Below are 72089 nucleotides of genomic sequence, written 5' to 3'. Positions count from 1 at the left end.
ATGATGAGGAGACAGTGAGACGAGAGTTTAATTTAATTCTGCCACCTCATCTGTGTTCTGAGGCGCCGTGGAAAGGTCTCACTGTGAAACAAAAGACATTGATGCACAATATATAATATCACACCCTATAAGCTAGATGTACTTTCTTAGCACTTATATTCACACTCATATGTGATAAAGGAATAATTGGAAGTGGTTCTTCTTATTACTGAATCTGCTGTATGTATTTTGAGTGTCAGGGTTATTTTCTATGCATTGTGCAAAAAAAAAAAAAAAAATCCAGCTTTTTTCATTAATTTTTTTCTTAATGAAGTGTTGTGAACAGAACAGTCAAACTCAAATATTGTGAACACTATAGTGTTGTGGAGCAATTAATTAACAGCAATTCTGATGATTATTGATCTCAGTGTAGTGTGAACGCAATTTAGCCACTGTATCTGGATTCACAGGTAGACGTCACACAAAACTCCACTCACTATCATTATGCCCCCCTCTCTCCAAGGGCTTCAGAAAATGGAAAATGAAACGCTCAGCCCTTCATTTGCAGAAGGTTTTTAATTGATACTCTAGCATTTCACATGAAGAGAAAGAAAACTTTCTTTACAATCACTGAAGCTGTCACTCACTTCAATGTTTTAAATATGAACTTCTGAATAAAGAAATGATGAACTGAACCATTCATTAGACAGATTAATTCAAAAACGCAGATTTATTCAGTAACGAAATGCTGCTGTGAGATGCAAAATGGTTCTTTTGTGGCTTCTGTTTGGAACTATTTTCATTGGTGAAATAGAGCAAAAACAGACAATATGGTCTGTAAAATGTGACTTAATATTAGAATATTGTTTATTGAACTTGTATAAAATCAATATCACATTTGCAATCATGCTTCTGATATTCAGGAAAAAAACAGTACTCTTGCTTATGCGATAAAAAAAAAAACAAGAACTCATACAGGGGAATTTATCACCCCATTTCCTGAATTTTATGGGCATTTTTATTAATTTTGGTGGTGTTTTTGACCCATTCATTTCTGACCTTGGTGTGTGCTCAGCAGGGGGGCAGGGCTCTTTTTCGAACAGAAGCACAGGGCGAATTCCAATCGGAAGTGAGCATCCCTATGCCCTACTCATTTCAAAGGGCAGAACCTTTGAAGTGGGGATTTTGAAGGGAGCATGTCATAATGTAGCTGATCGGAACGCACTTGGTGAAGGGAGCATTGAAAGACAATGTAATTTCCCCATTATCTTCACCTGTAATGTTACCATGACAATGATAAATTACTTGAAGTGACACGTGGAAGGACCCATCATGAAGGGGTTCAGGTGTTCACTTTTGTTTGGAACCCCCTACAAATTGCGTCCCCTTCCCAAAGTGGAATGCTGTTTGGAATTTGCCCAAAGTTCTCGCCTTTTATGGGAAACAGGTGAAACACTGCATTTCAAATTACATTCAAATAACTTTTTTTTTTTTTTTTTTTTCAAAAATGTTATGTGTATTATTTGCTTGGAGGAAATTCACAGTTAAAAAAAGCACAGCACTTTCAAATTCGAATTACAATTCCATGTCCTGTTTCTACTCCATTTTACATTCTGCTCAAATTCAAGAACTGAACTTAATTCAATTCTGAATGCCGTACAGCCCTGGACATTTCAAGTATCACCAAATATAAAATGTTGATTTGTTTAGTGACCTTCTAGGCATTCCCTTTCTAACAGTCACTGACACACAATCTCCTTGCAGTCATTTTGACTCCCTTCTGCCCCACCTCGACATTTGATTTACATATGATCTTTAAGCAGGCCATGGCTATTAGGTTATCATTCAAATTATTCACTATTCACGTCACATTTTCAGATAGGTCATTCCCTCACACAAGCCTTAAAGACATGCAACAGGAAGGAGGAATAAGAGAGAAAGAGAGAGAGAGAAATAATAGGAAGGGGCAGAGAAAGAGGGATGAATGCATAAGTAATGAAATAAATTGATTAAGGGCTCCAAAATCAATTGCTTTCCTGCCTGCAATGGAAATCTATAGCTTAATTTAGCATGGTGCTGCAAGCCTGTAGTTCAGCAGTAAATAGGAGGAAAGGGAAATGGAATTTAATTGCCATTAGATGAAGTACAGTAATAAACAGTAAGTACATAAATAAATAAATAAATAATGAAAAAATAAATAAAATAAATAAAATAAAAAAGGAGGAAGATTTTTTTATTATCATTTCTAAGACAGAAAATAATAGAATAGAAGAAGAGAACAGAATGCCTTTATTGTCACTGCACATTTGATGTGCAACAAAATTTGTTGTGCAGCTCTTAAAAAGATACATTTAATAATTTACCCACATATACCCATACACACACATATACATAAAATAACAACAATAATAATAACAATAATAATAATAACAATAATAATTGTCCCCAATGCACAGGACAATAGTGGCAACAGAATAGAAATATTCATGATTCTGCTTAGCTGAAAATACAGAATTATGTGAGACACATAGGCCTTGTCACATGCGGTTGCAAATAATGATGAGGAGAAAGTGGATCTAAATGCAGCAGATAACGTTTTATTAAAACAAAGACACAACCAAAACAACTTAACTAAAATGATGAGAACAGACAATGAAATGAAAGATACACAGGATTCTAATGGACAGACCAAACTAATCACATAATAAACGACAGGTGCAAACACTAATCAAACCATGAGTAACCATAGAAACTAACTGAAACACTTGAAACTGGGACACAGAACTGAAACACAAGACAAAACCCACACAAACATAAACAGAACACCAAGAATCTTTTACAGGCCTATATACTGTATGTTCTGCCACAGATTACACACATTTAAAAGTTTTAAATATGGAACATTTTTTAAAAGTATTGTCCCTAAAATATTTTAAAAATGCATGTTTAATGGCAGTCATTTGATTAACCATATGGGCAATTGAATGAGTACTCAGGGGCACCAAGACTCCAGTGGGACCAATTTAACCCAGGCCTGGTTCTACGGGGTGCTAGAGGCTGTTAAGCACCCTCAAATGAAAGCAAGAGCATTCTCAGTTGAAACTGTAATAATAGCTTATTGGCTAATGTTCCAATGGCAAATCATTTGCACTTTGGAGAACGTCAAAGGTTTCTATTTACAATATTTTGCAGCATTGAGCAAAGTAGCCAATGACAGACATGTTGATTTCTTAAATGCAATGACCAATCAGAAGTGTTTAAGTTTCACTCTAAGAATCCACTCATCGCTCAAAATGCCAGTTTTTGTTTAGTGCTTAGTTCTGCATGCTCGCGAATCCTCTCATTATAACAAACACGATGTAAGTAAGAGATTCATTGTGCAATAGACGGCTTCATTGATTATAACTGAACTTTGTGTAATCACTATGAACTAAGATGAGTAACAGCTTTTTAGTGCTCGTTGCGCATTTACTGGGCTATATATAATCCAGCTTCAATAAAAGTTTTTGTTTTTCCTGCAAAGTGTATGTGGACCAACGGCCATGTACACTCTGCAAAGTTCTGGAAGTGCCATCCACATTTAAATACTGTATTCACTCTCAGACTTGCAGTGATTGAAATAGTGATATTGATGGGACAAAAAATATGTCAAATTATATGTGCATTAAGCAACATAAATCCCGGAACACACCAAGCTGACAGTCGGTTTCCTCAGTGTGTTCCGCACCGTCGGCTGAGGTTGGTCCTCGTCTGCTTTTTTTTTTCGGCCGATTCGACATGTTCGTAAGTCCCTATGGTCGTAAGTCTCATTGAACTCTATTGGTAATGACGGAACTTGCGACCATAGCTCGCTTTGTGAAACGCACCCCAGTATAGCAAAAAAGTCATTTCACGAGAATATAAGCAAAAGTTATGAAAGCCATCTTCCTGAGAAAGCCAAGAAGTCATCTTACCTGAGCACTCGAATCCACGAATATTTTTATAATAACATGAGTGGAGTGGAATAAAGAATGTGATCAGCATGATTAATATTCAAAATGGTAAGCAAGCACTGCTTTGTTTGTGGTTTATACATGCAGTCTTAGTTTCGCTTTGCCTTTTTGAGTGATGAATATAGACAAATATATCTGCTTAAATAGACAGTTATCTCCTTTATACGCAGGCACAGACACAGACAGTCGGCTGAAGTTCTCTCGGTGTGTTCAAGCACATATTTTTTCCCCGACGCAGCTGACGTGAGGCGACAACACCGTCGGCTTTCCTTGGCGCTAGTCCTGCCCTTAAGGCTACGTTCACATTGTCAGTTTTTTGGACTGACAACCGCATTTACTTACAGGTGTGAGTCTCTAAATGTCTCGTTCACACATCAACTTACAGCAGCATCTGCAATACTGTCTGTTTGAACGTGCAATGAGAGTCAAGCCCATGTTGATGTCGGGATTCGGCAGTCGCAAGTGTCTAGTTCATTTTCACAGAGAACGCGTTTTTGCATTCCACTGTGCTGTTTTCCCATTGTTTTTCCATACGGTTTGACTGTTGCGCTCATGTTTTTTTGCAGCATCTTGTGCATGATGCAATTTTATAAGCTCAAGTTAAAATAAGTTCTTCAACTTTTAAAAAACATCTGTCAAGGCATCTGTGCCTTTGTTCATATGGACATCTGACTGCTAAGTAGGGTTTGTGTTTTTCAGCAATAGTGTGCACCCTTACTTTACTGAGAAAAGAAGGTCAGGAAAAAATCTGTACATGAAAAATCTCCACATAAATGCCTTTTGTGCATTTGCAAATGTGTTTTTTTTTTTTCTTTTTCTACTTGTTATTTTGCTCTTTTCGTAAGCAAATGTTTATTATTTATTCAACATTATTATTATTTTTTGACACTTCAGTTCCAGTAGTTATCATGACAGGTCTAGTTAAACTTTAAATCTTGTAAGTAAATCTTGTAAATCTCTCACTGTACATTGCTATTCTTCTTATGATGGTGCTTTGCAGCTGTTGCTTACACATTACATCTGCACTTTAGAGCACCCTCACTAATTTCAGAAGCACCTTCAGTTATTTGAGTCAGGAACAGGGCCTGACTTAACCACTGATATAAAATTCAAATACTATACATTTATGTGAGCACTAGTTCTTTAAAATTTGTATCACACATCTGCGCTGAGTGGGCGTACAACAGTTAAAATGGTCAATTATCATATGGCTCTGATGTGATTCTTGGGCAATTAACATCTACTGATGACAAAAATATTTGATAACAGAGACTTTTATTATCTATTCGTGTTCTATTCGACAAAGACTATAAAGTGGCATATTGACTTTGGCAGTTTCATTAAACTGATAAGAATGGACATTCTGGCATGACCAATTTTAGCACAACACATGTCCCACCAGAGACAGTAACATAGCCTACTGCTTGAAAAAAAGATGTCTAGACAGGGTGATAAAAACTCGCAGAAGTGGCACTACATGAATTTCTTATGATGAAAGCCTGCAAAAGTTAATGCCAAAGCCACATTATTTCAATGCTGCATTGCCTTTGTCATATTTGTCACACCTATTCAGTCATGTTCATTCTTAGTTTCATTTTTATGGACTTTGTTTGTTTTCATTCGTCATGTTTTCCTTTGCTTGTATTTTCCCACCACTCATCAGTAACCATGGACATTCATTCATCACAGATGTTCATCACTTAGTTCATCACCACCATGTATTTAGTTCGTCCCTGTTCATTCTGTGGTTTTATGGTCTCATTTACATCTGTACTATCTGTTAGATTGTTATTAAACTCTGCATTGACATTTTATGTCTGATCATCTTCTTCCTTGTACCTTGCTGACAATTCGTAACTCAAAATAAAATGTTAATTTATTAAAAATCTCCATTTCTGATAATCACAGGTTTGTTTTTTTAATCCAGTGGTCAACTGATTTTAAATCAATTTAAGAGGGAATTATGGAGAATTATTTACTTCTATTGTGTGAATAACATGTAATCATGTAATCCATAGAAATGAAATGTAATCTGATTATGAGCATTTCAATATGCAATATCTGTAATTTATTACAAGTAATTAATTTTTGGAATTCCAGATTACATACAATCAGTTGCTCCCACCATTGAGCACAACCACTAATAATGATAATAATAATAAAAATACTATTACTATTACTTATAATAAGAAGTAGTATGTGAGAAAATAATAGTGATAATTTGCCCCACAAGCATCACTAATAATGAGCATGTGAGGCAATAATAAGTTTAAACAGAATAACAATATGCTAACATAATTCCTGTCTAATACATTCTTTGCAAGAGTATCTGATTACTGCCAGTGACACAGACTGCAATCTTATTGTATTCACCCCAATCTTCTCACTTTCATTTTCTCTGTTCGGCCCCTGTCTAGATTGGGGGCCACATCAGAGTTAAATGCCTATTGGGTTAGAGGCAAATATATTGCACCATGTTTCCTTTTTATTTTTTACACCTTTACCTGCAAGCACCAACACACACATTGAAAGACACATATACATACACACATATTCACAGACACAGCATTTTCGTCCAATCTCAGAACTGACATCGTCAATACAGCAGAAGACTGACCAAAATGGAGTGATGGCTTATCTCTATGGAATGGACAAAAAGCAGCAGTTGCACACAACTACCGGTTGATCCAAAGTGCTGTACAATCCAGGTAGAATAAAACGAATAAGAGACAACAAAACATTGAAACACAGCATAACAATACAGTTTACATGGCTAGATAAAAGCTATTGACAGAAGATGATTTTTAAGGCAAAGAGGGCGCAGCTCTAATAGAAGCTGGTAAATTATTCCATAGACTAGGACCAGCAACAGCGAAGGCTCGACCACCTCTGCAATGGAACCTAGATCTAGGAACAGAGAGGAAACCAAGATTACTGGATCTTAGGGCCCTATTTGGTTTATAAGTAGAAATTGCCTTGGAGAGATATGATGGGGCTTGATTGTGCAGAGATTTGAAAACAAAAGTTAAAATTTTAAAAATAATTCTGAATTTGACTGGTAACCAGTTTAGTGAAATGGGCAAGATGTGGTCGAACCTTCGTCTGCCTGTAATCAATCTTGCAGCAGCATTTTGGACCATCTGTAAACGCACTATAGAAGACTGACTTATAACATAGTATAGTGAATTACAGTAATCTAAACGAGATGCAAGTGAATAATCTGTTCAAACTGTTTTACAGAGAGTAAAGATTTGATTTTTGATAAACGCCGTAAGTGGAAAAAACATGATTTGACCACTGCACTAATCACTTTCTCTCTTAAACTTGATTTATTTAAAGCCGATCAGCTGTTTGTTAGCTTTGGTAGTGAGGAAGTTGCAAATTGGAATTTATCAAATAAATTGGTAGCTTTTCAATAGCTATTAAATATTGTGGTGTGATATGTAAAGTTCCCATAACGTCAGATAATGATGCAGCTTCAAGTAAACCTATGAATGGGAACATCTCGGGTTAACTGGGCAAGCTTTCCCTTTTCGTAGAAATCATTACTTTTACCTTTATTGTCAAAGCACATACAAAATAAACAAATACAAAATGCCACAATACCTAAATATTAAACATATTACAATAACAATAACCTAAAATGTAAGTTTTCCTAGATTTAAAATGAGCAGAGAAATAGCACACGGAACAATTTAAATTTTAAATCTATTTGTTTTTGCTAAAGGGACTCTATACAGAGATCTACTCGAGCATGTCTCGGTTAATGGTCTGAAGATGGTGTGAGCATGCCCTTATTAGGCACTGGCTATGTGTCGCCTTGAAGGGCGGTGCTAAGCACCGTCAGCCAAAGAACTGGTATGATTTAATAAGGGTTTCAGACAATTGCCAAATCTGACAGCGTTCCCATAGCTTCAGCTACTGACACAGGCTTACATACTGAGACATTTTCAAGGATGAGGGCATATCAGTAGCTTGTCCATGTTGGTATCTGCCTAATTTGGCTAGTTTCTAAGAACATAAATACCATAGTTTTATTGAACACACAATCTGACAACAATTAGGGGACATTTTCTGCTCCCTTCTAAAAGCTGGTCTATTAAAATGAGAAAATCATGTTCCCTGTAGCTACTCTGATGTTCATGTAAGCCAGATCTGCACTGAACATGTTGCTCTAATTGGTTGATATTTACATCATGTATCAGTATTTTCAGTGAATTTGGCTTACATGACCTTGAATTTGACATAAATCCTACATTATAAAACTAGCAGGTGTTAACTTTAAACCCCTATATGGTTAGCGGCATTTTATTATTAGCATGTATCTGCTATCTTTTTCTAGCTTCATTTTCCAAAACCTTTTAATAGGAGGAAATACAATACTATAGCCCTGTAACCATAATGAAAAAAATAATGTGAATACTACTTATTATCATTATCTGCACAGTGCAAAAATACATTCACCTTCAAAAATTCTGAAGATCATATGGCTCTATCTCAAAGCGACACTCGCACATCAAATTGAATAAGGGAAACTGTGCAGCAGAGAAAAGAAGCAGGGAAAAGACACGGCACTCTTTAAGAGACCTGTCATGATAATGAAAACAAATAGCTCTCTGGTCGCAGGAGATGCAACTGAGGAGGAGGACTTCATTTGCGAGCCATCTTGACCAGAATTTTTCACCACTTCAGTAAGTTTAGGGTTGTTAGTGAGTGACACAAGGGAGAGAGTATATGTGAGTCCAAAGAAAAATGGGTGCAGTGATTGTAATAATTGTTCAGGGTCAGTTATTCCCATGTCGATGCAATCACTCTGATGTACCTTATAGCTGACTATCGGAGAGCCACTGAGCCACAAGTTGGCAGAAATACTGCACATCATCTGTAGAATTTGTTTGCAAAAGCCAACTATTTTAGTACTGCACATTTACGTTGATAACAGGAAGCCTAATTTGGTTTCTTACAAGGGCTTCTAGGAATCTAGAATAATACTCTGCATTTTGAAGAGCCCATTTTAACAATATTGTGCTCATTACTGCAATATACTGTGACAGTGATACTGTTACATTGGCACAGTGTCTTCAAATTACAGCACTCACAAAATAGTAAAATTAAACCTATAACATATAGCCTACGATGCAGCAACTGCCATTACAAGAAGCGTATGTCTTGTCAAAATTCATTACTTAAATACTAGGGCTGGGTAAAAAAAATATTGATTTTTTGATTTTAATAGATTCTCATTTTTACGAACCGATATCGATTCTTAAATCCCAAGAATCGATTAGTCTAGTCTGTTTTCAGTTGATGAATGAACAGAACACGTAGCGTGCCTCTTACTAATAAATCGCAATAATCTTTGTGCTTTGTTACTTTTGATATGAAGCAAAGTCTCAGATTTCAAATCAGATTGTCCATCTTATTATGAGATTCAAAAAATAAATACCATTTTGCTGCTCTTTAATGTGGCGTGACAGATCGCTGTAGCGCCCCTGTTAAAGAGAAGCAACAGCACGGAGCGCGTGTGAACATCCTCTCTCCTCCGCTTTAATACCAGTTACAGCGCGAAATAAACATGAATAAACATCTGAAGGTATGTTAAAATATACAGTACATCAGTTATGACAGCCACAATTTAAATGTTTATATTAAAAAAAAAAAAAAGAATTGGAGTAGAAATATGATTATGTAATTCTAAACTTTATTATAAAAAAACATCATTGAGTGTAATTTAAGTGTTTGTATATAAATAAGTTAATTTTAACCTTCAATATTATAGTAATGTAGTACCAACTGACTCCCATGTGTAGTTTACAGCATTAGTTGAAAGATTTTTTTCCTCTAGAAAATTTGCCATGTACTGTATCTGATATACTACATCCAAAATAATGGATATCAAATCGAATAGAAATCAGAATCGAATCGAAAGCATGTGAAAAGAAATCGAATCGAATCATGAAAATTGTGTCAATACCCAGCCCTATTGAATACCCCTATCTTGCTCTTATCTTGATCTTTTTTATTTTTCCTCTTCTCTGCACTAGATTGATAGTGGTGCCTCTCCATTTTCAAACACAAGTAAACTTTATCAAATTTATTATTACCAAGTGTTACTGTCTGAACCCCTGGCATGGGGTCCCATGATAACCCTATGCACCCGCTTATGTGGCTCATTAGGTAGGGCCTCTCAGGAATTTCAGGAGATTTCTTAGAAATCTCACAGGTATCACATGCGGGAAACATCATGATGTACTCACATTCTCAAGTTCAAGGTAACAGCCCAAAACAGTGAATCTAAAACCACTAGTATACAGTTCACAGGGGCAGTCGTAGCCTAATGGTTAGAGAGTCAGACTGGGAACCTGAAGGTTGCAGCCTTGATTCTCAATACCGGCAGGAAATGACTAAGGTGCCCAAGGCACCTAACCCCCAATCGCTTCCCGGGCACCAAAATGGCTGCCCTCTGCTTTGGGTGTGTGTGTCCATGGTTTGCAGTGTGTTCACTGCTCACTACTCTTAATGTGCGTGCACTAACTTGGATAGGTTAAATGCAGAGGACAAAATCCTAGTATGGGTTATCATACTTGGCCTTCACATGTCACTTCAAGAAGTGGTGTCATTGAGTTTGAATTTAGGTGTTTGAAAAAAGTGCAAACAGAACAAGAAAGGGTGATCTATATCATTGTATTTCATATGAAGCACTTCCCTATCGGACACCCCCAGCACTAAGGTGGCGGCGTATGCTGTAGCTCCATCTGAGGTGCCGGTGTTTGCTCCCAAACTCTCTGTCACAGCCACGGAGGCCATCCCTGCCTCTTCTACTATGGAGGCCATCCCTGAGCTCCCTGCCTATTTTATCACAGAGGCAATCCCTGAGTTACCTGTGCTCTCTGCCTGTACTGTCACGGCCAGGAGTGCTGGCTTTGTGCCGCAGGGTCCCCTGTCACAGCCACGTAAGCCATCCCTGAGTTCTCTGCTTTCTTTGCCTGTAGTGTCATGGCCATGGAGATCATCTCTGCCTGTTCTTTCATGGTCACAGAGGCCATTCCTGCATGTTCTATCACAGCCACAGAGGTCATCTCCGAATTTCCTGTTTTTCATATATGTACTGTCACGTCCAAGAGTGCCATCTCAGAGCTCCCTGTGTTTCTTGTCTGGACTCTTCTGGCTCTCCAGAGGTCTCCTATTCTGCAGGCTCTCCAGGGTTCTACTGTTCTGCCAGCTCTCCAGAGGTCTCCAGCTCTACAGGCTCTCCAGGGGTCTCCTGTTCTGCCTTCTCTCTGAGGTCTCCTACTCTACAATCTCTCCAGGAGTGTCCCACTCTGCCGGCTCTCCAGTGTTCTTCTACTCTGCTGGATCTGTCTGTTCTGCCCTGGTTCTTGATCCCCCAGATCTGCCCTGGTCTTCTCTGCTGGCTCCATTATAGTCATTTGCTGTGCTGGCTTCGCAGTGGTCTTATGCTCTACCGGCTCCACCATGGTCTTCAGTACCACCATGGTTGCCTCCATCTCTGCTGGTGTTCCCATGGTGGTCTCTTGCTCTGCTGATGCCTCCCTGGTTTTCTCCCGCTCCACCTGTACCCTCCTGGTGGTCTCCTGCTCCATCTGCACCGCCCTGGTGGTCTCCTACATGTTTTACCAGCGCGCAATTATTTTTGTAGTTGTGTCCATGCACAATTTTGTGGTGTCATCCGACAATCTGTATTGTCAGGAAAGTTTTCCTGTGTCTCTAGATTCATTGTTCATATGGCACTTATGTTTAGTTGATTGGCTCAAAAAACTTTACTGTAGAGCTATGTGCCACCATGAACTAAGATGGCAGATATTTGATCATGGACTTCCAGGTGGTCCTGTGGCAATCAAACAACTGCCATTAAGATGTAATGTTAATGCATAACAAAGTAAACCCCATTGGTAAAAGGAGTAGTGGTGTGGACAGTAACGATGGTGGATTTAGCTTTTGATGTGACCGACGTGAGTTCGAATCAGCCATTTTCCGATCCCATTCTTCTCCCTTTTCTCATCACATATCAGCTCAGAGAGACATTAATTTTAAATACAAAACTGAAGAAAATACTTGAAAAGTGGAAATAAAATGTCTAACGGGTACTTAATAGTGCAAATTCGGTGTTTAATGGGTATTTAATAGGCCTATAATTGAAATTGGATGTGGTATCCTCACGTTAATCAGACAGCACGTCAGCACATCTACCATGACGCATGTAGTACATTTTGTTACCACGCTCACAGTCATGGCTTCCTTCTCAAACCTTCGAGGACACCTTTAATGATCAGCAGATCCAATATTGTTAGGATTAGTGGTAGGGTGTAGTGGTGGGCATTAAGAATAGAGACAATTATGGTCCCAATTAGGCAGTAAACATGATTTTAATAATATATAATACATACAGATAATGTATATGTTGTTGTCATGTTGCTGATATTATTGCATGCTGTTTTATAATGTACTACAATACACTGAGGTGACAGTGGTATCTGGAACAATTTGTACTAGGTATAAATAGCATCTAACATTATTTACACCACTAAACACTTCACATTCTAACCATGAACATGGTTGAAACACATTCCTGGCTCTGTTAACAGACTTTTATTTTGAAGTCTTGTTCCTGTTTCCTATTCCACGTTCCATGTTTGTAGTCCTTTTTCGTGTTGATTCGTTCCAGGTGTTTTGTTTTTGTTTTTGTTTTTTTACATTGAATGTGCATGTAACTTTATTGGATGTGTCTTGAATTTTCTTGTTTTCTGTATTTCCATGTTCTCTTGGTTTTATTGTTATTGTTTTTTTTTTTTGGTCATTAAATCACCCTTTTCACTTAGATCCTTGTCTCTGCCTGTCATCCCTCTGCCCCACGCAATGGCAAACATTTAAATCAAAAACAAGGTATATGTATAATCAAAGATAAAAATATTTTGGGAAAAATGTAAATTGCTCAACAAAATGAACACTATAGAAATGAACATTGTTGTAACTTGCTACACTAAATAAACACAACCTTCAACAACATGTCAAATTAATTGTGAAAGTTTGCCATATTTTTATTCCATGTATCTTTATTTGAGCTGTCCTCCAATTTACTTTATTGCCAAAACAAAAGCAACAGGATGTAAAGAAAGTCCAGTGATAGAAATAGAGGGAATTGAACTATTATCCTGCTGTGGCAAAATAAGAAGATACACATTCCCATAGCACCTTTTTTTTTAATTCCAATCCATTCTTCAGCTCTCTGCAGACGCTCTCATCTCCTTCAACCCCCCAGCAATTCTTGCGACTAACAGCTTCCTTTTCTTATCTCTTTCCCTCCCACCATCTCTCTCTCTTCCTCTCTCTACCACCCTCCTTTTCTGACTTTCACTTCATCCTTCAAGTGCAGCAAGCCCATCTTCCCCATCAAGACGTACAGCACATCTGCATTTGCGTCACGTGCCCACCAAAGGTTACATGGTCCACTTTCTTATCAGCAGCAGGCATTCTGGGATATCAGGGTGCTCGGGAGCTTGAGAGCTATCTCTACCCCCCTTCTCCCCTCTCTACCTGCATTCTGTTGACTGCTGGAAAAACGACCTCCGCTGACCTTGTTCTTTATTTATAGCCCCCACCAATACTCACCCACCCCCTCTCTCTACCTCAGAAGCTTCGAAGTGATCTCTCAGTGCATAGAAACGAGAGAAAAAGAGGATGATGGGGGAAAGGAGGAAAGGAAGCAGGAGGTAAGGTGAAATCACATGAGAGGCAACGTTGATAAGACTGGGCAAGAGTGAGTCATGAAGGAAAAGTGCCATCAGCTTTATTCCCACCGCTTGCCTGATACACCAGACAACAGATCAATACCTCGCTGTTATCCCCACACCCACCCACTCACTAGCAATGCACAATCCACCTACATGCCCTATTGCTTGAGAAGGATGAGAGTATGAGTTGAGGGGGAGTGGGGGATACGTTTGACAGAGCCATCATGAACTAATTCATTTTGGATCAAGCCAACCACTCCATTATGGCATAACATGCTCAAGGTTACATGTAGACAGGGCAGGGTTTTAAATCATGGTCTTAGACTACACCATGGCTGCACATTTTGGATGTCTTGCTTATTACCACACCTGATGTATATCATCAGGGTAGTTGAGAAATATTAAATGATAAATCAAATGGTTCCAGTATAAACATTGCCATTGATTGTAATGTTATATATTTTATATTTATTGTATATCTTTTTAACAGCTTTTAATATAGATTTTTTTTTTAACACTATAAGGCTCAAAAATAAGAGAAAGAAAATAATAAAATATGCCTTTTATTTGTAAAATATTTACTTCACTTGATTATCAAAAATATACATTACTACATAAAGGATTAGTTCACTTCTGAATGAAAATTTCCTGATAATGTACTCACCCCCATGTCATCCAAGATGTTCATGTCTTTCTTTCTTTAGTCAAAAAGAAATTAAGGTTTTTGAGGAAAACATTCCAGGATTTTTCTCCATATAGTGGACTTCAGTGGGGTTCATCGGGTTGAAGGTCCAAATTGCAGTTTCAGTGCAGCTTCAAAGGGCTCTATGCGATCCCAAACGGGGAATAAGGGTCTTATCTAGCTAAACGATCAGTCATTTTCTACAAAAAAATATGTATATATATACTTTTTACACACACCCATAAATGCTTGTCTTGCACTAGCTCTGCGATCGCACGCATACGTGATGTAGGTGGAAGTACCGATCCAGTGTCTACAAAGCAAACGTGCAAAGATTAAGCCAAACACCCTTTACAAACAAAAGGTAAAATAACGATATCGGACAATTTTGAAGTTTGCCTACATCACACGTGACCTTTCAATGTAATGCGTGGCATATCGCAGAGCAGTGCAAGACAAGCATTTGTGGTTAAAAAGTGTATAAATTTTTATTTTTTTTAAATGTCTGATCGTTTCGTTAGGCAAGAGCCTTATTCCTCGTCTGGGATCATGTCGAGTGTTTTGAAGCTGCACTGAAACTGCAATTTGGAACTTCAACCTGGTGAACCCTACTGAAGTCCATTATATGGAGAAAAATCCTGGAACCTTAATTTTTCAATTTCAATTCTTCAAATCAATTCTTCATGGCATAGTTTCAACAAGGTGCTGGAAACATTCCTCAGAGATTTTGACATTGGTTGACATGATAGCATCACGCAGTTTCTGCAGACTGTCGGCTGCACATCCATGATGCAAATCTCCCAAACCACCATTTCAAATGTGCTCTATTGGATTGAGATCTGGTGACTGTGGAGGCCATTTGAGTATAGTGAACTCATTGTCATGTTCAAGAAACCAGTTTGAGATGATTTGTAACATGCCGCATTATCCTGTTGGATGTTGCCATAAGAAGATGGGTACACTGTGGTCATAAAGGGATGGACATGATCAGCAACAATACTCAGGTGCTCAGTTGGTACTAAGGGGCCAAAAGTGTGCCAAGAAAATATCCCCTACATAATTACACCACCACCAGCAGCCTGAACCATTGATACAAGTCAGGATGGATCCATGCTTTCATGTTGAATTCTGACCCTACCATCTGAATGTCGCAGCAGAAATCAATACTCATCAGACCAAGCAACGTTTTTCCAATCTTCTGTTGTCCAATTTTGGTGAGCCCATGTAAATTGTAGCCTAAGTTTCCTGTTCTTAGCTGACAGGAGTGGCACCAGTTGTGGTCTTCTGTTGCTGTAGCCCATCTGCTTCAAGGTTCGATGTGTTGTGAGTTCAGAGATGTTCTTCTGCATACCTCAGTTGTAAGGAGTGGTTATTTGAGTTACTGTTGCCTTTCTATCAGCTCAAACCAGCCTGGCCATTCTCCTCTGACCTCTGGCATCACAGAACTGCAGGTAACTGGATATTTTCTTTTTTTTCCCCAGACCATTCTCTGTAAACTGTAGAGATGGTTGTGCATGAACATAGATCAGCTGTTTCTGAAATACTCAGACCAGCTCACCTGGCACCAACAACCATGCCATGTTAAAAGTCACTTAATACAACTTTCTTGATATGATTGATATAATGAGTTATGCAGGTACTGGACTACTCCGCAGCGGTTGTCGCCCCACCGGGTCTAAAATAGTCTGAATATAAACACTTATTCTGTGTGTACCATAGTGTTTCAGGATAAGACAAAAATACAATTTGGAAGATGAATTTATGATGTATTCGCTTATTATAAAAAATCTGAACAAAAAAAAGTTACATAGTGTACCTTCAATGAGCAGTTAAACCGTTGTACCTAAGAAAGTGGCTGGTGAGTGTATATTGCTCTCTGGTGAATCGAGTGAATGGAGGTGATTAGAGAAAAAAAAATGTCTGTGTGCACACAAAGATACTACAACAATTTACATATTTCCTTGAACCGACTAGTCGCTAGATGTGCAAGAGACCAGTCGTTAAATGTGCACACTGTGTAAGGGAGCAAGCATCAGAGCCACAGGAAGAGACCAGCGTCATGAGTGTTGGTGGAGCTACAGTATGTCTTTAGCTGAGTATAAGGCGAGTGCTTGAAACATATTGCAATAATCACCCCAATTCCACCTCATCCTTTAACACACACAAACAGCAATTTGAAATAAAGATTAACTACAAATACAGACTCCACCCTCCCTCTGAGCCTCTCTCTCCACTTTTATTGAGAGAGGTGGGATGAATAGTACCTTTGGGAGTCTCTGGACAATTTTTATATAGGATTAGAAAACAAAAATCAATATTTAATTATCTGTGAACCTTTTGTGTCACTGCATCAAGCTGCGGTGGTTGCTCCTGTTTGGTAACTGAGAGAGTGGTTAAAAAGCCAGTATCTTATTAAGGGTCTCTTATTGCACTGTAATAAAATGCAGCTTGTGAGGTCAAAATGGTTGTGCTTGTGTGTGTGTGTAGCTTAACAGTAATAAAAATGCAAATATGCCTTCAAATATGGTTTCATAGAGTTATCTTTCTTTCTTTCTTTCTTTCTTTCTTTCTTTCTTTCTCTTTTTTTTCTAGATGCTGAGTAAAAATTGGGTTGAAAAAAGAGTTTGTTTAGTTTAACCCTTAAACGCATACCTCAGGTCTTTAGTGACCTGGGACGTCATTCACTACCCTCCTCCTCATTCATTTTTAAAGTTAAACATCAACCTTCTTAGTATTCTTAGTATTCTCAATAAATTATAAACAATATAACAAGAACAAATATAATACAATTATAAAAGAATGCCTATTTTCCCTTTCATTTTTTGTAAAAATCGTATAGGGTCGCTAACCACCCTAGGTGTGTAACAGTGTAAGTATATTTTTTCTGCACAACAATAATTGAATGTTTGATGACTGAATAAGTTCTTAACCTTTCTTAACCTTTTCTTAAAACCTTTATTCCACAAGGTGGCAATGTCTGATACACAATGATGAAGAGACGTTTCACTCATAGGTACCGCAGGCCGAAACCAAAAGAATACGAAGTATCATCAGCAAAACTTGAAATGGCTCAGCGATTTACTGCAACCCTTCCAAACTCCAAAAGGTAACAAAATATGATTTATTTTATTCTTCTGTAATTGTTACTCTAATATCAGAAGAGTTTTATATTATCACAACAGGTAGAGATTCATCTGTGTTAGATATAGATCCAGGCCTAAATATGTAGTGAAGTTATTAGCATAATTTTGGGTGAAGTACACCCATCTAATCATGTAATTGATAACAAGGTATAAATTCAGCCTCTTAGCACTTCCCGTTGTTAGCTCTTTCGGCATCCTTCCTCCTCCCCTTCTCCTCCTTTTTGTATATTTTTGCCTATGTAATCGGGGGGCAGTCGGAGCTTGAGTAGTATATCCTCTCTGAGCTCCTCTATAGCAGACAGCAAGCCACATCTGTTTACCACTGCCAGCAGCCATATCACCCTGTAGCCGAAGACTGGTTGCCCACTGAAGCTAAGCAGGGCTGAGCCTGGTTAGTACCTGGATGGGAGACCTTCTGGGAAAACTAGGTTGCTGCTGGAAGAGGTCTGTGTGGGTCCTAACACCCCAGTATAGTGATGGGGACACTATACTGTCAAAAAGCACTGTCCTTTGGATGAGACGTTAAACCGAGGTCCTGACTCTCTGTGGTCGTTAAAAATCCCAGGATGTTCCTCGAAAAGAGTAGGGGTGTTACCCCGACATCCTGGCCAAATTTGCCCATTGGCCTCTGTCCATCATGGCCTCCTAATCCTCCCCATATACTGATTGGCTTCATCACTCTGTCTCCTCTCCACCAATAAGCTGGTGTGTGGTGGGATTTCTGGCGCAATATGGCTGCCGTCGCATCATCCAGGTGGATGCTGCACATTGGTGGTGGTTGAGGAGATTCCCCCTTCCAAATGTAAAGTGCTTTGAGTACCCAGAAAAGTGCCATATAAATGTAAGGAATTATTATTATTATTATTAAATATTACAACTTACGCTAAGATTATGTGGGCACATGAACTTGTGAAATAATGATTGGCAAAACATTAATGTATTTAAGGGTCAATTAGGCATATTCCAATCTTTTTATTAATAATAATAATAATAATATAAAATAAAATCATATTTAATGACCCTAACTAACCCTAACATTTTACCTTTTTTGTTAATAGGACATATTAAATGTGCATTATGTTTTATTAAATTGTTAAATTATATGAATATATCCTAGTATGAATATATCATTATAATAATTATATATCTAATGTTATATTTAAACAATGAAACATTTTGCAGATGTATTTTAATTATACACTCAATAAAATTATCATTTTTTAATGATGATTACTGTATTTAATGATACTCTCTCATTTTCTTCAAGCTTGTACATTACTTTCCTTCCTATCTATCTCTGTTTCTCTTTCACCTTCTCTGACTCTCTTTCTTGCCACATCAGTTGTGAGGCAACTGATGTGTACATCAGCAAGTTTGGCCTCTCCCCTTCATTACTTCCTTCTACTTGTCACTCCGGTCACAGCCATCATACATGGAGCCTTCTATGTGGCAGACAAAGAAAAAAAAAAAGGTGTTTTTGGGACTGGATAGACTGACAATAGGGAAGACGCTACTATAGGGCACCAAGTGTAACCTGCCTAATTTTACAAGAAATACAATAGATCATGATATTTATTTCACTTTAAATTAATTTCATGATCATTTGTTTGTACTGTTGTTGTTAAAGGGTTAGTTCACCCAAAAATGAAAATTCTGTCATTTATTACTCACCCTCATGCCGTTCCACACCCGTAAGACCTTTGTCTCACCTTCGAATCAGTGGTTCGGAGCGCCAAAGTCACGTGATTTCAGCAGTTTGGCGGTTTGACACGCGATCCGAATCATGATTCGATACGCTGATTCATAACGCTCCGAAGATTACTGAAGCAGTGTTTTGAAATCGGCCATCACTATATAAGTCGTTTTTTTTTTTTTTTTTTGGCGCACCAAAAATATTCTCATTGCTTTATAATATTAATATTGAACCACTCTACTCACATGAACTGATTTAAATATGATTTTAGTACCTTTATGGATCTTGAGAGAGGAAATGTCATTGCTGGCTATGCAGGCCTCACGGACCCATCGGATTTCAACAAAAATATCTCAATTTGCGTTCCGAAGATCACCGAAGGTCTTACAGGTGTGGAACGGCATGAGGGTGAGTAATAAATGACAGATTTTTCATTTCTGGGTGAACTAACCCTTTAAGTCACAAACTAAACTCTCAAAAATAAGTTGGTAGTCCCCCTCTCTACAATTCAAATTTATATAACCTTTTTCTTATTTATATTTAGTACCTCACAGTTAATATGGGAGCAGTTATAGTGGACATAATTTTGTGTCTGTATTTACTAGCTACCTACCTTCATCCCTCTACTTTGCACAACATTCACTTTTGAGGGTTTGAAACATCAAGTCCTGTTAGCTCTATATAAAGGTAAACAGTTCCCCGGTTTCACAGACAAGGCTAAAGCTAGTCCTAGACTAAAATGCATGTTTGAGTTGTTTTAACTGAAAGCAACTTGCACTGACATATCTTAAAATAAGTCAGTGCCATTGTTTTGTCTCAAGATGCACACCAGTAATGTTTTTTTTTTTTTCTGGTGTACTTTTAAAAAAAGCTACTTAAATATCCTAATTGAACTAAGGCCTAATCCTGGCTTAGGCTAAGCCCTGTCTGTGAAACTGGCCCAGTATGTTATGAAATAGTTTATTGGCTTTGAAAACAAGTCTTATCAAGTCTAGAGTCACTTTATACAGTAGATGGAAATACAGTTAATGCAAGATGTGCAGTGTCAATCTGTCATTTACATAACATGATAATAATAACATTAGTATAATAGAGGGGCGATTTCCCAGACAGAGTTTAAATTAAGCCAGGAGTAGGTCTAAATCCAGAATGGTGAATCATGTCTTAAAAAATGGCTTTCTGAAACCCAGATTAAGTACAGATTAATAACACCATTATTGTCATCCCATTATTGAAGATAAACTGCACACATCCGCTGTGGAATCCAAAAAGAAAAAAAAAAAAAGATTTGTAAAGCATTCAATGAAGATGAGCACACATCTAAAAGAACAATAAAACAACTTCAGGTAAGAATTGTTAGCTTAATTACCTTACTGTTGTTGTTGTTGTTTTGAAATCACGGTCATTGCAGTAGTTATTTTATATATACAGGGGTTGTGGAAGAATTAAAAATGAACTTCAAAATATATTATATGAAATAATATATATATGAACTTGTTTTGTTTCAAGGAGAAAGTCATATGGACAGAACTGAAGAGTTGCAAGGCAGTTTACCCTCCACATCCTTAGAAGCAAGGTCAGCAATGTCTGCCAGTACTGGTCACCCTAAGAACTGTCCATGAAAGGCTGGCTATTGAATTCCATGAACATAAGTTGAAGTATCTTAAGGAGGAGCATGAAATGAAGATGAAGATACTGCAAGTAGAACTGGAGATGTAGATGAAGATGAAGGAGAGAGAGGTGCAGCAGTCTCAAATGTCACATTAGTACATAAATCTGTGAAATAAACATTGTTTTATTAAGTCAAGTTGGATGTTATTGCTGTTTCTGTAACATACCGGACAAAATATCCATTTTATTCTTAAAATACTCTTCCAAACACCAAACATGCGCTCTACTAGACCCCTAGTGCGCATATGAGCCTGGTTGTAGCGCCATTGTTCAGCTGTTGTTGGGTGCAAGTATAGTGAAAAACGTCTCGGGTTACGTCTGTAACCCTGGTTCCCTGAATAGGGAACGAGACGCTGCGTCGAACGCATTGGGATCACAATGCGTTCGACGCAGCGTCGATATTCCCATGAAAGGGAACTTCTGAGCATAACCACTGTCACCAAGCAATATTCCATGATCTCCTCTTTCAAATTGAATGTACAGAGATGAGTTGAGGAAAATCCGGGAATCATGAGTTGCACCTCTCCAACGTGCAACAATGTTTGAAAACTACATTTGGGGAGTGCATACACCTTGGACATTTATGGAAAACCAATTATTTCGGCTCCTGTATTCCTCAGCATCTGGAGTAGAGGGACATTTTATGGGAATATGGGTTCCATCTATGTAACCTGTGACTCCTGGGAAGTTCCCATATTCATAGAATTGTACCTTGTGGTTAGCCTGGGTTGAAGCTTCAGGGAAGTTTATGTAATGTATTCTTAATTCACAAATGGCCCTGCATACTCTGCGAATGACTTTACATACTGTTGATTCACTGACACCACATAAATCCCCAGTTTCTCAGTGAAAGGTGCCACATGCCAAAAACCTTAAAGTTATGAGCACCTGCAGACAAACTGGAACAGGCTGTCCTCTTTGAGTCAAAGATGTAAGCCTGGGTTCTAAAAGTGAAATCATTTCCATTGCATTTACTTTATGCATTCGAAAACGATTTCAAAAACGTATTTCATCAAAATGTTGCAATGGGTCACTTCTGTCTACAAGAATGTGTCTAGCTGGTGGCAAACGTCGATCATCATTGACATAGTCCAAGAAATCCATGCGTCTTCTTTGACAAACGACTATAATCTGAAGTTAAATTTGCCTCCTGGTAGGTTTCATTTATGCCTCAATTTAGTCCTGGAGTAGCTCTAATCTTCCTCCAGGAAATCAGCTTATTAAACTCTAGACTAAACGAAGTCTAGGACTATTTAAAACCATGACCGGGAAGGCAGATTTCTGTTAATCTGGATTAAAGAGTCATTTTAGTACAGGGCTAGGCTTAATCTCTGTCCAGGAAACCGCTCCATTATGTTGTGAATTTAACCATTTTCATTTTCTCTTTCCGTTAGATTTTTGTGCTTCAGCAACCAACTTGAGTGGATCTTGTTTCCTTGTGATAAGTGTGTATACTATGTCATCACTTTATAAAGAGCAAAGACAAGTAAGTGTGTGAAGTGCCTTGGTAATTCTCAGGCTTGAGCAGCACTCAGTGGTATTTCTGTTTGTATGCACTATGAAAATTTTCAAGTTAAAGTGTTTCACTCCCAGTTTTTGTGGAAAAAAGGGAGATCAGTCACCCCTCCATCCCTCTGTTTCTGAGGTTGTCGAGGGGACTCATGAAACAGATCCCTGGGGATCCGATGTCGATCCTGAGGTGATGGAGAGTAAGCTGACGGAATACCCTTTATCTCTCTCTCTCACCTTATCTTGTCAACCATATTTCTCTAGTTGAATTCGCGCATGATGAGCTGTGTACCAGCCTGAAAGCATCCGTGCAGTCTCTTTTGGGTTTGAGGAAATTCTTTTTACCATTGCATCAGACTCTGAAGAGTTTGGCGATTGTTTGTTCAATGCTTTTCCAGTGGTCAGGAGGTACGGCCTTCTCTCACCCTCTCACCCCTCACTCAGAAAGCTTACTGAGGTGGTTTCATGTGTTGTAGACAGGCTTTGAAGAAAGGAGCCACAGAGGAAGTGTCTCCTTATCAAATGGAGTCTGGCATTTACAACTGCCTTGACGACTGGCTGATTCTAGTGCAGCCCGAGGACTTGATGTGTCAGCATCGAGACTCTGCTCTCAATCATTTGTGAGGTCTGAGCCTGAGGATGAATCCCCGGAAGAATGTTCTACTGTTTCTGTCTTGGACAGTGGTGCACATCCCAGGTGCAGCACATCTGGCCACAAATATTCTCTCAAGGCATGGTCTAAGGCCTTTAGAGCTGAGGTTGTTTGCTAAGATTGTAATTCTGATTTGGAAGCAATTTGGCAGAGTAGAGGTATATTTGCTTCTAGCAAACAGTTCAGTGTTCTCTTAGGTTCTCTCTGTCATCTTGAGCACTTCTGTGAGTAGATACTCTAACTCATGTGTGGCCGTGGGCACTTTGTATGCCTTCCCGCTGGTCAAGCTGGTCAAGCTGGTCAAGCTGATTCCATTGGTGCTTCCATTCCATGAGGGTGTGTGAAGAGAGTCCAACTTCCTCAGGTATCACCGTGATGGCCATCCCATGTTTGATTCTCTGATCTGGTTTATCTCCGGAAGGGACCTACATTGGCGATTCCGATCAGAGCCTACCTCTTATCTCATGTTTGGGGCACAGTATTGCATCCTTGGCCAAGTATTTGGAAACACTGGGTTTGGTCTCTAAACTGGGATCTTTAGTGGAATTTGGTCTCTCTCACCTGGAGAGAAGAAGAAGACCACTTTGAATACAAAGAGAGCATACAACCTCCACTGGAAGGTTGTATGCTCTCAGGTGGAAAATGTTTGTGTACTGTTGCAGGAATCGAATCCACCTGTTTCCCATTTTATGTGCAGGATGAGATGTTAAGACCTTGCTATAACATTTGTGTTCCTTCCTGTGAGTTATCTGTGGTCCTGAAAGTTCTCACAGAGCCTCCCTTTGAGCCACTGGAGTCAGTCCCTGAGAGGTTTCTGGCTCTAAAGTCCTTAACATCCCTCAATCGTATTGGTGATTTGCAGGCCTTGTAGGTAAGTTCGGTATAGATTTCGCTCCCAGTTTGGAAAAGGTCTTTTGCAATCTAAGATATAGTATGTCCATAAGGTTGCTTCCACTACCTGCTCTCAAGTTGTGGTGTTGCAGTCGTTGTCTCCTCCACTGTTTAAGGTGCAGGAGGAAGAGAGACCGCATAGGTCATCTGTCCTGTGAGGGCGATTGTACAAGTCAATGGTGTAAATAGGCTCAGTTCTTTCTTTCATTTTAAAGGGCTTGTGACTACAATACAAATGATGTCACACTGGGTAAGGGATGCAATTTCTCTCGCCTTTGAGGGGTGTGATTTAACCTTTTCTCTAGGGGTTAGAGCTTACTCTATTAGGAGTGTGGCTTCAACTCAGGTAGAGGTCTGCATTCCAGCGGTCCGATCAGATTTCCTCCGGCACGGGATTAAATTTCCAAATGAAAGGCGGTAGCGGTCAGGAACTCTGGTGTACTTTGGACAGGAGCGAGAGGTCTGACAATAGCCTGGCCTCTCCAGACAACTCCACTGACAACAGCGCATCCATGCTTGAACTTGAAGTGAACTAAACTTTCTACAGTGGTGACATTTAAACAATTCCCAGTTCCCTGCCCTGCAACCTGGCAAGATATGTTCTTTCCATCCCGGCCACGAGTGCACCTTCAGGGAGAACATTCAGCATTTGTGGTCAGATTCTGGAGGAGAGACATTCGGTACTGAAAGCATCCTCAGTCAGTGACTTTCTGATCTTGCATGGATGTTAAAAAATATTTTATTTTGCAGTATAGCTAGTAAGCCAACAGTTTTCATTTATTCGTATTTTTGGCTTAGCCTATAGTTTTGAGTGACAGATGTCATATTTAATTTACCCTATTTTTCTTTGTGACATTTTTTTTTATGGTATTGACAGTATCATAAGACAAATAACAAATACAATTCTTTTAAAGCCAACATTTTATATTTGGGTCCCCAATCTCTCTTTCTTTAGGGGTAGATTAAATATGAGATTCTGGAAACAATCTAAATTTAGCGGGACCCATCGGGTCGGGAAGAAAATCATTAGTGGATAGCGGGTGAACACAGAGTGAATTTTAAGTGGGAGTGGGTGGGTGCGGAATAGAACCTTGCCAGAGGCAGGCGTGAGTGGGACGAAAAAACAGTCCCGCACAGACCTCTAAACTCAGGTGCTGTGATTGGAAGATATTTGTGTGGCGGCAGGCAGGGCCTCTCTCTTTTTTTTTAAAAACAAATTTTATTATTTAAACATGGAATTGACTTCTGGCTCCCAGGTTTAATATGTTTGAAAAGTAGTTAGTTTATATCTTGTGTCAGTTGTTGAGGCACGGGCTAGCTAAATGGCAGTCACTCGTAGCATGTCGCTGCAGCGTAGGGTTCCACATCAAGTTAAACTATTAAAGGATATTGTCTTGGTTACGGATGTAGCCCTGGTTCACTGAATAGGAGATGAGATACTGGATAGCCTGCCATGCTCCTTAGTTTCTGCTCACTTCTTTCATCTAAGGTCACACCATAGGAGCTACACATATTGCCATAGAAAACAGGAATACATTTAATCCAAGGTACACAGATCAAGGGAAATCATGTTCTTTGAAAAAGTTATAACTATTTTTTTGTGTGCATATATTAATGGGGAACAAAAACAAAACAAAAAAAAACAGATGAAAGGATGTTTGTAAATAAGACATTCTGAAAAGACCGGGAGATGAACATACAGTGATTGAATTTGATGCTCCCAAGGGGTCAATAGCACTTTGCCCAGTGAACTGTTTCCTCACAATCCCCAGGGCTATTTGTAAAAGTGATAAACAGCACTGCAGGGCACAATGGCTCAGATACCTCTGCCCTCTTTGGATTATATAATATCCCTCACTGATGCACTCATGAGTCAGCTTCTTTAAGCCAAACTAGTTTCCAGCAGCTGTTAGTTAGAAAACAACAACAACAACAACAAAAAAAACATTCATGCTGAACTTTCAAAATATTTACCTGATATTAATGCAATCAGCAAATAATACATTTGGTTATGTGCATTTTTCCAATACTGATTACACTTTTCCAGAAATGTTCATATACAACACAGACTAAATAGTGGGTCATTTTTTTTTTTTTTTTCATTGTTTTGATACAAAATGTATTCAATGCAGACATCCTTAAAAAAATTCATAATGTCTTTGCACTTAAAGGGATAGTTCATCCAAAAATGATTTTTTTTTTTTTTTCATTGTCATTATTTTGTGTTCAACAGAAGAAAGAAACTCATACAGGTTTAGAACAACTTGGGGGTGAGTAAGTGATGACAAGATTTTCATTTTTGGTTGAACTATTCCTTTAAACTCAACCATCAGCACAACTCTGCATATACAGACTAGAGGTGTACAGCAGGCTCCTCTGAAAAAATAGTCCCAATTAATCCACAAAGTAATCCAACTGTACTAAATCAACTTTTCTGAATATTATTTTTTTTTATGGCATTGAATTCCAGTTAAAGGTAATCCACAAATAGTACAAAACAGAGATGGGAAACAGACAGGCAACCCAGGAAAGCTCTCATTCTCGTTTTAGTAACATAAACATGTTTGTCAATATAACAAATATAAACATTTTCTTTAAAATGAAGAAACCCCTATACCATTTTTTTTTTTTTTCATTCAATCATTTGAATTATGTCATGCAAAGTTGGCATGAAATGGAAATTGAGATTGTCTTCCATAATGTGACATGTATCAGATTGAAATGGCTTCGCAATTGAGAAAACATGTTGAATGGGAATTTTGCCCATTGGGAATTAATTGGATCGTGGTTGTTGAATCGGTAATTGTTGCAATCTCATGCAAGTGACTGGTCAGCCTGGTCTCATTGTTAATACGTAGGTATTAATACGTAACTTTCAAAGACACAAAACGTACATTTTTGTACGTTTAGAAATGTGCTAAAACGTACAATATTGACGTAATTATGACACTAAAACGTAAAAATACTTACGTTGTTTACAGCGAAAAAACGTAAAATATTTACGAATCTTATCATGTCTTAAAGATATATGTATAATTTGCCTTTTATCGTTTTGTAGATAAATGTAAGATCCCTAAACCCCATCCCGAACCTAAACCTACCCATTTTATACAGAATGTTAAAAGAATAAAACATAATGCGCAGAAATGTGAAGGAAAATGACAATTTTAGTAAAAATATAACATTAAAACGATATTTTGAGTCACTAATCCTACACCTACCCCTAAACCTACCCATAACCATTTCTTTAAACTACCTACTAATATAAATAAAAGAATGACAGACAAACAAGCGTAATCACAATAATTGTTTTTTTTTTTTTTTTTTTTTGCGAAAATGTCAAAAGTGGTACCAAAATTAGTTCAAATGATGATGAGTTCCAGTCACAGTCCTCTCTGGCGGTAATAGTTTTTTATAGGGTACAGAGCAGAATTTAACTTATTTATCCATGAAAATATGATGAATCCGGCTTCTCTCCGTGAAGGCGCGACACTCATTTCAAATGTCAATCCACTGAAACACGGCATGTCGTAATCTGTGACGAAGGTGAGAACCAATGAGCGTTCGATATCAGTGCCGTAAACCATGTCGTAACACTTCTCGAGGGTGGCGCTACTTTCAAATTTGAATCATAACGAGCGCGAGCTTTGACTGTGACGGTCGCTGTTGCTGAGAATCAAAATGAAGATCGATGGATAAAGGGCTGAATTTGGATCTGTTCCTTACAAACATATGGATTCTAAAGATTGGGAGTACAGCGAACAAATAAAATTGATGTGATTTGTAAATTTATGTTGTGTTTTGGTGTATCTTATCAGTCACTGCATAGGAGAAAACGCCTTCTGTGTCGCACAGCAAACAAACTAAATATTACAAAATGGTTAAACAATTACAGAAAATTTATTCATAAGGTTTTAAATTGTAGTCTTGTTTAACATTATGCAATCCTCCGAAACGAGCAGCACAAGTCACGAACAGAACTGTTATTTCATATTAAGTAGATAAGTAAACTGCTTTCAATAAATTCGACTAAAAACAACATTAAATCATTAAAGCCACGATTTTAATATTAATACATGGGAATTCATATACATTCACACTTTACGTTACATGATTTACGTTTTTATTGCTGTTATTACGTAATTATTTTTACGTTTTAGTCCTCTAAATACGTCAATGTTGTACGTTTTTGTGTGTATGAAAACGTAAGTAAATGTACGTGTGGTAGAACCACAATTTACGTAAAAAATACATACGTATTCTCATGAGATCACGTTGGACTGGTTGCTGCAGGGGAGGGATTACTGACCAGCCCTTCCCTGGTGCACACGTCATGAGAAAAGAGATGTTGTTACAACAAGGAAGGGGCATGTTATTTGATTAAAGATTATGAGGGTAAAAAAAAAAAACAACTAAATAATAAAAAATAATAATACTAAAAAAAATAATAATGAAGTGCACGGATACATCTTTTATAATAAACACTGCAACATTCCATAAAAATTATGAATTGTCAATTTTGATTTCATGGTGACTAACTCAAAACTTTAAATTGTTCACTAAAATCATCCACAGTGAAAAACATGTGGCATACAGGTGGAGGCACACAGGATGTACTTATATGGAAGGTCATGAGGTGATAAGGGAATGAATGTTAAAGGTCAAGGTTCATCATAAATCATTTTTTGAATCATATTGTCTTCTCCTGATGCACACAAACTCCCAATTTCCTCATTTTTAAATGGAACTAACTCCAAAACAAACAAGCTCTCTTGGTTGCAGAGCCAATAAATAAATAAATAAATAAATGACATGGTTGCTCATCTTTGTTTGTGTGATAATTTATGCAGTTTGGGAATCTCCCTTAGGAGGGAGAATGTTAGTTTGTGCTTATATCAAGTAATGCAATATGTTAAACTATTTCAGTGTGTGAATTTGAATTGCTGTTATCTCTTTGTAGCATGTATATGTGCTTGTCCATCCTCATAGATATGGCATGTCAGGAAACATTACACCAATTAGTTCTGCCACAACCACACTGTAGTACGCTGCACTGCAGCATCTGCCGCTAATTCAAACCATATAGACATCATGTGGATGGAGGGCTCTTTTTTCTGTTGGCTCGTAAAAACAAACAAATACTGATCTATGGAATTAAATAGACTTTGACTTGTGTGAAATTAAAGCTTTGAACCACCTGCACTCACCCCAAATTAGAAACTCCAGTGTTCATCACAACAACTGGGACCCTTTCTTCTTCAGTTTCACATCAGACAATTGAAACACTACCATTTCCTAACGTTAACTTGGACTCCAAGATAAAATAATAATAATAATAATAATAAAAAAAAAGGTATCAATGATATAATAATATCTATGATTTATTAATTAAAAAATAATAAGTAACTTTGCAACTACATGTCATGTCAACTCTCATTAGAGTATTAGTAGACTGTTATGGTTTTAGAGGTTATGGTTAGGTGTTAGGGTTTGAGAAAATTGCCTTTAAAGTTGTCCGAATTAAGTCCTTAGCAATGCATATCCACTTACAAAAATACATTTTTGATATATTTGCGGTAGGAAAATTACAAAATATCTTCATGGAACATGATCTTTACTTAATATCCTAATGATTTTTGGCATTAAAGAAAAATCGATAATTTTGACCCATACAATATATTGTTGCTATTGCTATAAATATACCCATGCGACTTATGACTGGTTTTGTAGTCCAGGGTCACATATTTAGATTGTATTTTATCTCTTCTTCTATAGAGACCCCTCTCCAAGGCATCTTCACTTACTCTAGTACACTTTTGTTTGTTTGTTCCCCTCCTGTGCCCATTTTTGCACCTCTTTTTGACCAGTACTTCAGCACAAAATTCCAAACTCAATTTATGTAGGTTAAATTTACCAGAACCTGGTTCAATCAAGCAGTGATGTTTACTAATCATGGCTGAAGCTACGTTTTCCCCAAAATTCATAGTAAGGTAAAGCTGTGAAAAGATGAAGTAAGCCATGAAGTGATAAACTGACTCTGCCAGCTTCTCCAGGACATCAATTTTCATTTTTTATGTGGCTTTCAAAGGAGTCTGCTTTTTCACATATTCCTCATTTCCTATTTTTAGCTCTAACTCAAGGTCATAGGTATGGAAAAAAGTGACTAGCTGTTCTGCTCACTGTAGCTTGAAAAGGATGAATCTAAAAGGGATGTGCAGCAAAGCCATTATCTGTACGTATCTGTTGCAGTGACAAAATATGTTTCGGTATCTGTATCAGATAGAATTGGGTATGGGTGGGGCTTAAACCAGAAGAGCATCAAGACTAATGAAAAGACCATTTTGAAATGCATTCCATATAGCAAATATATCTTATATAATTCGTAAAATGACTTTTATTACAACCCATATTTAAAATAAAGTTATCCAAAATAAAAATGTGTGCAATTGGTGAGTTTTGGTGAGTGCGACTGGTGAGAAATTTTAATTCAAGTTAGTTTTGAGAACTCTCTTCGGTAACGCTTTAGATTACAGCCCGGAAAGTACTGCGTAATTGCAACAAATTTACAGCGTAACTTTTGATAAGTATAGTGTACCTATAAAGTAAGTATGTGTAAGTATAGGGGAACAATATGTAAAGTCTTAGGAATAAAGGGGTGACAACCAGGAAAATAACAAATTATTTATACTGTAAGTATTTTAGAACTAAGGGGTACTTATACTATTATGATAGACAACAGTCTTACGTTTGGGAGCAATTTAGCGAGAACGTGCACTGACTAAGTTGTTTCAAGGCAAGTAGATTGCAATATTTTTTAATACATGGGGAAATATGCTTTTGTTTCATGTAGTTACAGGGTAAGTATGACATTGCGGGCCATAAATGAAAGTGGTGCATGTTAGGCTACACTCTTGTTTCATGTAGTTACAGGGTAAGTAATAAAAAAATAAAAAACGCAAACAATCTGTTATCACTCGGAAACCTTTATTTGAAAAAACAACTTATTTCAAAACAGATTTAAAGTTACAACACTTCTTATTCGTTTCTCTTGCTTGGCTTCCTCCTCCTCTTGTTCCTCTTCTTCTTTTTCTTTCTTTCCACTGATGAATCTTAAGAGGGAATCCCAAGTCATTTGCTATTCTGTATTAAATGAATTTGGACAAATCAGCATCTAATCAGATTAAAGAAAAGGCAGAGCATAAAAGACCAGCTAATCATACTATGCTGCCAACTTTTTTGATGATGAACCCCAGATCTCTTGATGAGTTTCAAACCATCTTGATGAAAAACCATGTGGATGTGGCAGCAATTTCAGAGACTTGGTTCACCCCTCACATGCCCGAGGAATCTTTAGGTATTGATGGATACACTTAGAGAAAATGTCCCTTCACATCCTTTAACTTGCATTAGTGTCCCAGACCATCTTAAATGTCTGTGGGTGAAAGTGAGACCTTTGAGACTTCCACGTAGTGATGGGAAGTCCGGACCTTTTTAAAGATTCGGCTCGGCTCCCTTAGAAGAGGCTCCCAAATGGCTCTTCATTTAGTATCACTAGGAGCCTTCTATTTTAGCCCAATTTAGCAATTGTGAATCAGTTGTGTGTTGGTAAGCAATTTTTTATTCAGTTTTTTTTATAAAAGCCTTATTTTTATGCATTATTTTGATTAAAAAAAAAATATACAGTTACTATTATTTAACATTTTAATAAAACTTTAATTGAACAATTGAACACAGAACCATAGCAACCACAGCAAACAAATCAAATAAATAAAGGCATATAAGGCACATAAATGCAGCCAGATGCTGCTACTTTTTCGGTTTTCACTCACTTCTTCACTTTCTCCTAACGTGCTTGCATTTAAATCCGGCTCCCCGTCTCTCTCTGTCTCTCTGTGTACCTGACCTGTACCACTACACTCGCTATCTTCAGAGTGTGTGTCCTCCCATGTAATTGGCTGCATGGTGTGCCCATCCAAATAAAGTCCTGCCTCTGCCTGCGGCTGAAGATTCGTCTCTCCCTGACGGGAGTTGGCTCTTTTCGTTCGCTACAAAGAATCGTCTCTTAGAGCCGGCTCGTTCGTGAACGACACAGCACTACTTCCACAGCATATATCAGCTACTGCTGTGTGTGTGGTGTACTCACCGCCATAGTTATCACACCAGGATGAACTCATCGAGCATTTAATAGCCTCATCTGACCTGCTTCGTACTAGGTACCCGGACATTGGACTTATCATACTTGAGGTTTCAATCAACTCAAATTTCAGAATATCTGTTTAGATGAAAAACTTTGCAAAGTAGTCCAGAACAATACTAGAGGTGAAGCAATTCTTGACATGATTATAACGATTGTGAAGAAAATGTATATGAAACCTGAAATTCCCTAAAGTACAGTTAAGAGAAACTCATTGCATTAAGCGGGAAGTACGATCAACACAAAGTTTGTTAAAGTGTCCCAATCTTTTCCGCCCCTCGAATGTACAGCTCTACCTTCCTGCCTTCCATTTTTTCCTGTGCCAACTATTTCAGTATGGGATGTTTACAGCAGATTGTCTTCTATAAATTGTTACAAATCTCCTGGCCCAGACATGATCCGCCCAAGAATACTGAAAGAGTTTGCATGTGAATTCAGCAATCCAATTTATGAAATCATAAACAGCTCTTTTGTGGAAGGTGTTGTTCCAGGTCAATGGAAAGAGGCTTCTGTTGTACCCATACCAAAATCTCTCTCCCCGAATATTGAGGAATTGATGCCAATATCTCCAACATCTCAGCTTTCAAAAATTTGTTAGAAATTTGCTGAGCAATGGATCTTGAATGACATTCCTCCAAACTTTGATCCTATGCAGTCTGGCCACTCCACAACTCATAATCTGGTTTGTCTAATGGATTTTGTGTATAAGGCCAGTGATGTGTCAGGTTCAGTGTGCACATTAATTACAACTGATTTTGCCAAGGCTTTTGACGCTGTAGACCATACAATAGCAGTATAGTGCCTTTTTGATCTCAGAGTGAGACCTGGCCTTATTCCATGGCTTTGAAATTATATGACCAACCGTCGTCCAAGAGATATCAAGGATGTTTTTCTGAATGGGAATACCTCAGATGTGGAGTTGCTCAGGGAGCCATACTAGGGCCTATAATCTTCCTATCACTGATTAACAGTGCTTTTCAGGATGAAATAGACCACTAGAAATATGTGGACCACATGACAATTGCTCAGAGATGGACTCCCCAACTATACCCTCCAACAGACTTTGAATGGGTAGAGAGGCATAAAATGAAACTCAACCCCCCAAAAATGCAAGGTTTTACATGTTACTAGCATGAGACAGGTCCCGGCTGGGCCATCACTATTAATCAGAACATCTTGGAAGTTTGTGACAGTGTTAAAGTTTTGGGAGTCACCATACAGAGTGACTTGAGATGGAATAATCAAGTGGATCACATGCTGACCTCAGCCAACAGAAAGCTTTTTGCTCTCCGTTGACTAAAGAAATTTGGTGTCTGTGACCCTGAACTGGTTACCATCTATAAAGGGCATGTGTGCCCTGTGCTGGAATATGCGGTTCCTGTTTGGCACAGTTCTTTGACTGCAAATCAAGTTAAAAGACTGGAAAGTGTGCAAAAATGGGTCTGTAAAATCATACTTGGTCAAAAGTTACTCTGATGCCCTCAAACACCTTGGACTGTGTCCTCTAGCAGAGAGATGAACTCAACTGTGTCTTGACTTTGTCAGAAAGGTATACAAGTCTAGCTTCAGAATCTGGCTATCCCCCCCCTCAGGGGGGAGCTTATAGACCGCCAGGTGAGGAATGCAAATAAGTTGACAATTCCAAGATGGCGAACTGAGAGATACCAGAGATCACCCATTCCTTATATGTGCACTTTTAAATGATTGTGGATTTTAGAATCACTCCTGTAATATTTACAGGCTTCTTAATGTTTGTGGATTTTATGAAATTATCTTTGTAATATGGGATTGTTTAAATTTGTAATTGTTTTTTTTTTTTTCATTCTATTTTTATTATTTTTATTTTATAATCTAGTTTAAATCTAATTCATTTTAGAGTAATTTAAATTTAGATATTAGACCATGGGTGTGTATTGATGTTTCATTGTAATCAGTAAAATAATTCAGTGTTCTTCAGTGAACCTGCAATAATGCTGAAAAAGCTAATAAATAAATAATTAATCAGTGATTCTCGATTCTTTTGAATCAGTTCATCAAAAAGATTAAATTAAATTTGTCTACCGTCTGCAGGTTACACTGTTACACAAGTAGGTGGTGACAAGTGATTTATGATGTTATTTATGTGCCACAATTCTGGGAAAGTGAACTTTGAATCATTTATTCAGTCTATTCATATCAAAAACTTTATGTTATGTGTGGAGATCTACTAAGAGACACCAGAGAGTGTTTAAGCATCCAGCTTATTGTAACAAATCAGATCCTTTTTTTATTCATGATCCCTTTGCTTAAAAGATTTGTTCACAAACATACCAGCCTGAGAGAACAGCAATAAATTTTAGCCCAGAAGATTGTTTGGGAAATTTATCTATCAGACATGTTTACTGCATGTTGTGATTTATTTTTTTCTTCCCTTTTCTGATTCTGTCTATCCAGCCAGCCACACACTAACATTTCACACAAAAGCACATGTGTGGACCCAATTAGGAAAATGGCACTTGTATGCAAATCTCTTCAAAAGTCGAATTGCATATGTTCATGCAAATTAAATGAGAGATCATTTAATGTGCTAATATCATTGAGATTAGAAACTTTGGCATACTTAAACAATAAACAGCTCATTGTTGATGGCCATTAACCACCTGACTTCCCTAGAGCCTACGGGGCACCAGCTTGTCCTTGAAAAATAAGACCAAAGTCACCCTGATTGATCTTAATCAATGTTAATTTAGTGTCCTCACTGTATCTCTAAACTGTTTGCCATAGAGAAGCCAGATAATCTGTCTAAGCACTGAATTGTTATTACGCTAATGATATGAATAACCTCTCTTGATATGAGTCTAATGATACAAAACCTCTTTAGATTTGTTTCTTTGCTGCCTACTACTCATTAAATTATAATTGTTATTTTAAATATGCTAGCAAGTTCGTTATGCTTCACAGGTAAAATTTTATTGCAATGAACAATTTTAAGCACAAAAACAAGGTGTCATACAGAAGACTTGGAATATAGTTCTGAGTCATATGGAAAAATATATTAGTTTAATTAGAATTACAGTTGCAAGAAAAAGTATGTGAACCACTTGCAGAATCTGTGAAAATGTGCAAAATTTTAACAAAATAAGAGAGATCATACAAAATGCATGTTATTTTTTTATTTAGTACTGTCCTAAGTAAGATATTTTAGATAAAAGATGTTTACATATAATCCATAAGACAAAAAAATAGCTCAGTTCAAAAGTTTGTGAACCATTGATTCTTAATACTGTGTGCGGTTACCTGGATGATCTACGACTGTTTTTTTGTTGTGAGATGGTTGTTCATCAGTCCATTGTTTGTTCTGAACAGTTAAACTGAGCTCTGATCTTCAGAAAAAATCTCCAGGTCCCAAAAATTCTTCAGTTTTCCACCATCTTTTGCATATTTGAACCCTTTCCAGCAGTGACTGAATGATTTTGAGATCCATCTTTTCACACTGAGGACAACTGAGGGACTCAAACACAACTATTAAAAAAGGTTCAAACATTCACTGATGCTTCAGAAGGAAACATGATGCATTAAGAGTCGGGGGGTGAAAACTTTTGAACAGGATGAAGATGTCCAAATTTTTCTTATTTCGCTTAAATATCTTTTTCTTTTTTTTTTTTTTTTTCATTTAGTACTGCCCTTTGGAAGCAACAGAAAATACTTGCATGTTTCCCGGAAGACAAATTAAATACAATTTACCTTGATCTTCAAATTCCAAATGTTTTCACCCCCCGTCTATTAATGCATCATGTTTTTTTCTGGAGCATCAGTGAATGTTTGAACCTTTTTTAATAGTTGTGTTTGAGTCCCTCAGTTGTCCTCAGTGTGAAAAGACGGATCTCAAAATCATTCAGTCACTGCTGTAAAGGGTTCAAATATGCTGGAAAACTGAAGAATCTGCAGGACCTGGAGATTTTTTTCTGAAGAACAGAGCTCAGTTTAACTGCTCAGGACAAACAAGGGACTCATGAACAACCATCACAAAACAAAAAAAACAGTCGTAGATCATCCAGGTAACCACACACAGTATTAAGAATCAGTGGTTCACATACTTATGAATGGGGTTATTTTAATAAATTCAGCTATTTTTTTGTCTTATGGATTATATGTAAACATCTTTTATGTAAAATATCTTACTCAGGACAGTACTAAATAAAAAATAACATGCATTTTGTATTATCTCCCTTATTTTGTTAAAATTATTAACATTTTCACAGATTCTGCTAGTGGTTCACATACTTTTTCTTGCAACTGTAGATACTGCACTTAAATATCTTTGACTACTTTGCTGAGTGCTTTGATGGAGTATAAAGGATAATAGCAACTTTTACTCTCTACTTGACTACATTTTGAATAAGTATACGTATTCTTTATTGGATGGATGGATGTATGGTTGGATTAAGAGTAAAAAAGAAAGGAGCATGTACAAAATGAGAGAGGAGAAGAGGAATAATGGTGTAAAATTAGGTTTGAAAACAGATATGTGTTCAATATACAAACTATCAGTAGAATTGCTTGGATACTCATAACATTGCATAACATCTGAATATCATACAATGGGCAGCAGAATTAAAGATGGAGTTAAAGAACATTTGAAGAGAGAAGCAAGGAAGAGAGACTTATATGTAGAGGAGGAAAAGTAACAATGTTTTTCATCCAGCATGAGTGTGTGGTGACGAGGTAATTAGAGAGCTGTCACTTGTTCTTGTCAGCCTCCACTTCCTCTGCAACACAAATTATGAGTGATTTAGTATGTGTGTGTTTGTACGGATGTGCCTATATCATGAGGCATAGGTAATCATATAGTAAACAGTAATTTTTTTCTTTCTTTTTTTTTTTTTTTTTTTGTGCGTGTTGCAAACACTCCTTGCTCCAGTCATGCCTTACCCAACTCAAACATCACAAACACAGCTCTTCCTGGTGCTTGCGGAGGCATGTCTCAACAGATAGTTTCAATAAAAGGTCCAACACTTTAGGAATACTTTAAGCTGTGTTGCTATGTGTCATGAGTAAGCAAATAAGTAGATTAATTTGTCTAGAGCAAATGTGAGCGTCTCGCTTTTAATAAACTCATTCAACATATCTGTTTACATGACATGCCACAGCTGTTTGAGGCTGTCTACGCTGGACACATCAAAGTAAACATAAACTGGAACATTTGTCTTTCTAAATGGGTGCATGATGATGCTCTATGGTACTAAAGTATCCATTGTAGTGTGCTGCATCTCAATGCCATGTTCGCTTTGGCATGTTCATGATCTGTTAATAATCTTTGAAAGTCTAAATGCAGCAAAGTTTTGCTTGCACTTCTGTAACTGAACCTGAATGTGAGTAATGTAACATGTCAGCCATGGTCCCACACCGGCTAACCATCCTCTGGCTCCACCTTCTATAATAGCCACTCCCCAAATTCTCGATATAGGTTGAGCTGGAAAGAGACTAACGGATCTGAATGGATGCTCTCAGTGTTTTGATAGTGCCTCAATTTTTACACTTTTAGGGGAGACGAACAGGAAGTTGCTCATTAATGCCCAAAGCATGGCAAAAATGGAACCAGCTAATGGGTCTGCTCACTTACACACAGAAGAGACCTGCTTGAGATTCACATCCTGCTATTGCGAAGGCTTATGACTGGGTAAAGCAAACAGTTAGTAGTCATGATAAACATTACCTGCTGTTTCACCCACCGCTTTCTCTCTCTTTTCGGTAAAAAAAAGGTAATCAGTGAAGGTGATTCTAGCAGTATAAGACTGGTGCTAGTATGCTTCCCTGATGTGAAGAAGTGTTGAGCAATTCTTCCATTAGAAAGGTGACTAGTCATGGTGAAGATAATGCAACTCCTTTCTTTTACCTGCCCTGTAGATGTGTTGCTCATGTCCCTGGTGGTTCGCCAGTAATGGGTGATAAGCTAACTCCACTTCTCACCTTGTCGCTCCCTCCAGCACATTAAGCTGAGAGATGATGGTGTAGACATAGTATGACTATGTTGACACGCTTCCTGAAGTTCAGCAAAGAATGTGTAGTTTGATACAGCAAAGTATATTCCGACGCTATAGACATCCCACTGTATCATCTGTAGCCCCCTTCAGTAACCTTAGAGGTCATATTGCAGCATCTGCACTTTTCCTTGCTGACCAGCAGTTATTTGGTGGCAAAAGTTCCACATCATCTGCCTGAAGGGAAGCTGGTACCCCAACCCATACCTTGGAGGCCCTGGTCACAGCTTGGGATATACTTCTTGTCTGATCTCCCACAATCGGACTCCTACACCTGCATTCTTTTAGTGGTTGATCACTTCTCCAAAGCCTGCAAACTGATCCCACTAAGGAGTTTACCAACAGCAGAGGCGTTGTTCCAACAAGTCTTCAGAATCCCTGAGGATATTGTGTCTGATCGAGGGCCCCAATTCATCTCTTGGGTATAGTGTGCTTTCTTCCAACTATTAGGAGTGTCAGTGAGTCAGACATCTGGGTACCACCCTCAGTCCATCCGCCAGACTGAGCAGAAGTTTCAGGAGATTGGGAGATACCTGCGGTCACAGCTGGAGCCGATTCCTTCCATGGGCCAAGTATGCTCAAAACTCCCTAAAACAAGCTACAACTGGATTAACACCAACCGCCAACCGGGCAGCGGGAAGTTTGGGGAGGAGTTATAGACCTGCGTCTCCTTAACCATTTCCTCCTCCAAAATCTTTTTCTTTTTCTCCTTTTTGCTCCAAGTTGGTGCACAGACAATATGGATTTTAATAAAAAATTCCAGTCCTTGTGTTATTTCCCTGGTCCAGTGAGCCTTCCAGCTGTGAACCATTGGTTTGAGGAAAGTGAGAGGGTCTAGGACTCAGCTCATGTCCACCTCCAGAGGGAAGTGCAGAGACATAATTGCCAGGCTGATGCAAAAAGAACTGCAACACAACAAAAGGTCTGGTTCTCCACCCGGGACATTCGTCTCCGACTGCCCAGTCGAAAGCTGAGTCCCTGATACATTGGTCCGTTCACCATCCAGAGGCAGATCAACAAAGTCACCTACCAGTTAAACCTTTCACAACACTACTGGATATCTTTCCATGTGTCACTCCTTAAACCTTAAACCTCTCACTCCCACAGGTTCTGGTGCTGATGACGTCCCTCCTCCTCCTCCTGCTGAGACTGATGAAGGTTAGATCTACAGAGTCAACACCATCCTGAATACCCCGTTGACTGGGAGGGATACGGTCCAGAGGAACGACCATGGGTTGCTCGAGATGACATCCTGGATCCATTACTACTCATTGAATTCCCTCACAACAATCTTTGACGGGTAGGTGGCATTGAATTCAATACTCACCTGTTTACAACACTGCTTCTCTGAACTACCTGTGAATAAAGACATTGTTGTTTACGTTACAGTCTTCTCCTTCTGCTATTGTGACTGTATTCTACCAATCCATTCTGGATTCTGTCATAGTATACTTCAGAAAACTATAGTTGTAAATTGTATATATACACTAAATAATTTATATTGTAGATGCTGTCATTAATGTACATTTCAGTGTCTACCCAAACATACAAGAATGTATGAGTACATTTTACATATTAATATCTTTGAATATGAATAAGATTACCCCGATCATTTAGATTGATTAACAGATATTAACAGTGAAGGAGTTGCAAGAAGAAACGTATAGAGGATATCTTTGTTAGCAACAGTAAAATGATCACTGAGTAGAAGCTTCCAGGTAACAGTGACCCTAATTTTCCATTCTTCTTGAGAACTTTGAGATTTAAAAAATAAAATATCATTAAAATTAGTTGTCAAAGAATGCTACTAATTCTTTTAGTAATAATAATATTTAGGGACCTTCATTCCCGCGTCTCTGATTTTACCATTTGATTTATTAATCATACAGTAAGCTTCACTCTTTACAGCACTAAAACAAACATCCTCCCTCGTACATAACAAATGTAAGCGAACACAACAGCAGCTAATGACAACAACAACAATTTGTCATGACTTAAACATGTTGGTTTTGCATGAAGGCCTGTGGAATGTAAACAAGGGCTAATTGTGGGAACACAATGGAATTAAAATTGCTATTGTGCTTACTTTGACAGCCCATAAAAGTCCTGTTAAAGCCCTTGTTAAGCTCTGTTAAACGTATTTGCGTGGCGAGGGGGCGGCCATTAAACACATCACAAGGGCTAATAAGTGCATTATTTAAAAGCGGAGCTCCAATTACTAATTGATTAGAGCTGAGCAGGCCTCATCAATAAAGCACGAGGCAACAGCTTCAAACCCAAACAGGCATGACTAATATATGAAAGGACCTTAAGAGAGATAACTTCTACCTTAATTAGTAATTAATGTTTCAGAGAGACCCAAATTTTCGTTCTGATTTTTTTTTCTCTCTTTTTTAGGCCAATGTGACACTAGTCTCACATAGCCAGTCATTTGTATATAATTGTTTTGACTACTAATCTTATTACTGTCACCTACATTGGCTTCTCCCTTTCTTGCAGTCACACATTTTTACTCCCATTTCTTCTGAGCATCTCATGATTTAATAATCAGCATCACCTGTTCCAAATCACCGCATCACCAGGACAAATGCTGCATTCCAGGCAGGTTTTTGAGCCCGTAAGTCACGACTTCAAACCACGACTCACGACTTTGTAGCGTTCCAGGCAAGTCATATCAAACTGCCTGAGTTTAAACAAACCAGCATGGTGGATCGTACAGGGCTTATGCTCATTTACAATTATTTCTATCGCCAAAGGTGCTTACTCCTTGCTTATTTGAGGGAAACGGAGGAGGATAAACGGCGCATAAGGCAAGGGAAGCTGTTATACCTTTTATTTTACGTTATTTTACTGTGCACTTGCATAAACGCTGCATCCGTAGGGGCTGCCATTGTTGTTTTGCGGGCTATGTGATGTCAGACCGCAGAACTGGGAGTACATCGATCTAGTACGAGTTCACGGGTGGGTTTGACTGCCGTTCCAGTGCACTTTCACGGGTAGAAGGTTGGAAAACACGGGTTACGGGTTGCCTGGAACGCGGCAAAAATCCCTGCATCCCAATTCCAGTGTGCATAGTATTCATCCTAATTATGTGAGATTAGAATAAGTGTGTCCAAAGCAAAATATGGTGAAAAGAATATGCCAAAAGTCCCCAGATGGGTACTATTTCCATTAGATTTTTGAAGTGAGGATCCATGCACATTCTAATGGCTACATCCTTACGAACACCATTATTACTTTATTTAAAAAGTAGTGGTTGTGCACTCTTCAGCACAGTGATAGTTTCTTTGCTAAATACATGCAGGTGTGCTTGTGCTATTGTTAACTAGCTTGAAATTATGAAACATTTATAATGTAATTAATTATAAAATATAAGAAATAGATTATATTATATGTCTATATATGTGTTTATACAATGAGTAAATATGTATACGATATATTTATTCCCATGCAGTACCATATCTTATCACATGTAGATCTATATGTTATGAAGTGCATTCCTGAGTATAAAATTGTATATATTAGTAAATATATTGTCACATATTTTTCAATATATGAAAGCGGCGATTCTTTATTTATTATTCAATATATTGTATTATATTAACACAATATATTATTCAGTATATTTTCAATATACCGTTAAATCATTTAATATATTGATCCTTCATACATAAGGAAATATATTTTCTTTGCGTAAGGGCAACCCATTGCACTACGGAGGAGGATTTGGTTCAGAACTACAAACACGAAAGAAAAAAAAAAACTACTCACATGTAACTGTTTGTGAGACCAATGATTAAGAAGAGACACTATGAAATGGTTATAATCAAACAGCACATTGGCAAAACAGATATTCTTGTCCATTAACCATTAAATGCATCACTTTGCAATGACTTCACCGCATGTAACACCCATGACTGGCATATCACTGTGCTGCTTGTTTTCTGTCCATTACGGTAGGAAAAATTGTTGAAGTAATGTCAATTAAATTAAATAAAATGTGGAGTGATAGTGAGGATGTTAACTGATACAGGATGTTTGGCAGGCCACTTTGCGGTGACAAAATGCATTTAACTATGCAACAGAGTGCAATTTTAGAACATGACAGTATGTCCTAAAGCTTGCATACCTTTCTTCTACACACTCGAAAGTATCTACTTAGTATAAGTAGATGAAAGAGCTGAAAAATGCAGACAGAGGTAGGAAGGCACAAGTCACATTCTGTCTATGAGATACCGTCATCTGATCGATTTTTGATACCTTACAAACTGCAGTTTTTACATATAGAAAACTGCAGTTTTTTGGACACGAAAAAAACTGCAATATTGCAGTATAGCTACAATACAACTGCAGATTTACTGCTGTTCAACTTCAATGTACTGCAGTTGTGTTGTGATTATACTTCATTATACTGCAAATCTATGGTTGTGCTTAATTATACTGCAGTTATACTACTTTGTACTGCAGTTGTACTTCAATATACTGCAGTTCTTTTTTGTAAGGGATAGCAGCATATATGTATGTTTTGCTGCTTATGCCGAGTTCACGCTGCATAATTTTAAGCCCGATTTTCACTCGCTGACAGATTTTGCGAAATTGCTGACAAATGCCCGAAATCTGCGGCAAATTGGTCCTCGTTCATGCGAGTGACAAAGATGCGAATCGACAATGCATCCTTTTCGCTGCAAGTTGGCGCACAGACAATATGGATTTTAATAAAAAATTCCAGTCCTTGTGTTATTTCCTTATCACTTCTCGCGTGTGTTTGGTTGTGAAACATAGTTTGCAGACCAGACAGAGTTGACAGCAATTCTTCCTATTGTAAAGTCAAGCAATGTGAAACCCCCCTGTCAAGTGACTGAATGCTACCCCAGATAGTTATGTAGTGTAAAAAGAACAGTGATCTGATGACTTTGAAAATTGTGCAATGTGAACTCGGCATTAGGATATCCTGCTGTCCTGCGTATGACTCTGTGCTGTCAAAAGTTGCAGCTGTTGGGCAGTTTTTGTATATATATATTTTGCCCATTTTATTTCAACTTTTGACTTTATTTCAGTTTTTGAATTTCTAGCAAGAAATGTGCATTGCGTCAGTTCAATATTTGCATGGTTATCACTAAAGCTCTCACTGTTTTATTGTAGATCTTATTCTTGAACAAATGTGAACTCTTCACAGCGTTACAGCAATATGAATAGCAAACTCTATGGGTGGGACAAAGCAATGACTGTCAATAATTCCCTTATAACCAATTAGCGTCCATTTCCTTTTCAACACTGCTAAGGGAACAATGTTAGTTGACCATTTAGTCTCTGGCTTGATTTACTAATGCATGCTATGTCAAAAATGAAGTATATTTTAGGTTAAGTGAAAATGAAGTATAATCTTTGTGTGCAAATTTTTTCAGAGTAAAGGTCTGATAGGGCCATGTGTCAGATTTATTTTGTAGTGGTTGTGTGTTACACCAACACACCCACAGTATACGTAGAAAAATGAAGATAGATGAAAATAAATATCCCAAATAGAATAAAATAAAATTTGAATAACTATGGGGAGCATAAAATGCAAAGCAAGACCTCATGAATAATACAAGATCTCCAAACCCTTCAACACATATGCAGAAAGACAGAAAGATGAGGAGAAAAATTGAAAGAGAAAAATGAGGGATGAGTTATTTTCCCTGGCAGTCTGTAGATCAATCTCATAGCATTACAGCACACACACAGATGGAAGAAATGTAGTAAATCATGAAAACAAAGAGACCATCTTTACTCTTAGATTGGCTGGTGACTCACAGGATGTCTTTGCATAAAATTAGGAATGGGCATTTGACCTTCTGGAGCTTGACATCCAGCTCCCCCTATTTGGATGTAATGGGTGGGGTTTGAGGTTCTAGTCACACCCTAACCTTACCCTATCCCTAAACCTTATTAGCTTAAGCTCCACCCACTATATCTATAGAGGTGGAGATGGACTAGGTCAGCTAGATGTCTTTTGGCTTTACAGTGAGCACCACTTCAATAACTTGTAACTAATGCTTACAATATTTCCACCATTTCTAGACCAGACGAGAGCGGCGCAACGTGACGCAACGCGACACGACGCAACGCGACACGACATGACAAAATCAAATAGAACTTATTATAATCAGTGATGCTGTCTACACTAGATGCAACGTGCTGTGATGTGACAACAAATTCCCCACAGTAAACCGTAGGGGTAAACTTCTATTTCTGACGTACTTTAAGCTCTTGCGCTACTTCTGACACTAAGAACAATGGATTTGCAATGGTCGCTTTGTCACGTCCGGTGTAGCCAAGGTGTTATCCTACACTATAGTCATAAACAGAACTGGTCCCATGTTTAGACAACAGGAAGGAGATGAGGGTACTTTCTATCTCAATGAGTGGACTTCACAGTGTATTTCACCATTTAAGTGAGATTCCACATCATAGTGAGTCAATGCTATATGTTAAAGGGTTAGTTCACCCAAAAATAAAATTCTGTCATTAATTATTCACACTTATGCGCTCCAAACCCGTAAGACTTTCATTCATCTTCAGAACACAAATGAAGATCTTTTTGATGAAATCTGAAAGCTTTCTGCAGAGCTTTCCTCCATTGACAGCAATGCAACTACCACTTTGACACTTCAAAAAGTTCATGAAGAGATCTTAAAACGAATCCCTATGAATTATGCAGTTTAATCTAAATTAAATCACTTTATATGATGAATAAATTGAATTTAGGCTTTTGTTCACATATAAACATTCATTAACACACACATCAGTTGTGGTAAACAGAAGCTCAAGCATGTTTGCTTGACATGTGAGAACCAATGAGGTTCATTCTTGTGTTACGCAGCATGTTTGAGCTCCTGCAAGAGGTTTGTTTGGTTGAGCTTCTGTTTATGTTCGCTGATCAAAGTTTATCTAACTACATATTTGTATTATAAAAATCTTGAAGTAGAAGAAGTTTGTTTATCCCTTAATATCAAATCAAATTTAATATGCAAAGCACAATGCTGAAAGACAAAGGACAATAAACTTTCTCTCCAAAAGTACAATTTCTCATTAGCTCACTCACCTCCTGAGGGTGTGACATTCTCACAGTTAAATAGATCTCTGTCTAAATGCTGCATTCCAGACAGCTCAGAATTCTGATTTTTTTCCACCTGCTTGGAAATTATGCCCGGAACACCACTTGAAGTCAGACATTCGACCTGTGAACAAGGGGCAAATCAATCAACCCTGACCGAGACGTGTCATTTGACGACAATTCCAAGATAGCGAAAAGTCCTGCTTTCAAAGAAGATAGCATTAAGCTACCTTATGTTAAACATAATTTAATTAAACAAAAATGTAGCATTAGATATTAAGTTTATATGATGATACTTTAATTTGTGCTTTCCTTGAGCTGTTTTCAAAGCAAACAATAGCATTTTTTCTGGTTTTGCCATAATTAACACAAAAATGCTCTCATTGGGTCATGGCAACATCATATGGTCATCATGTGAACATGACGTGTGATTGACTGGAACTCACTGAGGTTGGAAGTAGGACATTTCAATTTGTATATTTCCACTTTCAACCTCACCTCAAATGCAGCATAAGGCCCCAATATGCTTCAAGTGAAATCGAAGAACGAACTGATAAAACAATTTCGGACAAAATCAGGCCGAAACAAAGGTCGTTTGGAGTTTGTTTCTGGAGTTTGTTTTTCAAAACAGCTTACCAAAGGAAACTTTCCAGAAAAGGTTGCTCCAGCTGGCAAACACCTTCGAACTACCATTGTGGAAATCTTCTCCGGTTCATTTCTTCTGTTCAGTCCGTTGAGGTCGGACGACAGCGAGTTAAAACTTGAACAAGCTCGAGAGCTGTTTTAATAACTGAAGTTGTATTTCTAACTGAAAGAGACACTGACACGTTTTTCGTGTTTAATACTGTTGCTGTAAAGCAATCTGTTCAAAGTTCAAAGTTCAAAAGTTCAAAATAAATAAACATGACTGGAGTGCCTAATTGCAGAGCTTGTGCAAACATCCATGTTGCTGTGTTTAGCTAGTTTATGATGTAAAGATAAGAATACTGTGCTAAAAGAAGTACTTACCAGACACCTAAACTTGTGCCAGGTTTCAGCCTTGTTTTTTAATTTATCAAAAACCCTCTGCATCAAACGGGTTCTCTCATGCAGTACAATTTCAGCCAAGATCAACTTGAGTTTCAGCAAAATGCATCAGGGGCCAGTTGCATAAACAGTAATTCACGAGTTCACACTTACAAATAATCAGATAGTAAATAGTATGCGTAATAGTATGCATATTTGGTGTGCTGTCCGAGGAGAGGGCTCCGAGCTCAGTTTTTGGCCCGAACCCAGAGTACTCCCCCCGTATTTCTGGTTAGGAAAGTAACCAGGCGAGTGTGAGGAGACAAAGTGATGGAGGGATGCTCAAAAAAAACTGTCGAGGAATATGGGTGAGTTGACTGTGTTTATATATAGGCCTTCACTAATGCTGATTGGGTAGATATGTTTATTACTGATTGTTGACAGCTGGCTGAAATGACATTATGATTAGTCAGATCATTTAAGCGTTGCTCCTCCCGAATTTTGTTAATAAAACATCATTTATATGTTAAGACTATGAGCCATATTTTAACGTTCTAACCGCTTTGTCTGAAGCACAAGGCGCAGGTGCACTTAGGGCGTGTCCGAATCCACTTTTGCTAGTTTAACGACAGAAAAAATGGTCGGCGCATGGTCCAAAATTTTTGTACCTAGTTTCTTAATGAGTCATGCGTGTGTTTTGGGCATAACGTGCAATAAACCAATCAGAGTCTCATCTCCCATTCCCTTTAAAAGCCAGGTGCACTTGCACCATGGCGGATTGCTATTTACATGGCGGAATTTACAAGCGGAAAGACTGAACGCTTCTCCAGAGAGGACACGGATCTGCTCATGCACAAGATTAAAGCGCTGTAATCCTTTTATTTTTAATTTTTGGCATATTTGTGTGCTGCTGTGTGTCGCTGTGTGTAACAAGCAGAATGTTGTGCACATTGTGCACCCGCCTATAGGCGCATATTACTAACATGCTCTTTAGATACCAAAAGTCATGGGGAAATCAGTCTTAGTTTTTAAATTCAAATTAGGTCAGTCTACTTTTTTATGTACTGACTTTAAAAAGTTATGACCAGAAAGAAATTAGATGACTAGTCTAAGCAGTTTATGCAAGCGGCCACAGTACTCTAATTGAAATGGGCAAGACATGCTAGTATCAAACTTATTCTTATTAATTGATGTTAAGTATCACCAACCTCTTTTTTGCTAAGGTACATAACAATTAAGAAACTGAACGTTTGTTCAGGTTTTTGATCTGCTGCATTTGAAATATTGCCACAACTGCATGCTTTTCATTATTTTGCTCTCTTCCAAATGCTAAGCTCTCTGTGTGTGTTATTTTTAAAGTTCACGTGAACCGGAAGTTGTAACCGACTTTACTTCAGTGTTGTGACGTATTTCCAAGGAATATTGAATAGAGGGCAGGGTTTTATTTTAATGCACCTCCTCTCCATCTCTTGCTTGTAGCAGACTGACGGTTGGAGGGGAGTGATTAAGGATATTCTACCCAAGCCGTCAAACTGACGTCATCACAGAGGGAACGCCATTCCAGAGCAGAAGCAAATTTTCAGATTTTAATCAAAGATTACCACGACAAACAATTTTTTAATGTGCATTAACTTGCATGGTTAATTGTTCACCATCAAACTATTGCACTAACAAAAGTAGTGTCAATTTTGATTTCATCATGACTTTAAGTGTTCATTTTAGTTAATAAAGTATTGTTTGTATCACACATGATGTGATGATTTTTATAGTTTATGCTCATAGACTGGCATCCCAAACATACCAATTACTGCTGCATGCTCTTAAAATGGTATTAGATCAGTATTAGACTATTATCTGTGACCAAGAGAGTAATATTCTACTATTGTCTATAGACGTTCTCACTAAACACTTTCTGGACGTGTGTCTGACGTCTGAGGCCAATTCTGTGAAGAATCCCTCAGATCATTTGCTTGATACAAATACTTTATATTGATCATAATTAATTATAAATATTTCCCTATTGTGTTAATATTTTCCCTTACAGTGGACAAGGAAATTAACCCTGCACTACATGATGTTTGGTTAAAATAAACATCAAATAATTCACTATAACAAAAATATCACAATAAATAAAACGAACACAATGATACACAAATTAACAAAACTGAAGTGGTACTGAACTTGTCTCAAAAGCACAGCAATTTATTCAACTTCTGCAACTGCAACTTCTTGCTTTAAACACTCAGTGCCAATAATGCGGCATAAGTTAATATTTATTCTGCTTTCAGTGTAAAGAAGACATACTCAGTGTACCTATGTACTCTTGTTTACTACATACAGATTTGTTGCAGCCTACAAAATGACTCAAGGAGAAATCAAAAACATGTTCATTTCAAGCATCTGACAAGTATAAAAACTGAATGGTTCATCAAGAGCTCTACATGTCTTGGGGCATTGTAGCTGAGCTTGACCGCACATGATGGTCAGGTTCCTTCACTGAGATGACATGGTAAGTGAATGACAGGTATATCTGTGCATTCAGTTATGAATTTTCAAGCATTAGAAGGAGGAAACATCAGGTGAGATATTGAGAAAGATCACATGGACCGTAGTTTGGTGTTCTGCTGAGGGCAATGCTAAAAGAAAAGGAGAATTTGATCACAGATGTTCAGAAAGCTGAAATCTTTAAGATTTTTTCCTTGTGCGTTACAATTTAAGCATCTGGTGTAATACAAATAAAAGTAACAATTTTTATGACATTTTACAAATTATGAACCATTTACATACAGTGCAAACCAAAATAAGTTGGGGTAACTTAATCAGTTAGATCTTTTTTGTTTTTTTTTGTTTTTTTTTTTGAGTTATGATGTTCCCAATTTTAAGTAAGCAGAACTAGTTTTGAGTTTGTTGTACTTATGCATGTTAATTGCTCCTAACTTGAAGTACTCAGAGTCAGGAAACTCATACATTTTGATAGCAATTAAAATAAAAGATTTAGTTATTTTTTTTTTTTATTTTGAGCTCTTGCAAATCAAATGAGTTATTTACTTCAGTGTAAACCATAATAAGTTGTCAGAACTCAGTTGAAAGAGAGATTTGTTTAAGTTAAGAAACATGTAACTTACAGTACCTCACAGAAGTGAGTACACCCCTCACATTTTTGTAAATATTTTATTATATCTTTTCATGTGACAACACTGAAGAAATGACACTTTGCTACAATGTAAAGTAGCGAGTTTACAGCTTGTATAACAGTGTAAATTTGCTGTCCCCTCAAAATAACTCAACACACAGCCATTAAAGTCTAAACCGCTGGCCACAAAAGTGAATACACCCCTAAATAAAAATGTCCAAATTGGGCCCAATTAGCCATTGTCTCTCCCCGGTGTCATGTGATTCGTTAGCGTTACAAGGTCTCAGGTGTGAATGGTGAGCAGGTGTGTTAAATTTGGTGTTATCGCTCTCACTCTCTCATACTGGTCACTGGAAGTTCAACATGGCACCTCATGGCAAAGAACTCTCTGAGGATCTGAAAAAAAGAATTGTTGCTCTACATAAATATGGTGTAGGCTATAAGAAGATTGCCAAGACCCTGAAACTGAGCTGCAGCACGGTGGCCAAGACCATACAGCGGTTTAACAGGACAGGTTCCACTCAGAACAGGCCTCACCATGGTCGACCAAAGAAGTTGAAGGGGTGGGGGGTCAGCCTGTCAGTGCTCAGACCATACGCCGCACATTGCATCAAATTGGTCTGCATGGCTGTCGTCCCAAAAGGAAGCATCTTCTAAAGAGGATGCACGCGAAAGTAAAGCGTTGTAATCTGGCGTCACTGGGGAGCTACAGTTCATTCAGGGAACCGTGAATGCCAACAGAGCATGATCCTCTCCCTTCGGAGACTGGGCCTCAGGGCAGTATTCCAACATGATAACGACCCCAAACACACCTCCAAGATGACCACTGCCTTGCTAAAGAAGCTGAGGGTAAAGGTGATGGACTAAACCCTATTGATCATTTGTGGGGCATCCTCAAACGGAAGATGGAGGAGCGCAAGGTCTCTAACATCCACCAGCTCCGCGACCTGTATCCAGATGTTATCCACATATACATTGAAAAGACAAGTGTAAATGCGTTTTTGAATGTTGGAAAGTTATTTGACCTGTGTGTCCTGGTCGGTATTCGAGGACGCATTATGATCGGATAAGGTAAATGCAATCTAGCCATCGTATTTGCATTCACAAGTCACCGTCACAACATCACGGGAGTCGGTGATTTTAAGGGAAAAGTTATGGGTAGGGTTAGGTTTAGGGGTAGGGATAAGATTATTACAAAATTTTCAGACAAGAATGTTTTTCTAGGATCAACAAAATATGCTGATCCAGGAACATGTCTGTCTTGGCAAAATCATGGTGACTGGAGTGGAACGCATTTATGGTTGAAAGTTTGCTTTTGCACCTGAAAGTTTCACAGCCATTCATTGTCTGTAAAAGGATGTGGAATTTTCCCACCACATCTGGCAACGATTTCGGACACAGATGTCTCTTTTTACCATTTCAATCATGGCATCTATGCAATGGTTTATTATTTGCAACCTCCTCTTCCTTGTTTTGCAATATTTAAAATGTGTAACCCTGTGAAAACTTGTTTTTAAAAGAAACTCCACCACTTCAGGTTGACTTTGCACTAGGGCCATTTTTCCAATACAGACTTATTTTTAATTATTGCACAGGAAACAGATCCAATCAGTTATCCAGATACGGAAGCTTCTTGATTTTGACTTGAAGTTTAAACGTAAGCCATAACCTGAAGGTAAAACGAAAACCTTATCCCGAAAATCCAATCTCCTTGATCGGTCATGGTGATCGCATGGACAAGATACACAACACATGAACAGAAGTTGTTAGTGGATTAAAGTTTTATAAGGAAAACTGTCATTGGCCAGACTATAAACATACATCAGTGGTGGTTTAAGGATCATGTTTTATTAAAATTCATAATAAATGTTATACTCTGTCTTATCACACCATTTACCAAGCTTATATCTACAGTAACTCTCACTGGTTAATCTGGATTAATAACAGTCTCTGGATCAAAATGCCTTTTAAATGCAAATGAAAATTGTGGAATAGAAATGAAATTTCTTGACTTAAGCCTGTAGATGTGACTGTTGGTGAGGTTCTTTATGTATGCTTTTAAGTTTGTGGGAATAGCAGTGGGGTGGCAATTAGTATGCCTTTACAGGTGGCTGGCAAAAAGAATGCTGGGAAATTCCATCAGGTGAGTAAGCCTGTCACTTGGCAGAGGGCTGACAGCCCCCTGTGGAAAACACACTACACAACACATTCACCCATGCAGCACTTCTTTATCCATCACTACATCTGTTTCCCTTTCCAGTTGACACAATGTAACTGACGTTTAAGTGTTTTAGAGATGCCACACAATACTGTATGTATAGTTGTTAAATGCAGTACATCACACCCCCACTAAATACAAACCCATCGTAACAGCCAATAACAACTCTAATTGTGATGGTATCTTCATTTAATATCCAATTTTTACAAGATATTATTCACTGTTAAATGTAATTGGGCTGATGATCAATGCAGCATGTGGTATAAGAGATGGTGAGTTAATTATGGGTGAAGAAATATCGGTAACACTTTAGTATAGGGACCATGTATTCACTATTAAAGGGTTAGTTCACCCAAAAATGAAAATAATGTAATTTATTACTCACCTTCATGCCATTCCACACACGTAAGACCTTCATTCATCTTCGGAACACAAATTAAGATATTTTTGTTGAAATCCGATGGCTCAGTGAGGCCTACATAGCCAGCAATGACATTTCCATCTCTCTCAAGATCCATTAATGTACTAAAAACATATTTAAATCAGTTCATGTGAGTACAGTGGTTCAGTATTAATATTATAAAGCGACGAGAATATTTTATGTAGAATAAGGTCATGCAGAATAAGGCATTAATATGTGCTTAATAAGTACTAATAAACAGCCAATATTCTAGTAATATGCATGCTAATACGCAACTAGTTAAAAGACCCTAAAATAAAGTGTTACCAAAATATCTTATTGGATTGACTGGTGAAGAATTGGAGCGGTGGAAAACAGGGCAATGTTAAACTGTTGGTTTTATTTATGTGGGTAGGTGTGTTAGAGATGGACTGGGATAAAAAAGAACAGGACCATATGTTCATCACACAATGGCTCACGTAAAACCAGGGCAGCAGAAACAATCGGAAAAGGTCCTTATTGTTAATTTATGCATATGCTAGTGTATTTTAACATTTTTAAACATTATTTTAACATTTCAAGTAGTATAAAAATGAATATTATATTATATTAGTATAAAATTAGTTAATGTATTACAAAAAATATAATTTAAAATGTAAAAATGTTCATTGATGCATTAATATGTTAAACAACTGTACGTTAACATACTGAAAATGTTTGTGATTACTGACTTGTGGATAACAACACAACCTTGTTTATGCAGCAATGTCTGACATGTTTACATTTTACTCAGTGTGAGAAAGTGACAAACTACGAAAAATCTGATTAGAGCGGTCAGACTGAAACAGATTTCCAGAAATTTCAAACCACATAAGGAATATAGCTAAAAATGGATTTGTAAAAATCACATTTCATGTAATTTTTTGCCGTTCACACTTGCTAAGTATGATCGGATTCCAATCAGATACGCACAAAAATCAGATTTGGACTGACATTCTGAACTAGGCTTAAGTCACTAGCCCAACCCTGGTCCTGGGGTACACCCAGCACTGCATGGACCAGTCGGAAGCGAGCATCCTTATGCCCTACTCACTCCAAATGGCATAGTGCTTGAAGTGGGGATTTTGAGGGGAGCAGGGCACTTGCGTGTCATAATGAAGCCGTTTGGAATGCAATTAGCAAAGGGAGCAATGAAAGACCACATATTTTCCTCATTATCTTTACCAGAACAATGCTTGGTAGCGAAAACAGGAATATCTTATTATTAGGGTTAGTATGATACAAATAAATGTACCTTTATAATGAAGTTTTAAAAATATGCTTTATGTTTATGTTCCCTATCTGTTCTTAACTTCGTAAGTTAAGCATTAAACAGTATAAAACTTTTTTAAACTTAATATGAAATGCATGATGAAAATGTGTAATATCACAACAAAACAAAAGAACTTGAATTATTCTGTTTATATGTTAACTCCAACTCTGCTGCCATATCTAGCTTTAAAATGAATCGTCAGGATACGTCACCCTGAGTGACATGACCTATAAACAATTAAATTACTTTCTTGAAGACACCGTCGCATTTTCCCTTCGCTAACTGACTTGTGGAAGGGCCCTTCGTGAAGGGATTCATTTGTTCACTTTTTATTTGTAATGCTCCTACAAATGGCGTCCCCTTCCCAAAGTGCCCTTAAAGGGTGCAAAACGCAGTTTAGAATTCGCTGCACATTTTGTCTACCTAATCAAACACACCTGATTGATCTCATCAGCTCATTAGTAAAGACTTCAAGACCTCAGATGGGTGTGTCAGATAAGAGAGACATCTAAAATTTGCAGTGTTGGGGGTACTCCAGGACCAGGGTTGGGAACCACTGATCTAAGTCACAATTATAGACTAAAACAATCTGGATGAACTAATGAGGTGTACTTTTTTAAAACTGTACTGAATTTTATTGAGAATACAGAGTGATTATTGACTGAGCGGGCTGGATAAAGTAAGTGAACCTCTGTGTTCTCCAAAAGCTAATTGGAGTCAGACAGCTAAATGCACAAGATGAGATTGAAGTATAGGTTTCACAGGTGCCCTTTTAATTAAAAAGGCACAAAAAGCCTGGTTACTGACAAATCTGTTTTTCTCAAGAAAGATTGCTTAGTGTTAACCATGCCTCAATCTCAAAAGTTTTGAGAGGTCCTCATTACCAATTCAGGGTTTTTAATTAGGCCTACAAATAATAGCAAAGATAGATGAGCAACTTAATTATTAAAAACACAAAAATCTATGTCAAACTTCAAAAATCACCAAATCCTGATTTGAATATGTGTTAACTTGCCAAATTTTCAGGCATTGACTGGATAGATGGCATGGCCTTTTTCAGCTTTTTTTTTTTTTTTTTTTTTTTTTTTAAATGTTTACTGCTTCTGAGGTACAAAGCAAATGAGTGCACTCAAAATGTGTTTGTCCTGTTGGCTCGAAGATTCATCATTCCTCAATTCAGCAAAATCCAATTATGACATAAAGTGAAAAAGTCAATTCACTATCATTCTATCTTGTCCGTTATTTGCTACTTTCCTCTCTCTAACTTTTGATCTCTCACCTGGCCACTTTGCTGCTTTTCTTGGTATTTTTTTTTTTTTTTTAACCTTTCTGCCCATCTTTTCTTTCCACTTTTTTTTTTTTTTTTTGCTTCCTGGCTCATTTTCTTTTCTCTAGTCGAAGGTTTTCTTGTCAGTTGAGTTCTTCTAGCATTTTAGTCAGGCTCCAAAAATAACCTTCTATTCACACTGGTAGAGCTCTCACACTGTGTTTATGAGAAGCCAGCTGATACGTCAAGATGCTCATCCCTGAGATTTACTGGATCTTCTGGTGAATTCACTAACACCGGATACCTTTACTGGACATACTGGGTTCCATTTTTCCATTGAATATTTATGTGGCCTAAATCACAAGCACACAGGATGTGACTACTATTTCTTTCTTGCCTTGTTTTCTTTCTCTTTTGATAAACAGCCCAATTCAAACACAACTGTAGCTGACATTTCTTCACTGAGAATCATTGATGAGACTATGTGCTTCACTCGTAAAAATAGACCCTCCTAAAATATTTACAGCCTGATAAATTTAGAGAGCTTTATTAGAGGAATAGTTCAACCAAAACATTTTGTCATTATATATTCTCCCTCACGACTGTTGGGTAGAAAATATCTAAAATTAGCAACCCTATGAACTTTACCTGTTTTCAAAATCATAATGAGCTTTTACAATAAAAAGCTACTTTTTTTCCATTACATTGCTGCTATGTTACAATATATTGTGCACGATCAAACACTCTCCTAAACTGTCCTATCTCTTGCTTTAGGATGGTCCTGCTTCATCCAACTGGTTTCTCCTAAAGATTTTTTTTTCTTTTTCTCCTGCTACCCCCAACCTGCTATAGCTTTGTCTAAGAAACAGACCAACATTCAAAATAGTATCTTCCTTTTTGCGAAATCCCACAAATCTCATTTTTCTGCTAATATTCAATTAGAAAAAAGTAGCTTTGGATTATTTGCATCAGGTTCAAGTATTATGGTGGTATAGACTTTCATTTTGGACGAGCTTCTACATGGATCACCCTTTTTTATCTCATGTGTTTCCATCTTTTCTCTATCCCACCCAGATATTTATCAGCTCTTTAAGGCATGTATTTTCCGCTACCTATCTCTCATCAACAGCAACCTGTGACATGCCGTTTTCACACCACAAATCCCATTACCTTTATCCTTAGCTAACACTGAGGCCACCCCACACTGCTGTCAAGGCCCACAGCACAAACAATTTGCCTTCTCTGTGCTTCCATTTTCTCTCCCTCAGCACCCACAGTGCTGTGGCAGAAGTGCGTAGGCAGGGTGAGCAACAGGGAAGGAGCTGCGATGAAGCTGACTGCAAACACGTTGGAAAAAACGATCTGCAAGTCTTCATGGAAAGTGAAATTTTTGCTTGTCTGTTGAGCTGTGTTTGACAATTTCATTATAAGAAAAGAAAAATGTTCTTACTCATCTAATGTTTGGTCTATTTTATTCACTCAAGTGTTTTAGTAATATCACAGCACTCTTTTTTTTTTTCATGGTAATTCCTTTAAAGCTGAAGTGTGTAACTTTTTTTCATCTTTATATACTTTCTCTCACCCCAGCTTAATTTGAAGAGAAAATGTCTCAGGTTACGCATGTAACCATGGTTCCCTGAGAAGGGGAATGAGACACTGCATCCAAAAACACTTTGGGGAACACCTCCAGCATGACTGGTGTCTGAAGCACGTGATTCAAATACAGCATTGTCATTGGCCGGCTCATTCACTAAACTGAACTGAAGTGTTTTAGGAATTTCACAGCACTCTTTTTTTTTTTCATGATAATTCCTTTAAACTTGAAGTGTGTAATTTTGTTTTCACCTTTAAATACTTTCTCACACCCCAGCTTAATATGCACAGAGAATGTCTCAGGTTACACTTGTAACCATGGTTCCCTGAGAAGGGGAACAAGACACTGTGTCCGAAGACACTTTGCGGAACACCTCCAGTGTGACCAGTGTCTGAGGCACGTGATTCAATATGACATTGTCATTGGCCGGCGACAGCCCGTGACGTGGCTATATTTGCAAACAGGAGTACATGAGGGCACCTGTAGTACACGTCAACAACTTCTTTGTCTGAAGGAGACTTTACCAGGTATGCCCAAAGCATGGCAGCAAGACGCAGTGTCTAGTTCCCCTTCTCAGGGAACCATGGTTACATGCGTAACCTGAGACGTTCCATTTCGAATGGGAACTAGCACTGCATCCGAAGACACTTTGGGGAATGAGTACCCATTCCGCCATGCAGAGGGAATAACTGCCTAAATGGCTATGACAATCACAAAGAAGGCTCAACGGACTTAGATGCCGGAGACTAATCCCTCACTCAGGTCAAAAATGGGGCTGTCAGTGACACTATTCCATTAGGGTTGGGACACTCCAAACCGACACCAAAGAACTAGCACTGAGAAAAGCCGACTGTGTTGTCACCTCGAGTTGCCTGCCTGGGGGGAAAAAAAAAAGAACTTGAGCACAGCGAGATAACTACAGCAGATTCCCAGCCAGCACGCGCGCTCTGCGCCTGCGTGTAAGGATACCACTGTCTATTTTTTTAATTTATATTCATCTATATTCATAATTCAGAAAGGGAAACTGGCACTGCAGGCTGCAGATACACAAACCATAAACAAAGCAGTGTGTGCATACCGTTTTAAATATCATTCGTGCTGATCACTTTCTATGTTCCACTCAGCTCATGTTAATATTAAACATTCAACACTCAGGTACATGGCGTAAAATTTTAACGTGTAGTACAGGTGCCCTATTGTACTCTCGATCACACACGTAGCCATGTCACGGGCTATCGCCGGCCAATGACATTGTCACATTTGTATCACATGCTTCTGACACCGGTCATGCTGGAGGCATTCCCCAAAGTGTCTTCAGATGCAGTGGATCCATTTGAAAGGGAACTATGAGTAAGCCATTTGTAGGTTGATTTGTTCAAAAAGTAGGGTTGCGTGATATTCAAGGAAAAAAATGCAATATGTGATAACTTGCTAAATAAAGCAATATTTGAGGATGGCTTCGGGAGCAGCGGATCCATTCAAAAGGGAACTATAAGTAAGCCATTTGTATGTTGATTTTTTCAAAAAGTATGGCTGTGTGATATTCAAGAAAAAATGCAATATGTGATAACTTGCTAAATAAAGCAATTTTTGAAGATGATGCGGACCAGATCCGGTCTTCGAAATATCCACCAGGAACCACTTCATCCATCTTTATGAAGCCATCTCTAATGCCATGATCATCGGAGACTCCCTTTGTCTAGAATGTGCGTGCCTCATCACATAAAGTTAAAGTGCACACTCACTGCTTTCCTGGTGCCTGTGTTCTTGATGTCGTTGCATAGGTACCTGCGATCCTGAAGGTGACAAGAGCGTCAGAGCTGTCATGCTGCACATAGGGGTGAACAACTTAAGGCTTTATACCTTATAAATACAGTAAACTGAGCCTTGGATAAAACTAAATCTGTATTACAAATCATATTGTTTACATCAATACATATCTTTGCATTTTTATATCGATATCATGATGTCACACCCCTAATTTTAACATAAAAAAACTTACATACTAGAGGTCTTCACGGGTCCACTTGGATCCAAAAACCTGAGGTTTTGGGTCCAAAACTTTGATGAGTGCCTCAGACGCGGGTCAGGTCTGATATTAGTAGCCTTGGGTCTCGGGTAATTTAAAATAAATGTGCTTTTACCGAATGGACCCAAGAAGACCCAAATTATTTTAAAATATGCAAAATTTCCACTATTCATTTCAGGTGTTTAACAATATTTTATTATTTAAAAGAAATTCATATAAAATAATTCTATGATAACATTATTATCCCCTTTCTTCTCTGTCAATATGCACTGTGTAAATTACCAAACCCTCCAGGATACTGGTGCATGCAGTAGCGGCATGTGCTCCACATGAACTGCCCTTTGCAATACCTAAGCCATTTGAGAGGATGAATGTGGGGATTTGCTTCTTAATATTAACATAATATAAATTGCCTTGTCATTTGAGGTAAACATAATGCTTGAGCTGTTTATCTACTTGGAGGTTCTTGCCCAAGCGGAATAATGATGAAGCTTGCCAGATCGATTACACTAAACCACCTAAGTGTTGAGGCCAAACTAATCTCAACGAAATCAAATTAACAAAAATGAAACCAAAACTGTATATTTCATGTTTTTCCTCAAACAAAACAATTTGTGAAAATCTACAGAAAACATGAATTCCTACATTTTTGATATACACAATATAGGCTATAGGCTACATTATCTGGCAACATAGGTTAAAAAATTTAGCTAATGTAAATGTTACGAAGAAGGATCGGATAATGAATTTTATCTACATATAAGGCAGGAATATCGACATACTTTAAAATCTACACCTGCTGTTGTGTTCCTTATTTGTCTTATTTGTCTCTGATGTTGGTTTGTCATCCCCAGCTGAAAAGTCACCACTCGCCATAGACTTGGGTATAATTTTAATGTGTTTTTCTCGGGCCGGGATTTTCATTTTAAAAATGAATCTATGCATGTCGGGTTCAGGTAAGAAGTGATTGGGGTCGTTTAGGGTTGGGTACAGATTTTAGGACCCGAGAAGACACCTACTGCAAACTCATCTTTATTCACCCTTCTTCTCTCCACATTCACTCTTGTTTTGTCTGCACACAAGCATTAATGTGCAATTAATCTACAATGCCAAACTTAATTAACTCACCTTAAAATTCCTGATGTGGGTGTACCTCTCTAATTCACTCGCTCTTTCAGCAGTCCTTAGGTTGCCAGGTATTCATTGCAAAGATTAATACACATTAGTATAAGGAACTATTTTCATTTTTCCTTTGTCTACAGATTTGCAAAAGTTTCTGTTTATTTCCCTTAATAACACATTGCTAAATGTGTACCTGGAGGGAACAAGAGAAGCTTCCCCCATCTTCAATCTTGGCCTCTAATTGTTTTTTCTACATTCTCTTCTTCCTCTGTCTGCAGCAAGGCCGCGTTCATTCATCGCACAAAATTTTATTTTAATAGAATCTCTTAAAACAATTAATTACTAGCTCCTCATTCCCCCACTACTCCCCTCTTTCTACCCTCCCTCTGTAGGGAGGAGATGTAAGCGGCGATAAAAAGGCATTTATTGGCAGGCCTGTTGGTTATTAACATGTAAATTAAATCATCACAGCTGTTCTGTTTTCAATCAAGGCAGGCTGAAGGGAAAGTGGAAGCCATGCGATGGACCCCAGCACTCTGATTTTATTCTGCCCACCTTCATTAGAGTGTGAGCAGCCTCCCCCAAACCCCCCATATACGCATATATTTCTACAGCCTACTCATTAATTTTAAGTTATTCTTGTTTTCCAGAACAAAATGTTTGTGAATCATTTGGAATTAAATATAATTATTTCTGAGAGAATAAAATGTAGTGAGGTTCACATTATAAATCTATAACTCAGAATGCCTGAAAATAATCAGTTTAAGGATCTTCAAACCTTTTAAACAAAGAAATTTCATGACATAAAATATTTTATTTTAGATTCTGTTGCATTTCTAGGTCACTGGGACGACATGAGGGTAAGTAGGTTGTAGTATCCATCTAACTTTCTTCGTAGAGGAGGTGTATTTATCTGTATGAACAAATTTTTTATAAAATTTTGAAATAAAATGACAGTTTGAAAATGACCATCCTGTCATAAAATTAACATGTACACATATACAGTACCAAAAAGTTTTTTTTTTTTTTTTTTTTTTGAGCCATTCTTCAATTTATTTTTATCCAATTGGTCTCAAGGTAATTTTTCATGGATGTATATCTGTTCCCATCATGTTCACACAGGTGTCCTAGAAGAATAACCACCAGCGTAGTTCATCATTTTATGAACATGCAGTTTTGCGGCCACTGTAAAATATACTAAAGCAATAAGCCCCGTGAAACCGTGATTAACAGTGAATTTAGAACAGCCTAGGGGTGTTTTTAAAACCCCCTCAGCTATTCTAAATTCACTGTAAATCACGGCTTCACAAGACTTATTGCTTTTATAAAACGGTTATTCCACATACCTGGCAAGGTTTCATAAAATAATCACAGACACAAAAAATGTAATGCTTTTGATTAAAAAAAAAAAAAAAAAAAAAAAAAAAAAAAAAAAAAAAAAAAAAAAATATATATATATATATATATATATATATATATATATATATATATTATTTTTTATTTATTTTTTTTTTCCACTAAGCAGTGTAGTTCTTTAGAAGTGGAATGGTTGCCAAGCAATACACAGACGCAGTCAATCAGAGAGTCGCAACAAGCGAAATGGTCAAAAGATCTCATTAGCTCCGCCCACTCCCATGAAGTATGCAAATAACATAATCAAGTTGATCTCCCTACACTCTCAAAATACTTAAAAATTTGTATATATGTATATTTTACAATAAACTTAATATAATCAACATTTTTAAATGAGTAGTTTTTTTTTTTAATTTATCATTTTTAATTTGAGTATGCTGTTCGCAATGCTTCAGACTGTAGTTCTTTCTCTCACTAAAGCCATTAAGTACACAGTCTTGTACCTTTGTCCTTTTGTTTTTCCTTTCAATTTTAATTTCTTTTTTTTTTTTTTTTTTTTTTAAATCAAAGTTTGTAACCAATCTTAATCAAGGACCAGAACAATCAGTTTATTATTGTTAGTTGTTAGTGAGTTACTCTCTTCTATTAGAGAAACAAAGAGACAGCAGAGCACACATGCTAGACATGTTATCCTTTGTATTCAATATTATACACAGCATAAGTGTGTGTTTGGTGGACAATCAAGACAAAAAAAATAGCATTTCTTAATAAATTGCTGACCAAAAAAATGAGATTAAAGGAGAAGGTTTATAACCCCAACATTTTTACTTTTCTGTAGAAAATCTGGAGGGTTTCCCACTCTCTCCAGCTTGCACATTTCAGCGTAGTGATGTAATCTCATATGGTTGACCTTACAGATTTTGTGAGATCTTCCCTCATGTTCTGTCTTTTTCAAATCACAAGCACACCAGTTTCTTGTTTGCCACACAGTCTTCTCAGAACCTTCAACATCAGCTGGGAACCCAACCCCCACCCACTGCACTCATGATACACACAGAATGTGTGCACATGTGGCAACTATTAGACAACTCTTAAAGCGTAACATTATACCACAAATAGCAGTCATGCATTCAGTTTTAATCACTTAAAGCCTAAATGTTAAAGAGCCAGTGGACATTTTCTGACCTACACTGTTAATCCATATCCATTGTTCTCAGTAAAAACAAGAGTAAGGACATTTTTTCCACCTTTTTTGGCCATTCACCAAATGATGTTTTATTAACAATATTCAGGAGGAACACGTACAAATGAGCATGAGAGGAGACCTATATATATATATATATATATATATATATATATATATATATATATATATATATATATACATATACATATATATACACATACATAGCCAACTTACCTATGTTCCTCAACAGTTTTCCCCTTCTCCACCCTGATGACTCACTATCGGCTGGTTCCTATCTCAGCCAGGGAAATGGTGGGGGGCTCGGAGCCCTCCCCTCGGACAGCATGCCAAAAATATGCATACATAGTCTTTTACTCCATCTGATTATTTGTAAGTGTGAAATCATTAAATGAAAGTTGGTTAGAAAAGTGACCGCACCTCAACAAACACTAAAATGGTGTGTGATAATTTAAATGCTGAAGTATAGTACTCGTGGGAGAAATTTTGACTAATCTAGCATCAATAATAAAATAAAAGATGCAGTATTTATATTGTACAGATATTTAGAAATAGAAAATCCAATAGCAGCACAAGGATCTCTTTTAAACAGCAATTATCCTTAGCCAATATCATTGTATTAAAAAAAACAACAACAACAACAACAACAAAAAAAGGCACCAAGGCTTGACCACTGGATTGTCCTTGACTTTTACATCTGGAACTGTGTTGTAAAATGCACACCACATTAAAGACCCTTTGATGTGCATTAAATATCCTCTTTGTGGTATAGGCACAATCAAAAGCTGGTTGATTAGCATGCCAGTGGTTGAGCCAGAAGTTGGACATGTCGGTCTGTTCAACCAAACAGATGTTTTCGAAGCACCAGTCACAAATGTTTACACTCTTCAGGATGTCTGTCTACAAATGGCTCACTTATAGTTGTATTACACACTTTACTGTTAAAAACCACAGTGCAGCCAAATAAGAAGGAAAAAAAAAAAAAAAGGAAAGCATGCATGAGACACATTAACAGAAAGGAAAACAGAGCAGGGGTTTAGAAGAAGGAGATTAGCATTCAATGTGGAGCTGTTTATCCTAAAAACCAGTGAAAGAAGATAAAAACCCAGTTGAACCGGCGTTGGTCCCCCAGAGAACCTCAGAAATACAACTGTGCCAGGTGAGCAGATTATCTCCTCCTGCTAGCCAAAAGATGAATGAGTTTTAGTGGGGGCAAAGGGGATTTCTCAGAGCCCTCCCACATGGCCACTCATTCAGGTTTTGGGTAAACCTTCATCCATGGAAGCAAAGACAGCATAAGGGGCTTATCCATAAGGGGCAGAAGAATCAGAACTGTGTAAGTGTAATTTGATTTATACATGGTAAGATCTTATACAAGGAGGAATGTTTTTTAAATATATATATATATATATATATATATTTTTTTTTATCATTTCTTTAAAAAAAAAAAAAAAATGTTTTAAATGGTATTATTTTTATTACAAATGTATTACAACAACTAACCTATGCTTGAAAAAAATGTTGAATATACCTGTAATGAATTAAAGCATGAGAGTATAAAACCACGTAGAAGCGAGAGCTTGATTCTTGATCAGTGTGATCTAAACTAACTTATGAGAACTAAACTTTCACATTGATAGTCTAGTATTTTCTGCCTCTTCATTTGTGTTTTCTGTATTTATTTATTAATTTTGGAGTGGTTCTGAATACTAAACAGCCCAGTGCCGTTTTGCATGCTGGTTTCTATTTTTGAAATGTTCTGAAATGATGTTTGCATACATTTGCATAGGCAAGTGCAAATTGATCCATGAATATGCAAATATAGGGGCTGATGTCTGTGGCAGGCTCCACTCTGCAAGAGAGCGCAAACACGCGCACACACAAACTCTCTGACATGCAAACACTTTCAGACACATCCCTCGCACATCTTGACAGCCCACCCTCCCCTCATACAAATACCCTCTCTCCCTCCCTCTCTCACTCACACACTCGCAAACACACACACACACACACACACACCTTTTTTCTTTTACCTCTCACAAACAGAACTGTATATATTTGCTTATTTCAACATTGTAATTAAAAATTTGTAGCTTTGTTTGTCTGTTTGGATACTTGCACGTGTTTTATGTGCTTATTAAGCTGATCAGTGTATATATAGGCTACAGGGTTTCAGTGACTAACATCTGGGCGAGATGCCAGAACAAACATTCCCAAGCATTTGCCCCTATAATAGACCCTGACTTCATTTGTTCATTGTATCTATTCTATTCTGTTTCTCTACCTCTCCCTCTCATTTGCTGCACGTATGCAGTATGTGACATCATATGTCGATATCAAAAGTGACAGTCAATATCTGCTCTAATCACCAGTCAGTATCTGGTGTGGCCAGCCTTCTCATGAACTACACCAGATTTGCCAGTCCTTGCTGTGACACATTACCCCACTCTTCCATCAAGGCATTTGCAAATACTTGGACATTTTTGGTGGAGTGGCCCTAGCCTTCACCTTTTGATCCAACAGGCTCCAGCTGTGCACAATGGGTTTGTGATCCAGGTTCTTTGCTGGCCATGGCAGAACCCTGTACCCTTACAGAAATTAACCATGGTTTTATTTTACTAAAAGTGCAGTAACCATGCTTTTTGGCGGATTGATTACCATTTGTATACCACTGTTTTACTACAACATTTATTTTATTTACATTTACATTTACAGGTTACTGTAGCAAAACCATGGTTAATTTGTGGTTACCATGATTTAACTACAATAACCATGTTTGTTTTTTTTTTTTTTTTTTTTTTTTTTAGTAAAACCATGGTTAATTTTCATAAGGGTTGCAGGAAATCACACACACAATGAGCAGTATGGCTGGTGCAATGACAACAAACTATGTTTAATGATGCTACCCCAGGGGTATCCAAACTTGATAATGGAGAGACACTGTCCTGCAGAGTTTAGCTCCAACTTGCCTCAGTTTCTAGTATGCCTAGTAAGACCTTGATTAGCTGGTTTAGGTGTGTTTAATTGGGGTTGGAACTGAATTCAGCAGGACAGAGGCCCTCCAGGAACAGGATTGGACACCACTGCTATAGCCTATTCAAATATATGAAATGTATGCAATCATACTTTTAGAACATTTAAAAAATGGAAACCAGCATGCAAAACGACGCTGGGATGCTTAGTATTCAGAATAAATACAGAAAAAAAAAAAAAAAAAAAAAAAGAATAGTACTGGTGAATAGGAGATAAATGGGAGGGGAGGACCCTTGTTAAAAAAAAAAAAAAAAAGCATTTGAGCTCTGTGTATCTCTACAAGACTCCCATGGGAGGCAGCATACAAACAGGCTAATGATTCACTTGCCTCAGTGTATGTTAGAGTTCTGATATTTATAGAGGTTTTTAAATAAATGTTTCGTATGATGGCTGGTGGCTGTTATTTGCTTTGATATTTCTGCTTATGTGAAATTGTGGGTATATAGTCTGCCTGGGTTTTAATGATTTTTTTACACCAAAAATTATTGTTGCATATCAACAAAATTATAAAAAGGTAAACCTACAGGCTGTTACATATTTTTTTGTCTTAATTATGAACATTATATCTGTTGTTTATAGTTATAAACCTCTCAAACCTCTTTTTGTACTTGGTCACAGTGGTTGGGAATGATATATCATCCCAACTCCACCAACCCCTTTCCATGACATAACCAAACACAGCCGAAAAATGGTATAGAGACGCAATGCATAAGCTTAGGACAAACTTAAAGACACCAACCAAACTCAAAGATAAATAAATAAGTAAGTAAGTAATTAAGTAAGTAAGTAACACCATGGCAGGTGTAGATTTAAAACTAGCCATGGGGACAGTTTTATTGGCATTTAGCAATTATTTGTTTAAAATGTTCTCTTTGGCAAGATACATTTTCCTTTTCTCTTTTGTGTGATTTCAAAGATATCCAATGCATAGACCGCACTGCACTGAACACTTTTGAACAATCGTAGAACACCTCCGCCATAGGCACAAGATCAAAACTTCAAAATAAAAGCCTCCAGAGGACTGTATCATTCTTGGAATGGAATACAAACTTTTACCATAAACCACTGAAGCTGTTTTAACTTAAAGTAAATTTTATGATGGCTAAGTTTCTAAAATGAGAAATCCTTTATGATGTACATATGCAGCCAACAAATGTGACTTCCGGAGGGTGCAGCCTTCGAAATGAGACTCAGCTATTGGTTGGGTTATATTCACAGGGTTTTGGGATCCCATTTGCTAAGGTCTTTCTGTGGAGACACCTGCTGTATTCTTCTCAGGAGGTCCCTGTGATATCTTCTGTATGTTAATTAAGTTATAAAGCTCTGTCACACAGACAGAACTTTGGGTTAAGATTCTTCGAAGGCTGACACAATAACATTGCTGCTGAAGAACTGTGCAACTACTAAATCTAATACAGTACATTAGTGAGCCACCCAATGACTGCTCAGGCAAACAGTGAACATGATTTCACCAAATACAACATGTTCCTGGCTGGATCAACATCTTTGTTGATCCTGGAACAATATTCCAATCAACCAATCAGATTTGAGGGACAAGTTTGGTTTAGACAGGACCCATCACCCCGACTTATCAAAGTTCTATCACTGTTTCGGTTATGGTCAGTTTCCATCGGGTTATTCTTATTTATTCTATTAAGGAGTATGAATAGGTTTTGTTTTGTTGATCAACCTTGTGTTATGGTTAATTCACCTTGGACTATTCTTCTAATATTTATTGTAAGGGGTAGGATTAGGTTTTGTTTTGTGTAGTTTGTCCACCTGTCCCAAAGAGGCTGGTTACCTACCTCTCTCCCCAAGTATCTCCTTGTTAACACCACAAGGTATTCCCAGAGACACCCAAAGAGAGCCTCACCAATTGAGGAGAAGTGACAGGCGGATGCATTCAGTACTACACACCAAGCTTCTATCCATCATTCTCCCATCTACCCAGCACACATGAAATCTCCCTATAATTCACCCGTGTATCCTCAGTCCTGGTGAGTACCCATAATGCATTTCCCACATTCATTACAACTCATCAAATAAACACAGTTAGTCCTATTTAGGGGTATAAGTTGGGGTAATTCAAATACTCTACCACCTACACCTCCCACATATCTGCATGACCTTCTCTTATTTTGTTTGTCATTGAGTTCAGAAAACTTACTATGCACTAAGTAATCACCCAAATTTTTGCCCCTCCTGTAGGCTAATACCATTCTATATTGTTGTTCTAAAACTTGCCCTTGAGTGTGTTTGGTATAATTATTCTTCAGCTTTCTGGGCAATTTTTTGGTTGTTTTATATTTCATTATCAATGGTAATATCCTTATCTTAGGTTCCCTTCCCTTTCTCTTACCATTTTTTTTTTTTTCACATTCCTTTCTGTCTTGTCTTAATGTCTCTCTCGGATATCCCCTCTTCCTTAATGCTTGGAAAAGGACCTTCTACACCCTCCTTCTGTCCTTATCCAGTGTACAAATCCTCTTAAATCTTAATAGTTGTGCCTTGACTTTTAAACACACGTTTATCATGGTCACTATTGTAATGTAGTAAGACATGTGAATCCATTGGTTTGAAGTAAACCTCAGTGCATGTTAAGTCTCCCCATAGCTCCAAATTCAGGGTCCCTTACTGTGGTGTCTAAGAAGTTAATCTTGTCCATTTGTAACTCCCATTTGACCTTAATAGATCTGTGGTGTTGATTGGTGGTGACACATTTCCACAGTCTGAGACAATTGGTCTACCTGGAGGCATATCTGGAAATTGCCATGAGGCTTTATCTTTATTCATTTTTGCAAGAATATAATGATCCGCCAACTTTTAACTTTACAGTTGTGCACCTGATACCCTCATCCTCTCACAATCGACAAATCTCAGATACTTTATCTATTGTATTTTGCCTTATTCTCTTCAAATTCCTTCTGGCCCATCTTATAGCAACTTCCAATGCCGTGTTTGTGAAAAGGTCAACGCCTCCCCCCAGACAACCTCTCCCGGTTGTCCAGTTTGGATAAGGGTTAGCTCAGGAATGCACTGGCCGGCGCATGTTTTTGATGGGGCTGATCCACTCTTTCCGCTGATTTTACCTCCCCCCATCTTTTACTTTCAAGCAAAATCATCCTCCTGGTTCTTCTGTTTTTAATCCCCCTTTTTTCCATATCAAAATCTGATGTGCTGCTCCCCAACATGGAGTTAAAATTATCAACGGGCTATTTCCCTTAGGGCCCGTCTATGGCCCACTCCCCTGTAAGGGGGTCGTTTTAGTGCTTGTTTCAAATACAAGGACAACCCAATTGCATTAGAATTAAGACTCCCTCCTGTAAGGGGTAGGTTTAGGTATGTCGCAGGTACAGGGATAGCCCAATTATCTTGAAATTAAGTTCTCCTCCAGTAAGGGGTAGGTTTAGGTATGTTGCAAATACAGGGATGGCCCAGTTGCATTAGACTTAAGTCTTTGTCCTGTGATGGGTAGGTTGTAGGTATGTTATAGGTACTAAGCAGTCCAACCAAGTTGGGAAAAGATCCATTCCCCTGGTAAAGGGTAGGTTTATGTAGGTTATATTTCGTCCCCTTCATCTATTCATCTACCCAGAAGACATGTTTTCATCAGTGGTGTACCCCAGGATCATTAGGTGTTTCGGCTCTTTAAAAACCAGACACCTTCCTCTGAGGAGGCCTGACTAAGGTGATCAATCCTAGGCGTATGTCCTTCCCTGACCTAAACCTTCCGTGGATCCTTCCATGCTCCCAGACGACCTCCCCCAATTATATCAATCTACCACCGGTCTTACCAACTGGTCATCTCATCCTGTTCCACCAGATGACCATAGTTGTCCCACCTCACCCTCTAGATTTAACCAGACACCCTGATTCTATTAACCATTCCATGATTCCCAAAACTGCCACCATTCCACAATGAATAATCCTATAACCATTACCACCAAAATAATCCCACATTCCTAGCCCCAGACCTCTAAGCCCATCCCTCCCACCTCTCCCCAACAACCTCAACCAACCTAATAATATCACTACTAATGCTAGTCATTGATAAAAGATCGGGTTCCATTTATGGCCCTTCAACCCAAGGCCACCTACTCTGCGTGCTGTTCAAGTGGACCCAGAGAGGTTGGATACCTACCTCCCATCCCAAGACACTTAGACCAACCCGCCCACTTGTTAGTGTTGTGATGGCTGCCCCGGTGGAGCAAGGAATGCGTGTCCATGGTTTTAAAAAACGCTTTCACATCCAGTCTACCCATGTCCCGAAACCCTGGTCCCTAGTAAACAGTAGTATATAAAAAAAAAAATTGATCATGTCCTGCTTCAGCTCGTATTTTACCCGGATGGATGGGTGATGGTGATTTAACGTGTATAAAATCCAGGAATTCCCCTTCCGTGCCTTCCCAGGCTCCCCACATGTCATCCAGGTACCTACAGTATTGAGTGGACAAAGATTTGCACCTGGGGAACACAGATTCCCTTCCACTCGGCCTTGCCTATAGTCATGCCCTTAACCTGTAGGTAATGTTGACCATTGAATTCGAAGTTGTTCCTTGTCAGGCTCAGCTCCAGGAGTCTCAACAGACTCTCGTCTGGCCTCTCTTCCTCCAAGTACCTCTAAAGACAGCTCCTAACTTCCGCCAGTCCCCTCTCCGTCTCTATGTTAGTGCAGGGAATCTCCACATTCATGGAGAAGATACTGGCGTTGGGACTAATCCTTATCCCCTTGATGTTCTCCAGAAACTGTCCCTGATGTAGCTGGCATGCCTGGTAGAGAGTGGATTAAGGTAAGAGGTAATGAGCTCGGCCACCCCATAGCTCTTACTCCCACAATCCAATACTATTGGCCTACCAGGGGGGACATCTGGGAATGGCCGAGTGGCCCTTTCCTTGTGCACTTTTGGTAGTAGATAAAATTTCCTCTCCCTAGGTGTATCCTGTCCTCTGATATAATGAACCTGTCTGCTATTTAAAACCCCTCCCTCCTGCAATACTTGCAGCTCCCTTTTGATCAATTCTACCAACTCCAAACAAATCAGCCTCTCCAATTCCCCCTTGGAGATGTTCCAGGTTTCTGGGACCTCTTTCATCCCTTTCATAATTTTTTGATCTTCCTCCACTATTCTCCACACTAACTCCACCACCTGACTCCTCCTCGGCTCCCAAACCGAGCTTACAGTAAAGGGGGCTCTCTGTCCCTCCCCTTCCCCTTCATCCCCCTCAAAAAAGACAGCTAACTTCAGTGACCTATGGTAGGCTGTGAGGCCCACCTCTGCCTCCAACCTATTCCAACTACTACTCCTCATCCCTGTTCCCCTAGGAATGAAAGACAGACCCCTCTGTAATACTGCCATCTCAGTTTTATTTAGAATTCTTGTTTGGGAGAGGTTCACCACTGTCCACGGTCCATGGTGCCTCTCCCCTAGCAGTTTAAATGGGCCACCCAGTGTTGCCACATTGCTCTGCCTGTCATCCGGGTCCAGTGGGTTAGACCCAACTCCATCCAGAATTGCTCGTAGGGAGGGACCTCCATAGTCTTCCCAGTGCTGGTAATGTGTGCATTAATCTGGCTCAGAATAATGCCCTGCTTTTTCAGCAGGTACCTGTTAAAATTGATTACGGGACGTATACTGGGCATTCGGGAAGGTGTGCCCTGCTGCCCCCAGGGTTTTTTCTTGATCAATTTCCCCAACGATTCTATGGAAGTGTGGGTGCTATCATTGATACTGAATGATAAAACCACCTTGGTGACTTGGTCAGTTGTGGGGGTCTTATTCCTTAAAATCTCTTAGGCATGGGACCAATGAGCTCCTGGGTAGCATTCTACCTGGACTCTTCTGTCCAACACAGCTGGTAGCCTTCCCATATTTGAGTCCAGTACCAGTATTGGCCTTCTGGATCAGAGAGTCCAGTACCTTAATTTATCTCCCCATGCTCCTGCCTCTGGAACATGCTCAGGCCCATGCCTTCCTTGTCCTCTCCCTGTAGCTCTTCCCTATCCTGCTCCATCCTCTTCCTTTTCCTTCCAAAGCTTTCCTCTTCCTCTTGAACCCCCTGTGGCTCACTACTCCCAGGCACCTCATCCATCGTGACCCAAATCACATCGTCTTCATCCTAGACCTTGGTGACCTCCGTGACCAGTGTCACCCATTCTCTCTGGGTGAAAAATAGAGATAATGTTGCTGTAAGCTATTTAAGCAGATGCTGGATTAGATTTAGATGTTGAGCAGCTAGAATTTGGTTGATTGACTAGCTTGTGATGACCGTTTGGTACCTCTCCATCCCCCGTGCTGTCTCATTCCTATCCTGTTCCTCGCCGGTAATGGAGCCTTCTCCATCCACCTCTTGTGTCTCCAGGGTATCCCCCTTCCTCTGGCTCCCCCTGTGTGGCGCCACTAGCTGGAGTTGCAGGAACCACCACAGTAGGAGGAACCAGGGACCTTGCCATGCCCGAACCATCACTGACCCACAGTTGCCTGATCTCTCCTACGGCCACCCGCACATTACCCTCCTGGATGTTTTTAAGGTTCCTACGGGCCCATCTATCCGCTACCTCCAGGGCTCTTTCCCCTCCTCCAGATCCATTCTATTCAGCTGTACTAGAACCTCTTCCTGGATCAAGGCACAGTGTTTCCTCAGGATGTCCAGGCTTTCACAGAGCCACCTCCTGGCACTACCGTACAACTGCCATCCTGTTGTAGGCGTTGAGGCTGCTGGCACTACTACCGTACCTAGCCACCTGGCTACCTTTTGCAGGGATCTGGGCCCTGGTTCTTCCTAGGTTTCCCGTAGGTTATGAAGGTGGTGGGTCATTTTGATGTATGTGCATCAATCTGACCATGCTTTTGAAACAATCGTTTTTATCTATTTTTGCAATCTATAACAGAAAAACTCTTTTAGTATCATTCTCTCACTCCATTTATTACATCCTCATCAAAACATGTTCCCCCCACCCCCTAATTTTACCAAAGCCCAGCCTCCTTAAATCCTTATCCTACCTCTCCCTCCCCAGGAGTATGAAATCCTCAGACTGAATCTACTCCTGACCAGCGAACCAAACCGATACCCAGAGGAGTCATGGTTCGATAATCCTGGCCAAGCATCATACCCCCAAGAGACCGTTTCTCTTTATCTCACCTCTC

This window comes from Ctenopharyngodon idella, chromosome 5 (genome assembly GCF_019924925.1).
Source record: "Ctenopharyngodon idella isolate HZGC_01 chromosome 5, HZGC01, whole genome shotgun sequence".
NCBI classification, from domain to species: Eukaryota; Metazoa; Chordata; class Actinopteri; order Cypriniformes; family Xenocyprididae; genus Ctenopharyngodon; species Ctenopharyngodon idella.
This window is presented reverse-complemented; position numbering follows the sequence as displayed.